We start from the raw sequence: 71,596 nt of genomic DNA, 5'->3' as shown, positions 1-71,596 counted from the left end.
TAGGGCCCCACCCTAATGGATCCATTTTAACTTATCACTTCTTTAAAGATCTTATCTACAAATACAGGCACATTCTGGGGTACTGTGTTAGGACTTCAATGTATGAATTTTGTGGGGACACAGTTAAGCCCCAAACAGTATTCAATGATTGAACACGTGTGAAGTGTGGAGGAAGGCAGTCCAAGGGCTGGTGCAGGAACTCACCAATGTCAGAACTAGGATTTCTGTGATCCTCCTTGTGTTTCCTTCACGGTTACAAGGTGGTTGCTGCAGCTCCGGACACTGCTTTTTCAACAAAGGGAAGAAGAAATAGGGAAAGGTGGTGCCAGTGTATTCTCCTTCTTTTAGTACGACAGCAAGAACTGCTGTGGGAGCTTTCTGGTAGACTTCCTTTTCCTCTTCACTGGTTGTGCCTGTGTCACATGGCCACCCCTGGAGGCAAGAGAGACTGAACATGCTCAATACTTATGTCTACAGCAGAGACAGGAAAGGGAGAAGGAGGGTGAGGGCCGGGTTAGCCAACAGTGTCCGCCACACGGATTCTTCTCTGATTCCCTTGGTCCATCCTTCCCCTCTGTCTGCATCTCTAATTTGTGGTCCTTGGTGCCTTTTGAGACATTTCCAGTCCTGCTAACGGTGACCACGGTGGGAGCATTTCTCTCTCTTTGGTCACAACAGACGCTACATTATTTTTTATTTGCTTTTTTATATTATAATTCTCAATTCTTATGTAATGAACATAATGTAATAATTTTATGTTTTAAAAGAACAATGGATGTGGAAAAATCAAATCACAATAATATGGAAATTTAACTCTTACTGGGTAAACAGAAAAGATCCCGGGGTTCATTTATGTTGAAACCAATGTGGGGGTGAGAACACGGGAAACACGCGCTACAGAATCACGAACTGACTCGGGACCCTGGAGAGGTCATTTAGTCCAACAACTTCTTTCTAGTCACAAAGGCCCAAAGAAACAAAGGCCCCAAGACTTGGTCAGTGACGCTCAGCACATCAGTGGACAAGTGTCAGCAAAAGCCCAGGTCCCCACTCCCATGCAGTGCTCCCTACTCTACCACATTCCTCCTCGCACATAAACGAATACATCATTTTGAATGTTTAGAAACCTGCAGGCCATAGCGTAATAAGTATCCTCGCTCCTTTGAGAAGGGAGTCCAGGTGGCGCCACGAAGCTTTCCAGAGGCCCCGTGGGGCTGCCCCTCGGCCTCGGCTGACTGGGCGCGGGCCCAGCTTGTGCTTGGTGCTCTCTGCCCAGAGCAGGGCTCGCCCAGCCGTGGCCGAGGCCACCAGTCACTGAGCACTGTGTGTGCCAGCACGGAGCCCCACTGCCCTTACTCCTCACAGCAGCTCTGCAAAGGAGAGATGATTAGGCCTATTTTAGGATGTGGATATTGTTAGGGGTGCACTGTGTCTCCTACAAGGGCATGAAGAATTGAAACCCTCACCCCTAACACCTCAGAATGTGGCCTTATTTGGGAAAGGGTCGTTGCTGATGTAATTAGTGACGTTAAGAGGAGGCCACGCCAGAGCAGAGTGGGCCCTCTGTCCAGTGTGGCTGCTGTCCTGGTAAGGAGGAGCCAGACCCACAGAGAGAAGTCCCGGTGGTGACGGAGGCAGAGACTGGAGTGACGCACCTGCAGGGCAAAGAGCGCCGAGGGCTGCCAGCAACCACCGCAGCTGGGAGAGAGCAGAATCCCGCCTTCGCTTTGATCCTGGACTTCCAGCTCGGAACTATGAGGCAATACCCACCCGTTGCTTCCAGCCACCCTGTGTGTGGCAGTTTGTCACGGACAGCCCCGGGAATCGAACGCACATACAGAAGCTCACAAAATAGAAAGCATGCCCAAAGCCACTCCGCCAACAAGTGGCTCGGCCAGGGCTCAAATTGGGGTCTTCCTGGTTCCAAAAGAATCATGTTTCATCTGTGCTCCACTCTGCCCATCCAAGCCCAGGCAGCCGGGAGGGCAAGTGTGACTACTGCTGCCCCGCAGAGAATGCCCAGGGGGAGGGAGGAGAGAGCCCCGGAGAGCACTTTCTCTCCGCGCTGTGCGGGCAGGCTGGCCCAGAGCAATCGCCATCACCTAGAATGACCAGGGCTCCGATGTGCAGCAGGAAAGGTTTGCCCTGGGAACACACACTGAGTTAGACAAGGCTTGGTAACAGCAATAGCAAAGGCAGAAGAGTAGCTCAGGTGAGAGCGTCACACTTTCCAGGGTGTTTGGCAAACATCATCCTGGTTTAAGAGTTTCCACGTTTTCAGACATGGTGAATGTCACTGTCCCCAAGCAAACACTACTCCTCGCCAGGGTTTCTCACATGAAGAACCTGAGGCTCAGAGGGTGAGTGACTTTCCTAGACACCCAGCAGGGGGTGGGGATCTGGATGCCGACCCACAGGACTGGCTCTGCACCCCGTGCTGCCCTAACAGAAAGTCTGCAGGGGGCTGGGCTCAGGATACGGACTTTGCTGTGTGCAATAGGTAGCTCACTTCCGCACTGGTTCTCCTACCAGGGTCTCACCGTCCGCTTCCTGGGAAGATGCATTTATTTGTTCTTTGGACTTTGGGCCCAGAAGCCTTTACTAATATTGTGACCAGGAGAAGGAGGGTCGCCTGGGTGGATCCTAGACAGCAGGGAGCAGAGAGGCTGGAGGCTGAGGGAGGGGAAGGGGAGGAGGTGAAGGTGGTGCCCGCCTCCCTCTGCTGGGAAGTGTGTGCTCAAAAACAGCTAGTCTACAACAGCCCCTCCTTTCCCCAAATCGGGTGTCTGCTGCTTGGTACCAAGCGCCCCAACCTCTCCTCTCCCCTCCCGTTTCCTGTCCCCTAAAGCTGAAGCCTTGTCCACACTGACGCTGGAGGGAAGCAGGTGGGAGAGGGAGGTGCCTGGGGGGCAGCTTGCGGGCCAGGGAGGGGCCTCCAGTGGGTGGCACTTTGGGCAGCATTCTCAGCTTGGCCACTGTCAGTAAGTTGTCCCCAAACCCTTCCTCAGGAATTCGTGGCTCTTTTTAAGATGTCTCTGTTTCCTTCCCGTGCCCTGTCCTTTTCCACAGTGAACCCCGAGGGGCTTGGAGAGAGTCAGGAGTCAGGGTTCTTCTCAAAGTGTCCAGTTTAGATTCGCGAACAGAAATATTTTCCATTCAAAAAAACAAAGAGACAAAAAGACGACTGTGGAAACTTCCGGGGGTGAACTCATCTTCTTCCAGCTCTCTCTCTCTCTCTCCCTGTCTGTCTGTCTCTCCCATCTCTCTGTCTCTCTCCCTCCCTCTCTCTCTCTCTCTGCTGTCTGTCTGTCTGTCTATCTCTCCCCCTCCCCCCTCATTTTCCAGTTTTTCAGACATCACAGAGCAGAAAAGAAACTTATCTTTGCGCCCCCCACACACTGAAGACTGTGGGGGGCAGTGAGGTTAATCATTTCACAGAGAGAAACTTCTCTCTGTGGGGGGCAGAGAGGGAAGAGGTCGAATTCTTTACTCACTGAAATTGACGAAACTAGAGGAGCAGAGTCTATACAAGCAGGCAAGAGAAATACTGAAAGAACAGCCCAACCTGTGCCCTTCCCGGCCTGTGGAGATCCGCATCTCTGGGGAATTTTATCTGGGCAGTGGGGAAAAGAGGCTTCTAGAAAGAACTGTTACAATCAAGTAAGCACTTTGCATTTCTGTCCCCAAACCTATGCAGACAATAAATGGAATTTTCTCGATGCTCAGTAACTGGAATCAATTTCTCCCTGAGTGCCCGTTTCACCTGTTGGCAGAAGCCTGTTTTCAGCCAACTCAGGCCCCCGCCCCTCCCCACCCAGCACTGTGCTGCACACAGAGAATGTAGAGTAGGACTAAAACAATATTTTAGTTTGTTTGATGGTGACTTGTGTTTTGCTCTTAGCTAGCAGCCAAATTCCGCTTCTGTACACAAAGCTTGCTTGCTTATTGCTTGATTACGATAAAGAGCTAAAACCATGCTCAAATGCAGTTAAAAAAAAAAAAAAACCGCACCGCAGGTGGCTTCCTGATAGGGAGGCCGGCTGTGCAGGGCGAGTGTCCTTGGGGAGAGAATCTCCTGGGAGGGAATCTCATGGGAAAGAGTCTCTTATCAAAAATAACTAACAACAGACTCCAGCAAAAAAAAGTATAAAAGCTTTGTTTTTACCCCAGGGCGGGGTCCTAGTTCGTAAGGAGACCACTGCGTTGGTGCTCTGGGACTTGGACCCTGGCTCGAGCCAGCCAATAAACTCCTTTGCCTTTTGCAGCCTTGGACTCTGCCATTCTGTTCCTGGGGCCGAACGGGGAACCGGTTCTAACACTGGTACCATTTTAAGTGACAGAGGAAAGGAAACTTTCTGGCTTTTCCAAGATGCTTCCAGAGGTGATTCTAAGGCCTCTAAGGTCTGTGCATGTCCAAGCAAACACCACTTACCTCTGACCTCCAGTCTTTCAAAGGAAGAACCTGAACCAATTGCATTTATATGATTTAAGATAAACACCACAAAAGCGCAACTGGCTTGATTTCACAAAGAGCTTTTGTTGGCAAATATGGAGTTCCCAGAAAGTACACAGTCTTTGGGACTTTAGAGTTTTTGTACATGTTGTTCTTTCTGCCCTGAGGTTGGTAGGGAAGAGCCTGCAAAGCCACACTCTGGAGACAGACGGTCGAGGCTCATACTCCAGCCCCTCACTAGATTTGTGACCTGCAGAATCTCCTTAAATGCTCTTTGCCTCAGTTTCCTCCATTCTAATAATCGCATCAGTTCTGAAGGCTTTTGTGGGATTTGAGCTGATATATGTATATAGTGCTTAGAACAGCACCTGCTTGTGACAAGAGGTATAAATGCAACCACTACTGTCACACCCACCTGGGTCCCCACGGCTTCCCAGGTGGAGCGTGGCATCCTCCCCACGGCGAGGCTCTGTCCTCTTCATCTCTGGACCCCCCATCTCAAACCTCCTCGTGCCCAGGATGGTGTTTGGCAGAGAGTTGATGGTCAGGAAACGAAATAGAAAAACTCACTCTTAGCTGTTGCAGGAATCCTGCCTAGGCACAGCCCTGCCTTTCTAGAAGGAATTCTTGGCAGCACTCAGGCAGCTGCTGAGGCCCCATGGGGCAGGGGGCGGGGGTCCAACTCCTCAGCACAGAGATGAGGGGAGCATTTTGTTGTTTTGGTGGAGACAGGAGTTAGAGAGATGAAAAGAGAGGGTGGGAAGGGGCTAGGAATGTGACCACTGGCCATCAAACGCTTGGGGGAAGAGGGCTGTCTCCCTAAAACCCCTAAGTCCTCATCTGTTCTGTAAAACCTGTGAAACTGTTTGTAAGGGAATTTCTTAATAAATGGCTGAAGGGGTTGAACTTTGGGCCTGCAGTGATGCCAGGTTGGCCCAGGAGCCCCCTGTAGGATCATACACCCAGAGAATTAGCAAGAACTTGCTGTGGCTTTCAACAGGGGACCTCAAACAAGGCAGGGGGTCGACTCATCTGCGGAGCATTGGGAACCCTCCCTGCCCAAGTGGCACCAAACGCCTTCCTTCAGGCTGTCGGGGTGGGACTCAGGCACTGGCACTTTCCCTGCACTCTCTCAGTGACCCCAATGCGCAGCCTCGTTTGGGGACAGGTGGCAAAGAGCGTCCCAGTCACGGGGTTATGCTCAGTCCTGTTTACACCACACAGGCTGGGAGGCCCTGGCTGACATCCAGGTTCTGTCTCAGAAATGTCTACTGAGCTTAACTGACGCATTTTAAATCTAGGGTGCTGTCACATAATTTCTTACAAGAAAATTTTAAAAGGAAATTGGTTTCATTTTCTACAACTACAATGAGAATAGCTAATATTGCCCTTTTAACAGAATCCACCACTTTTTTGCCCAATTACTGAGTGCCTAGCACTGGCCAAGATACTTTATAGACATTATTTTTCTTAATTCCCACACAGAACTCCTAGTGCTTTTTCCTCTGTACCATCCCAGCATCATCTGGGTTGAGAAAAGCTGCGGCTCTGCAGAGCCAGCGACCCCTGCAATCCCAGCTCAGGATCTGGGCAAACCGGGACCTCGGCTGGTCTCGTCCCTTCCTGTACACAACCTGAGGCCCAAGAGAAGCGGGGCCCGGCACACCTGCTTGGACTCCTGCTTCCTCCACCTAAACCTCTGCTTCTTTCTTTGCGCCAGTCTGATGTGAGGTGACAGCCACAACAACCAGACCAGCTCAGAGCCCTGGAGGCTGAGTGTGGAAACACGAGGAAGTCACTTTGCTGCCTTAGATCTGAGCCTCTTCCTTACCACGCGCAGGGCGTCAGCACCTTATGCCCTGCCCACCTGAAGGATTGCTGGGAGAATCCGCCATTCAAACACATCGAGGACCTCCTGGTACACGTGTTTCAAACCCAGCTCTACCCATGAGCAAACACTGGCTGTCAGGTGTTGCCTCCCAGCCGGTTGGACAATCCCTACTCACTCCTCCGTCATGTTCCACAACAGCGAATGCCAGGGACCCCTTAGCTTTTTCTTCTAACCATTCTCAGCTCATGGCTTCAGAAGCCAATGAGAATTCCTTGTCAGCATTTTCGGCATGGAAAGAAAAGTCCCAGACATCATCATACACACTTGTCAAGTAAACCACCCTGTACCTCATGGTCCTGTTCTCATCCCCTGCCAAGAGACGGATTTATGCAGAAATGAAATGTGACAGGTGTATCCTACTTGTGTCGTGGTGTCACCAAACAGTGCCACAGCTCCCACTGCTCCTAAGCCAAGCACCCTCCCCTGGAAGAGGTCTCCTGACGTGAATGCAATCAGCAGTGGAGGAACATGCTCTGGGGGCTGACCTTCCATTGTGAGAACAGAATTGGCTTTCATCCAGTTTCATATCCCACAGGGACTGGCTCCAGCCTGGTAGCAGAAAGCTAAACAATTACCAACACCAAGCCCAGGAGGCAAGTTCCCCTGATGCTCCTAGACTTAGGGGCGCCCTGGTAATTTGGTCGCTACTTAACCGATGCAGGGCTCTGGGTGAACCGGCCTGGTTGAAATCCTGCTCTCCACTGTGGCCCCACAGCACCCAGCCCAGCGTCTGTGGCATAGTAGACAGTTGATAAGTATTGTTGTGAGGAGAAATACTGTCATCGTCATAGTCACTAAGATTGTGTTGAAAATGAAGAGGGCCTAGGCCAGGTAGGTGAGTCCCTAGGAGATGTGCTTTGCACACAGGAGACTGTTGACTTGCGTTGACTACACATGAGAGGTTTAGAGTACACATGTGTCCTTATTGAGCACTTTCATAGTTAGATGATGGGCATAGTATAACTCAGATAAGAGCAGAAGCAGTTTCTGATTTGTCTTTGTATCCCCAAGGCCTCATCCTCCCAACCACAGGTTGTATGCAGTCAAATGAGTGAGAAGCTAAGCTGCTCTTCCCACTCCCAAGCCCCTGGGATGCGCTCTCTCCCGTAACACAGGTTCTGGTTTCCTCCCACCCTCATGGGAGGTCCTGTGCTAGGGGGCATCATGGCACCCTCTCGGCAATGCGCAATGAAACTGCACCCTCAGTCCTCATTGTCCATCTACTCGTAAGATGCAAAAGATCAGGCATAACAGCCTCAGATGGGTCATCATTTCCTCGAGACATTTGGCAAGGCATTTTGAGCAGATGCTCACCTTCATTGCCATTTATCTCTTATTGTCTCTAAATTGCTCATGTCACGATACAAAGGCCTTCTGCTCCTGTGCTGATGGAAGCCAAACCCAGGCCACTCTGGGAGAGTGACATCCAGGGGCCAAAGGGCCGTGCAGGGGTCATATCCCTTTTCCCTCGATAAAAAGGCTGTTATTAATCAATTCTATTTCTTTTGCAGCTAGAAGCAGACAGGTGGGGGATACAGAATTTCCACGTGGGCAGCCCAAGCTCACCTTCCCACTCAAAAGCGCGTTCTCCAAGGTTACCAGGCCATCCGCAGGGTGTCGGAGTTCTTACTCTCTCATTTTACAAACATACACATTCCATTGTGACCATGTTCATTCCATTTTTGTTGTGTTTGATATCAAGAACCACGTTTAAGCCTTTTGAATACACCATCTACACAGCTGAGATGAAGAAACCAGAAGGCAGAGCACACATAGGTCGCGAATGTGGGAGTCAACTCCCGATGAAAGGCTGCCGTAGGGACTTGAACGGGAGTGGAACTACCATTGTCTGAAATAAGTACCCATCAGGGAGCCTTGCTGTGCTCTCTGCAGCAGTAAGACTGGACAGGTGGAAATAAGAAAAGATCAGGAAATAATAGAAAAACATAGCTAGAATGCATCTGCTGCATTGTAAGTTATTCTTTTGTTTACAAAGGCAGGGAGGGGGTGTGAAGGGTGGGAGGGACACATTAACAAAAGTTAATTTTGTGCTGAGGTGGTCAGGAATTTCCAGCAGTGGCATTTTACTAAAGCCTTATGCATCATCCTCTTTTAGGGATCTACCGTGACCCTGGAATGTTATTCTAGCAACTCATCCAAGCAAATTAAAACACTCCAGTCAAAATACAGCCATGCAAGACGGTAAACTTTTAGATCCATGCCCAAGTAGACCTGTACGATAAACAGAGTACAAGCTTGCAGAATTCTAAATCAGCCAACGTATAGGAAGAAGTCAAAAGCAAGGTGTGTTTGTCATTTTTGTTTCATTTGGAAAAGAATTCTGAAAGATGCTACGCCCTGGACTATATCAACCACACTCAGACACTCCATCCCAAGTGTCAAGTGATTCTGTTTCTCTAGAGAACCCTAATGTACCTCCCCTTTATTAAATAACCACCCAGTACTATTCTAGGAAACAACCAGAAGCAGATCAGTTTGACTCACATTCTGTTTGCCCAAGTTTTTCTTCCCTCCATAAACTGTTAGAGTCTTGCTGATGGGAAGGGCTCCACGGGCCCTTTGTTGCCTGTTGGAAGCAAGCTTTGTAATAGCTGGTATTCTTCTGGCGTCAGCCTGTTTCTGCCAACGGCACACGCAGGAAGCAACACCAGCTCTTAAAGTAATGTGGGTTACAGGGAATGAGCCAGGAAGGTCAATGTATGTTGCAAGAAAGCTCAGTGCCCTGGGTCTCAGGACGCAGTCAGATCTAAGTACTGCAGAGAGGGAAGGGGGCAAGAGAGAAAGAGGGAGAGAGAAGGAGGGAGGGAGGGAGAGAAGGAAAGGGAGAGGAGGGGAGGGGAGGAGAGGAGAAGAGAAAGGGAAGGAGGGAGAGACCACCTTCACATAGCAGGAAGGACATGACAAGCTTGGGGCTGCATGTGGGCATGGGCATGGCAAGGCTGGTTGGAGGGGGTCAGCTCCCTGCCACAGTGACTCTGCTGTAAGAATTGTACCCTCCCGTGGGAGAAGGAAGGCCAATTTCTGACAGTTTTTAACCCAAGCAGTAGAACTGTAAGCACAGACACGTGCACGTGCACACACACATACTCACATGTGCGCCTATGAAACTGGTGAAAGCTAAATTAGCTCTGTGGATTGTACCGATGGCAACGGCTCGGCTTTGATACTGTCCTGTATGTAAGATCTCACTGTGGGGGAAGGCGGGGAAGGGCACCTGAAACCTCAGCAACTTTCTGTGAAAATATAATTATTTCAAAATATAAAGTTTGGAAGGGCACGTGAAATCTCTCTGTATCTTTTTGCTACTTCCTCTGAAAATATTATTGCAAAATATAAAGTTTAAAAATAAAAAAACCTTAAGCAAAGCTACAGACTGTGGAAAATGGGACCAGTTACATGAGAGTTGCCCCCAACGCACCTCAAACCGCCCCCACCCCCAGCAGCACAGAGGCCGCAGGACACGGAGCTGCGTCCCAGACGTCAGGACTCAGGGACACACATCCAAGCATTCAGGCTGCCTGAGGCCAAACCAAGCAGGGGCACAGCGGAGCACACCCTGGGGTCCCCACCAGCCTCTGCTGAGGAGCTGCATTCCAGAGGCTATGCCAGAGGTTTTGTTTTCTTCCCACCGATTCTGGTCGAATGCCTGCTGCTAGTGAGAGGCCACCAAGGCAAGGCTGTCCTCCCCTGGACAGCTGCTTGGGCCTAGCCCTGCCTGACAGAACACAGGCCACTAACAGAGCAGAGGCACAGAAATGGCTTTGGAGCTGAGATTTGTTAAGACCCCGTGCACTGTGAGCTCGGCTTGTCCATCCGACTCTATTCTACCCCTCGAATGTGCAAGAAAACATTTCCAGGAGGAATTTGGTTGCTGCCGCCCTTGTATGCAAAGCAGATGCTGCTGGCTGCTTTCCGGGGGCCGCTCCCGCCTCCCCCGGGAATGACACTCAGCTGGCATGGAGACACCATGTGCCAGGGCCCACACGCCCGGGGGCGGCAGCGTGGGCACGCCGGGCTCATACGCTGCAGTACGGTCCTCCCGGGGCTGAAGCCATAGATGTCCATGGGACAGAAAGGGGTGTGACACAGAGGCCAAGGAAGAAATATTTAAAATGAACAGATCTACTATTTCACGATGAAGCTTTTCCTTCTTTCCTCAGCTCACATGCCAACATTCAATGACGTGTCTGGAGGAAACGTTTATCTCTGCCCTCGAAGCCCCAGAACAACAACTCATCATTAACTTCCTGATTTTACTGTTTCAGACGATCCAAAGTCCAATGGTCTGATGTATGCCTTGAAAGTTACCTGAGCCGGGGATGCAGGGGACATCTCCCTGCTCCCACCCCACCTGTCACTTCTCCTTCTCTATAAGGAGAACAACTTAAAAAATGCAGCACACCGTCTTTTATTTTGGGTGATGATTCAGATGCATTTGGAGTGTAGGAAAAGCCTGGTAATTAAGAAGGTAATTCCTTTTTATTTTTTTATTTCAGCTTATTATAGGGGTATGAAAGTTCAGGTTATGTATGTTGCCCATGCCCCCCACCCTGCAGAGTCAAAGCTTCAAGCGTGTCCATTCCCCAGACAGTGCACATCGCACTCATTATGTAGGTATACACCCATCCCCTCCTCCTACTCCCCACATCTGCCCGACACCCAATGGGTGTTATTCCCAAATGTGCACTTAGGTGATGATCAAGGAAACCAATTTGCTGGTGAGTAAGAAGGTAATTCTTTAAAGCCGTGGGTCTCCACCAAGGGCGAGCTCATCCCCCAAGGGAGCTCTGGCCATGTCTGGTGACATTTTTGGTGGGGAGTGGGGGTATCACTGGCACCTAGAGGGTAGAGGCCAGGGATGCTAGGAAACATCTTACGATGCACAGGATGGCCTCCACAACAAAGGATTATCTGAAACAAAATGTCAATAGTGATGAGGTTGAGAAATGCTGCTTTTCGGTTCTCAGCAAATTTACTACAAATAACCTCAATTATTCATTCAGCAAACAATTACTGGGGACCTAGAGTAATCTTAAGACAGTATGCACAGCCCTGGCACCGGGAAGCCTGCCTTTGTAGCGTCTCATAGAGGAATAACAGAGGCACACAAACAAATTCATGCAATATACAGTGTGCTAGAGCCTGAGTGGAAACACAAGTAAATACAGAGAAGCGTATGAATTTGTGAGGATGGGATTGGGGGAGGAGGAGAAACTGATGTCACTTTTCCCAGGAGGACCGCAAACTGCATGTTTATGCTCAAAGACATTGCTCTCACATACAAATTTGAAATAACTGCTAGGAAAGCTCACCAGACCAGTTCCTTAAGCACTTTTTAAGCAATCTGTCTTTCTGCTTCTTTGTATATACGTCCTCAGAGAAAATCAACCTACTGTTTTCTTTGCAACTTTGTTCCTTGTGAAGATTATTTTCCTAACAATGATATTTTTCGAGTACCAAGGAAATGCTTTATTTCCTTGTCCTGCCCTTGGTTGATTCTTTCTATTCATGTCTTTAGAATATTTATAAACAGTATAATTCTGTAGCTGCTAATTAACTAAGCAATACATACTTAGCTTATTTTATTTTGCCTCAGATAGCAACTTAAATTTATCCACAATTTTAGGAATGCACCTGCTTAAACATATGTTCATTGGCCTCTGTCTTTTTCAATACTGAGTGCCAAGTGTATAGTCCCTTCCCACTGAAAGTCTTGGCTCACCAGCCTCTTATGGTCCCCTCTTCTCTTCTTGAACATACCCTAGGTATAGCCGAATTAGCTGAAGTTTCACAGCTTCTTCCCAGGTTAGGAACTATTGTCTCCATATTCCTTGCTCCTATTTTCCAAGCTGAAAGGAGCCCTGACATAGCACAAAGATGCTTAGGGAAGAGTCCAATGAGCATAAGAAAAAATGGCCTTTTGCTCTTGGGAAAAATTAGCAACCAGACCAAAGGGTTTTTGATCAAACAAAATTGCACCCCTGTTAGATTTGCAAGGCTGAAATTGCCTAGTGGTCATCTCCATGGCATGTACCATAGACAATGATGAGTCTCCCAGGTGAGCTGTGTGGATGATAAAACTGTCTGGAGCACTATCATTGGCAAATGTAAGCTCAGAGCTAAGCTGAAATGGAAATCAGCAATGAAATAGGACTACCAGGTGCCATATGCCTGCACACAAGATATTCTGGGCACTCTTACAAATCAAATAATTAACATATGTATTTAAGGTTCTACTCTGTGAGTATCACTGCACAATACCAGGGAGCAAATTATTTGTTTGTTTTTAACTCTGGCTTTGAATCTTGACTCTGATGCTTTCTTCTGTGGGGATCTGGATAAGTTAATACCAACCTCTCTGCATCTATATATTCACATAAGTGAAAGAAGGAAAATCATACTTATCTCCCCCAATTGTTGTTTATTCTAGCACCCTGAGTCCCCTCAGGAAAACAGAGACCATATCAGTTATTTTAACAGGGAGAATTTAATGTAGGGAATTTGTTGGAGAACTAAAAGTGCAAAGAAAGAACAGCGAAGGAGCAGCTACCACCTGGAGGGCTGGGAGGGCAAAGTGCAGAGGTTGGGGTGATCACAATCTGGATGCTTGAAAGAAGGACCCTGTCGAGCTGAGGAATGGGCAACAGCAGTTACCCAGGTACTGTTATTGCAGAAGCTTAGGCACCCACAGAGCTGAGCCTCAGCTGATGCTGGGAAAGTGCAGAAAGGAGTTGGATGCTAGAACTAACTGCCGCTGCCAGGGTGATGGGCCCTCACCAGTGATTAGCAAGTATGCAAGAAGGAGCAAAGTTCCTCCTCCAGCTCCAGCCTCCAGCTCCCTCTGATACCTTGACTGACAGGCGGCAAGGGAGACACATGACTGCAGACTGCCCCAGCTTTCCAAGGCAGAGAACAGAAGACTGGGTTTGGAGCTGAGAAACATCTTAACACATGGCATGTTCACTCATTCATTGTGTACATTTATGAAGTGCTTACTGTATTGTCAGATTGCAAGGCTCTGTGCCAGGCACTGGAGAGTCCGGAGAATTCAGTGGAAACTCTTATAAAGTACTCGTCTCAGTGACTAGTACAAGGTAGACCCTCCATTAAATGTAGCTCTTTTCTCTCAGGCCCAGTGGGAAACATAAAGGGAAAGGAAATGGAAAACAAAACAAAACAAGAAACCAGCCCTGGCCTTAAGGAATCTCACATTTAGATTAAGTATGGGATAAACCACAGAGAAAAGTACACTTTAAAAGGAATCTCAGGGATACTGGATCTTGGTTTGTTCTTGTTGTGGAGATAGAATCTCGCTCTCTCACCCTGCCTGATATACAGAGGCATCATCATAGCTCACAGCAGCCTCAAACTCCTTGGGCTTCAGTGATCCTCCTGCCTCAGCCTCCCAAGTGTCTGGAAGTACAGGAACACACCACCTCAATCAGCTCATTTTTTCTACTTTTAGTAGAGATGGGGTCTCACTCTTGTTTAGGCTGGTCTCAGACTTCTGACCTCAAGTGATCCTCCCATCAGGCATACACTTTTAAGAATTCAAAGAAGCAGGCCTGGCGTGGTGGCTCACGCCTGTAATCCTAGCACTCTAGGAGGCCGAGGTGGGAGGACTGTTTGAGCTCAAGAGTTCAAGACCAGCCTGAGCAAGAGCGAGACCCTGTCTCTACTAAAAATAGAAAGAAATCATATGGACAGCTAAAAATATATATAGAAAAATGAGCCGGGCATGGTGGCACATGCCTGTAGTACCAACTACTTGGGAGGCTGAGGCAGGAGGATTGCTTGAGCCCAGGAGTTTGAGGTTGCTGTGAGCTAGGCTGATGCCACAGCACTCTAGCCCGGGGAACAGAGCGAGACTGTCTCAAATAAAATTAAAAAAAAAAAAAAAGAATTCAGAGAAGCAAAAGAATATTTGGGAGGCTATCAAGGAAGCCTTCATAAATCAGAGGGGAAGGAGCAAGACCTGAGTGTTTAGACAATGGCCAAAGGAGTAAGACCATTTCAAATGGGAGAAAGCTCATGAGCAAATCAAACACGGTGGGAACTTGCTGGGTGTGCGTGGAGGATGGATTTGCGACGTGGACTATGGAAGGTGGGGCCACTAGAACATGTCTGGGCTTCATTCTGAGGCACAGACAAGTCCCTGGAGTCTTTTGAGTGAGCAGAAATTATGTGCAAAAAATATTGCCTTATAGCCTCTATCGTATCTAACACAATGCCTTGCATATAGTGGAATATTTGGGAAAAAAATATTACATTGAATAGGATGAGATGGGATAGGATGAAGTGGAATTACAAAGGCACGCCTTAACTTTGAAAATCTATGTATATCTCCCTCTATTGTCATTATAATAATAAATGTCTTATGAAATATGTTGGACAATCTATGATCAATTTAAGGCCAAAAGTTCAAAAACTAAAAGAATTCAAGCAATGATAAAAATTTTAAATGATAAAAACGTTAACAAGTAAGGATATAACCCAACCAGCAAGGCACAGTGCTTGTTTCATGGTTGGGGTCTCTGGTGTCAGAGGGAACCTGACATTGACCTTGAAGAGACTGGGAGGAACTGCTGAAAACATCATGAACTTATTAAAAAAAAAATCATTGGGCAATGTTTTTGAATGAAGTCAGTGACTCGTGTAAAAGCAATTAGTTTGGCGCAAATTTTGAATGTGAGTTTGTAGAATATACAATGTACTCACAATTAATCTCTTGTTTTCTTCTTGGCAGATCCATTACAGGATTTTGGCTTCTCTATGGACCAGTGTTCCAAACAATTAAAATCAAATCTCAACATTAGATTTGGAATTATTCTGAGTAAGTAAAAATGATTAGCATGAAATAAAACATTGCATAGCCTCTTCAGACTTCACGAATCCAGTGACTCATATTAACTATAATCACTGGCTAAACCACTGCTCTTCCTCCACACTCTGGAATTAACTCTATTTCCATTTTAATTTTCAAATCTCTCTCTGGGTAATATCCAGGTAAGGTAGAACTCTCATTTAATGCTGTACTTTTGTACTGAAAAGACTCTAGGCACTCATCTGGGCAACATAAGCACCTGCAATTCGTATACCCAGCAAGAAAAAAAAGGAAAATATTTTGAGACTAAATATTGACATCTACTCAGGAGAGAGCTTTTGCTTAGTTATCTCAGCAACAAACAAATCTACTGCCAGCAGCATGGTTTGTCATTTGTGTTCTTTCATATCCCAAATAGCTAATGTAAGTTCCTGAATCCTTAACACAGGCAAAGAGGAGATAAAAATACTGTCTCCCCAACCCCAGTGAATGAGCTAGAGCACTTTCTGTTTAATTTTTGTATGATCGTGCCATTGCAGTTAGCCAATATATTTGCTATAGCTACCAGAGTATCTCCTTTTCTAAAACAGTTTTACCGAAACCAGAGCTGAGAGATTTAATAAACTTTGCATGTGGGATCATTTCAGCTAAGTGGAGGAAACATTCCCAGAGATCAAGAACTCCCATGCCTCTTTGTATTTCTAGAATCTCGCACAATATCTGGACTTTAGCAGCAGCTCAAGAAATGCTTTGGGGAGAGAAAAGAGGAATAGAACGAGGAGTGGGTGGAACATAAAAGGGAGGAATGGAGAAAAAGGCAGAGAGAATTGAAAGTCACCCCTGCAGAGCCCCCCTGAAGCTTCCTGTGTAACCATGGTGCAATATCTGCCTGGCAACAGTAGCAGGAGTCTGTAGGCTGGATCACACACCAACCCTGTCATGAGGGATAAATAATACTATGTAGCTGAGAAGCTCTAGAAGCCAGACCTGCAGAAATCATATTCAGCGGCCAAAGCATTGGGGTAGGGGAGCACAGCAGAGTAACTACCTTGCCCCCAACAGGTAGAGTCTGAGAAAGGACCACCTTCTATACCCCAGGTCATCATTATGATCCCCTGTAGCATTGCCTGAATGCTGTCTTACCAGGAAAAGAAGAAAACTGTTCCCCAGACAGAGCAGACTAAAAGAAACAAAAGGTCCTTTAGCTCACGCTGTTATAAACTTTGGATGCCTTGCTATGCAATGAAACCCACCATAATAGCAAAGGTGCTCTCCTCTTTCCTTCAGGAGAGGACATCAAAGAGCTGTTTCTCGACATAGCTCTCACCGCTAAAGGATCGTCTATTTTGAATTCCTCCTACCCCATCTGTGAGGAGGACCAGCCCAAGTTTTCTTTCTGTGGAAGAAGGAAAGGAGGTAAGCTGTCTGGCTCACTGCCTGCAGAGGCCCGCAGGGTGGCCAAGAGCCGGCGTCTAGCCCGGGCCTCTGGACAAGCTTGCCCTCACCTACCAGCATGTGTCCTATAGAAATAACAGTCAGGCCTGTCCGGTAAGGGCCTGCCTTACAGGGATGTTGTGGAAATCAAAATGAAATGGTGTGTATGAGACGTTTTACAAAGCGAAAATGGATACTGGGAGTAGTGGTGCCCTGAAAATCCATTGAGATTCAAGGTGTTTCCAGGTTTGCCCTCAACAGCTTCTTTAGTGGCAGGGTCTCCTCAATATAGCGATGCTCTTTGAAAAAGAAAATAAAAGGAAGCCCACTGAATGTCACGGCCTTTCCCATTTGGGTCACCGACGGACACGGGTATCAGGTAGCCAGGCTCAAAGCAGAGAAGCAGGAAACCCACTGCATTAGCTCCCTTTTCACGAACCCCCCTACCCCTGCCACACATCCCCCAGGAGGGCAGGAAGCCCCCCCACCCCACCTGCCCTCTCCACCTTGTCCTCCCCACCTGCTCACCCAAGGCCCTGGGATGCCCCTGTGGGTTAGTTAAAGCCTGTTAATTGAAGCTTGTTCTGTGGCTGTCCCGGCCCAGGAGTTCCCTCCTGGCTGCTCCCTCCTTCCTGTGTCCACTGGCTGGCGGGGAGTGTACCCCCAACCTCACACCCCCAACCCCCCGCCCCAGGGACACCCCTGTATCTGTTTCTCCACTCAAGGAAGCTAGAATTTTAAACAGTGAAGTTCTTTGTGAAATGACTCAATTATCCTTTTAAAATGAAAGATCTAGAAGAAATTGGTATCCCCTTCCCACACCAAGGGAGGCAGACAAAAGAAAACAGGGAATTTAAACGAGGGTAAACCAGATGGGAAGCGGTGAACGGCTGTGATCTGTAGGTGACAGGCTGAACTCAGCCCTCCCTCCCCTCCCCAAGGGGGCGGCACATCCCTGTGCTAGAGCGCTTGCCCCGGCGACTCACGGCTCGTTCCCAGCCGTCATCCTCTAGACTGCGAGCTTCTTGAGGGCGGCGTTCGCACCACCTTTGCCTTTTTATTTCCAGTATTTTGAATATGTCTGATACATGGAGAGCACCAAACACACACACACACACACGCACACACACACGCGCGCACGCGCATACACACACCCACCCACCCACACACATATACGCACACACACACACATATACACACACACATATACACACACACGCATACACACATGTACACACACACGCATACACACACACACATGTGCACGCACGCACACGCAGACACACACACAGCAAAACAGCTAATGATACTGAGCATTTGTACCAGGCACTGTTCTAAGAGCTTTAGACCCAATAAGTCATTCCATTCCCACCCCACCCCTTTGAATGAGTACTGTTAATACTCCAACTTTATAAAGGCAGAAACTGAGGCACAGAGAGTTATAGAAACTTGCACAAAGTCACAGAGTTGGTGTAGGGCCCATGGCTTGTGAGGGATCCAGGTAGGCTGGTCCTAATTTTAACTTCCAATGAATGAATAAACAAAAAAACTAGAAATGTATGAATGTGTCTTTTGGCCAGGAGTTTATTTTAAATTTATCATTTAAGAACTCGCTGTTTCAAATGGGGACTTTTTTTTTCCTCCTAGCTAACCTGCCATAGAAAGATTAGACTGTGTTCCTCTCTCAACTTACTGGGAAGATTTCTAGTTAATTGGGTGCATTCGTGCATGTCCTCAGCATGGTGAGCTTGTCATTAGTCAGTCCCCACCCAATCTCCTACCTGTCCTCAGCTGGGCCAACCCCAAGCCCCTCATCCAGTCAGCCCTTACTCCCTTTCTTTCTTCCTTCCGTCCTTCCTTCCTCCCTCCCACGGTGACTAAGTCCCACTCTGTGCCAATGCTTTGGGGAGCCTGAAGATGAACCAATAATGGTTTGTGCCATCAGGGACATCCTGGTTGACCAGCAGAAATGAGAGACCCACAGCACAATAATTCCAAGTTGCTATGTGTGACACGCGCATTAAAGAGTCACAAACAAACACCAAGTCATCTCAAGAGATGGAGTCATCTCCAACCAGTTTAACCTACTGGAACAAGGACCACCTGGGAAATTGAATAACGAATTACTTTCCTGTTTGCCTTAAAGTTATCTGAAGCCTGTTATGGTGTTTTCAGCATTCATTTCATATTTATGGGTGTGTATGATTTAGACATAGCATGATAACACTGGTGGTCTGTAAGGATTCCTGATTTTATAGATGTTTTGGAGGAACTCGAAGCATCATGAGCTCATAATTAAATAATAACCATCCAGGAAAGGCTAACAATTTCACAGGCTGTCACCTGTAGCCGGCATCTACAGTTCTATCTCAAGCCTTTTTCTTATCTTTCTAATTTTTCCACAAAATAGGTGTTCTTGAACTCAAATGTGGAAACAGGTACCCTTGGAGGTACTGCCAGCTTGGCAAGAAAGAACACATACTGGGCTGTCCTTCTGTTCCCTGGATCGAGTCTTCTGCAGAAATGGCTTCCTAACTGGTTCCCTGTCTCCATCCTCGCTGCTGCCAGTGTGAATACAGAGCTCATCATGCCATGCCCCCTCCCAAAAGACTTCAGGAGCTCCCTCTTCTGTAGAATAAGCCTAAGGTCTTTAGTGACCAAAGGTCGTCATAAGTTTGACTCCAGCCTGCTTCTGCAGCAACATCTTCCTCCATTTCCCCCATCCACACCTTTGGCAACAGCCTCAACAAATGGTTTGCCGCTTTCTCACCGCAGCCTGCATTTGAACACCTGCGAAGTTGTTCAGACTGTCCCCTTAGCCTCTCCTGCCCACTCCGTATTTGTCTTTCCTTCACACCTAACCCAAGCATCACCTTGGCTCAGAAGCCTTCCTCCAACCACAGCCAAATGTAGCACTTCTTGTGGGTGATCTGGGGGCGTTGTGTTCCTACTTCTGGTTAGCCCTTGTCTCAGCAGGAGTTGAATTCCATAGCTAGGGTGTGTGTGTCTCTCCCATTAAACTTTCGACTCCTCAAAGGCAAAAATATTTCTTGTTCTTATCTGTCTCTGAAGACATGGCAAAGAGAGCTGGTACAGGGTAAAGACACTATAAATATTTGTCTTACTGAATTTGCATGTGGGTATATAATGGATTGAATGCAAGTACACCAGTCCACCTCAGAAGTGACTCATGATGCTTATGCATGGCACAAAGACACAAGGCACATTGAATCGCAGCAGACAGTAAATTTTCTTGGTCCTCCAAGTTTAAGAAAACCTTACTATTTTTTCCTCTGAGTAGGGTTTTAATGGAAATAATAAAACAGAAGAGATATTGTTCCCTCAAACAGTGTGAGGTGCCCAATTCAGCTTAGCAGCCCAAAAGGCTGATGCTTACCTTATTGGAATTCTGGGCAGCTCTGCAGCCATTTATTTGCTTTACTGCAAAGGGGAAGATGACTGCAGAGGCAGGCTGAGAAACTAGCATTTGGAGAATTGCCAGGAAACTTCATACAGTATAAAAGGATCAGAAAAGTGATATACAAATGCTGCATGAACAAATAATTATGCAAATTATATAAGCCAGAGAAACTCAAATCTTAAATTCAGAGGCTTCTTGGGTTATTAATTTTTTTTAACCCACCCACAAACCTACTGCAGGAATGACTCTATTCCAAAGACGTGATTAATACTAAGACCAGAAGGGGAAAAATGGCAACAGGGAGAACTGAAATCATTCCAAACCCAAGCACAAGCTGCTGTTGACATAGTTAGCATGAAATGGAGTCTCTCTGGGGTTTGCAGGTCCTCCTTAGCAGAGCAGTGAGAAAACTTGGTGTCCACTGTGGGCAGCACATTATGGTGTCAGTTGCAGCTGAGTTGTTTAGGATCATTTTTGCAGCATTACTACGTATTCCTGTGCAAACTGCATCTCACTGGCTGTCGTCCAAGCCAGATTAAACTGCAAAGTGGGTCAGGCTCGGTGAGACTGTAGGTACAAAGCATTGTCTCCGTTTCTTCTGCATTCTCCTTAGCTAGCGCTAAGGCAAGAAACACATCGGATTCAGAGGCCAAGAGTCGCTCTTTTAGTACCATCATTTATAGTGTGATTAGCAATTTGGGAGAAACAGCCTAAATGGCTAATTATAAGGTGTTGGTTAAGTAGGTCATTATTTGGCCAAAGGTATAATATGCTGTGATTTTAAAATGATGTTGTAGATTATTAAATTACATGAAAATATAAGAACATTAAATGGCAAAGCGTGCTATGGGCCAGGCACAGTGGCTCACGCCTATAATCCCAGCACTTTCAGAGGCTGAGGCGGGAGGATCACTTAAGGCCAGAAGTTCAAGACCAGCGTGGGCAACATAGCAAGATCCTGTCCCTACAAAAAATAAGAAAAATGAGCCAGGTGTGGTTGTGCATACCTGTAGTCCCAGCTACCGAAGAGGCTGAGCCAGGAGAGCTGTTTGAGGCCAGGCACTCGAGGCTGCCAGGAGCTGTGACAGAACCACTGCACTGCAGCCTGGGCAATAGAGCGAGACCTCATCTCTGAAAATAGAAGCAACAGCAGCAGGCTATAAAAGAGTACTGTCCACTGGATCTTGTTTTTATTAAAACGTGTAAGAGTGTACATCAAAAAGCTCTGGAAGAACACACACTTAGGTGCTTATCTCTAAATCCTGGGATTGCAGATCTTTATTTTTGTCTTTTTGGAAAATCTCTCTTGTTTTTAGGATAAATTTGCAAATTTATTCTTAAATGTTAGTTTTTCATTGTAGGAAAGAACAGAGAGGGTGAATTACCAACCCCTATAGAGTAAATCTAAGAGTTTTCAAAGAGAATCACAGCCTATATAATACTCAATGATGTTTGGAGTTAAATAGAACATTCGGAATCAGAGCCTTGCATGGAAGGAATATCAACGGTCCGTCTAATAGCCACTCTGTACTCTCTCCCTAGTGTGCCCAGAGCCCCCTTTGCCGGAGCTGCGGGCTCACTGACAGGGAGACAGAACTGGCCACTGTTTTACCTTCCACCCTGTTAATACCCCCTCAGTCCGTCTCTCTCCTCTGGTAGCACCGAGCCATATAGATTTACCTGCTTTAGTTGATCTCTATGTTTTCAATCTGGCTCCATAAGCTGGAAACCAATATTTTTTTTGAAACCAATTTTTAAGACTAAATTGGGATTCGCTGAATGTCTTTAAGGACCACACCTAATTACTAACCCTAGAGGGGGAAGCTGCAGCCAGCTCCCTGGATGCTCAAGAACAGTAACGCTGACAGAGCCCCCGCCTAGTTGGGTAGCTTAGGCCTGGTGCACAGCTACCAGGCACGCATGCCCTCCCCCGTGGCTCTCAATCTGGGCTGCACCTCAGTCATACCCCTGCTGTCCTATGCAGTGACCACAAACCAGATGTGCTTTAAGTGTACAACATAGGCTAAATTTCAAAGATTTAGTATAAAAAAAGAATGTAAAATATCTCCATCCATTGTTATATTGGTTGTATGTTGAAATTATAATATTTGGAATACATTGAGTTAAATAGAATTTACTATTACTAGATTATTTATTAATTACTTATCAATAATAAGACATTACTAACATATCATTAAAATTAATTTCACCTTTTAGAATGTGGCTTCTAGGAAACATAAAATTATGCATGCAGCTCTCTTTATATTTCTTATTGGCCAGTGCTGCATTATAATCTCCCTTGGAAATGTTGAAGATCCCAATACCCAGGCACACCCTAGACCAATTAAATCAGAACCTCTGGGAGTCAGAACCAAGCCAGGTGGTCCAACATTCAGCCGAGGTCAAAGAGCGCCACCTTAGCCCCAGGCTGGCTACACAACACCAACTGGCATTGTCGTACCCCTCCACGTGCACCAGGCACCTTCCCAAGAATGTTCTGTGTATGAACTAATTTACTGCTTGCATCAGCCTTGTGAAGTATAGAAACTACTGTTATTAACATCTATAATATTATGATTTATAGTAGGAAACATATATTTGATCTCTGTCCCTGGTTCCTGGCAGCTACTAAAACCCTTGTAATTTCCTGAGCAATAGGAGTATCTTGTGTTTTAATATTTGGTCTTTGACTCAGTTTTTTGTGTAAAGCGACTGAACTCCTTGGCATTTCCTGGGTGGCCAGAGTGCCTTTTTTCCTAACGAGATGATTCTTGGTGGGTTCCTGGGTGGGGGCTGATCACCACAAAGACCAAGCCACAGTTAGAAGTTCGGATTTTTCAGCTCCACCCCTTGCCTTCTGGGAAGGACAGAGGAGCTGGAGATAGAGTTAACAGTCCATCATGTCTACATGATGAAGCCTCCACAGACATCCCTAAAGCGTGGAGTTCAGGGAGCTTCTAGGTTGCTAAACACGTGGCAGTGCCTGGAGGGTGGGGCACCCAGGGAGGGCCTGGAAGCTCTGCACCCGGCCTTGCTCCGTGCACCTGGCCGCTCACCTGTACGCTTTGTAAGGTCTTTTATGATAAACTGGTAAATGCAAGCACAGTCAGGCATCACCTAACAGCGGGGTCTGTCCCGAAAAATACATCACTGGGCAATTTCTTCCTTGTGCGAACATCACAGAGTGTCCTTAGCACACCTAGGTGGCATGGCCCGGCACACGCCGGGGCTGTGTGGTGCAGCCTCTTGCTCCCAGGCTACAAACCTGGACCGCATGTTACTGTACGAACACTGTAGGCAGCTGTAACACAGTGGTAAGTACCTGTGTATCTAAACAACCTAAACATAAAAACAGACAGTAAAAATACTGTATTATAATCTTAGGAGACCAATGTTATATATGTGGTCCTTCACTGACAGAAACTTCATTATGTGGCACGAGGCTGTGTTTCTCTGAGTTCTATGAGTCATTCTAGCAAATTGTCAAACACAAGCAGGGGTTCGTGGCAACTTCTGGTTTATAGCCAAGTTGGACAGAAGTTGTGGGTCACCTGGGAACCTACTACTTGCAACTGATGTTTGAAATAAGGGGGAAGAGCGGTCTTGGGGGCTGAGCCCTTAACCCACGGGGTCTGTGCTAACTCCAGTATCAGAACTGAACTGAACTGTAGCACACCTAGCTGGTATTGGAGAATTGGTGGATATGAGGATAAAATCCCACACATTTCAAGGACCAGAAATGCTCTGTGTGGAGAATATAGCAGGAGAAAATACTTTGTTTTATCCTATATATAGCCTCATTTTAACAGGTGGGGAAATGGAGTCCCAGAGAGGTTAAGTAACTCACACAAGGTCACAGCGCCAACAGGTGGTGATGCTGGGCTTCTTTCCAGCTCCGAACCCCTCTGCTATGCGTCTTCTGTAAACAAAGAAAAGGTCCGGGAGAGGAGAAGTGAACTCAGTTCAGCCCTTCGCTGGGACTAGGAAAAGGATTTAAAGGACATACAAATTATGGGGATCAGACAGTCGTCTTTGGGCATCACCAGCCGCTGTTCTAAGGCTGTGGTTCTCCAAGTGTGGTCCTCAGACCAGCAACATCAGCACTCTCTGGCAAACTCTTAGAAATGGCAAATTCTCGGTCCCCACTCAGACTTACTGAATCAGAAACTGGGCTTGGGGCTCAGCACATCTGTATTTTAAAAGCCCTTTGGGGGCCCGGTGCGGTTGCTCAGGCCTGTAATCCTAGCACTCTGGGAGGCCGACGCGGGCAGATCGTTTCAGCTCAGAAGTTCAAGACCAGCCTGAGCAAGAGCGAGACCTCCTCTCTACTAAAAAAAAAAAAAAAAGAAAGAAAGAAATTTGTTGGACAACTAAAAATATATAGAAAAAATCAGCCAGGCATGGTGGTGCATACCTGCAGTCCCTGCTACATGGGAGGCTGAGGCAGTAGGATCACTTGAGCCCAGGAGTTTGAGGTTGCAGTGAGCTAGGCTGACGCCACAGCACTCTAGCCCAGGAAACAGAGTGAGACTCTGTCCCAAAAAATAAAAATAAAAAAATAAAAGCCCTTTGGGCCACAGGTTGGCAAACTTTTTCTGGAAAGGGCAAGGCAGCAAATATTTCAGGCTTTACAGGCCACATGGTCTCTTTGGTGATTGCTCAAATCCACCCTTGCAGTGTGAAACTCACCATAGACAATATGAAAAGGAATGGTCATGGCTGTGTCTCAATAAGACTGGATTTATGGACACTGAAATTTAAATTTCATATAATGTTTACATGTGATGAAATATTCTTCTTTTGATTTTTTTCCTGAAATTTAAAAACATAAAAATCAAAATCATTCTCAGCTTGAGGCTGCTCCAAACCAGGCCTTGGGCAGGATTCGGCCACAGGCCAGAGCTGGCCGAGCCCCTGCTGTAGGCGCTGCCGTCGCACGGTAGCGGGTGAGACGCCAGGGCTGTGGGGCAGAACAGGGGAGCACAGCCGCGCATCAGTTCAGGTCCCCAACGCTGACACAAACGCGACACCTTTGCTGTAACTCGGCTTTGTAAGGCTGTGCCAACAAATTAGATGGGAGGCAAAGGGGACCGCACAGGAAAACTGGTAAGAGCGGTGGGGGCAGGAAGAAAGCCCCTCGTGAGAAAGCCAGGGAGGGGGGCCATGCTCCACCCCCACAGCTGCCATCGACGGGCTGGGGACAGGAGCTCTTCTTTTCTGGGCGGTCATTTAATTTCTCTGATTCTCAGCTACTTCATGTATTGAATGGGAGTAGCCATAATTCTTTACTGGGTGACCGTGGAGACTAAGCAAGAAAAGACATGCGATGGTCCTGGTGCGTCAGAAATCGTGGCAGTGAACCTCTCTGGCTCCCTCTCACACCTGGGGGACCTTGCGGCAGGGGCTGGGGCAGCCTGAGCACCCACAGGGCTGCTCTGTAACCCCGGGCGGGTCTCTCACAAACACAAGTCGGAGGTGAGGATTCCGACTCATACTGGCTCACCTGGGAGCCAGGGGGCGGCCACCGCACCCCTCTCCACCAGCCTGCCCCAGACCCAGGATTTCCTGAGCAGCAGCTGAATGAGTCTTTTGTGGCTGTGTTGTTCTGTAATGTTTTTTTGTTTTACCTGGGTCAGGTCAGCCTCTAAAATTCTTGTTTTCTGGCCCTGCCTTGACTTTTTCCCGGAATATGTGACCATGGGAATATCCACTTGCTTCAAGGGAACCTGACATCTGTCCACCAAGGTGTGGTCTGTCCTCATGATCCCAAAAAGATACCCCACAACCACCTGACACTGGGACTTCTCCCAAAGTCTGTTTCGTCAGCACTACCCAGCACCACAGATGAGACTCCCGCAGCCCTGTCTGGCTTGGAATCGAGTCAAGTTCACCCCCGTCCCATTCAGTCTCTGACGTATCAGAGTTCAACACATCTTCACGTCCATTCTCAGTGAGGTCCGTCTGTTCAATGAGTTTCCTAGAACAGCCCATGCCAGGAGGATGAGAGGGAAACAAGGAGTTGAACAGAGTGGAGATTTGATCGTAGGACTTACAGTGGAACATGAAACTTGAGTGTCAACCTGGAAAGTAAGAGCATGACTTGCTCCCCCCAAATAAAAAACAGGGAGAAATTATTAAAGGGACAGGGTGGCTCACGTTTTGGCTTCTAGGATATTCTGTGTAGGGCCATGGAGAAGAGAGATTCTCAACTGGAAATGAACCGAGAGATCTGAGTAAAGACTCAGATTAAGGCCATAAAGCAAATAGAATGAACACACGATTTTCACTCTGGTGGCAAGAGGCGCATGAGCTGTCAAACCTGGTTCTGGCCGAGCCTCTGTGAGTTCTGGCCAGGGTCGGCCAACCCAGGCAGAGTGGTGCTGGTTTTATAGCACTAAGTGAGTAACTGATTTTCAAAGATAATTTGTTTATTGTTTCATGGATTGACTTGTGGCTATCAATTGTACCCAACCTATTGCCAAAATCAACTGAGACTGAAGTAAAGGCTTAGGGAGGTTAAACAATTGAATTGTGTGTGTATGCGTGTGCGTGTGTATACACACTGGGTATTTATTATCATGAACTAGGGCTCTGTAGGTCAGGACTCTTCTTTGAGACCTTGGCAGCTGTGATTGACACGGTGCAGCATGACGAAAAGCTGAGCGGACTTAATGATGCCAAGTTCCTGTCAGAACCGCAGAGAGGTGCAGAAGGCAGCGGGGCCCATAAGAACTACTGGCTCAGACTCACGGTGCATCCGTCCCTGCATGAGCCACTTTTCAGCATGAGCAAAATCTATTATGAAATACATACGATAGATATAGGCATACCTCACTTCATAAAATGTGTAAGCTACAGAAAAAAAGATAAGTTTGGACTTGATTTTAAATGCATTAATTTTTAAAGCTGGTAATTAAAAGAAATATTACAAGGACACCTTTTGCAAGCTGAAGAATCCTTTAGTCGAGAAAATAACTGGTCCCTGGTTTATCTTTCGTGTAAATTTCAACTTTCCTATTCTAAGTGTTTGTCCAAAGTGGGTACTGCATCAAAATTAGATGAATTTCAGTATGCAACAGAGTAGATCCTTTGAGAACTATATTTAAAATCTGGCAGAATATTTCCCATAAGGCAGATATCCCTGACAGCAGCTGAGGAAGTCCAGGCATACTCACTGATTTTACACGCACCGGTAAGTCACAGGTGTGACCACAGTGGGTGCTCGTGGCTACATGGCTTCCTTTCCTTTTCATTATCCAGCGTGTTTCTTTTCTGGTGCTGGTTCCTGCTGGATACCTGTACCTGGTGATCTCCCTAGCATTATTAACTGCAGAGCCTTCTCAATCTCACTGTATCTATTCAAAACTCAGTCTTAGAAGTTTTAAGTAGATTGGCAATTCAGGTTCCACCAGCTAGATTTCTATTGCTCCCTCTATTTCTGTTTCAATGTGTCTTTTCTACAGGTCTAGGGAGGGAATTTAGGAGGACCAATGGGAATGCAATCTGTTTACTGCCTACATTTAGAAAAATTCCCGTAAATGCTTTCTGCAAAATACCTTCTACCTTGCATGGCTGTAGCAGAAGACAGGGCAAAACCACCTTCCAGGCTGGTGCTATCTTGAAGAGCATTAATCTATGCCGACTACCTGACAACTTCTATAAAGCGTGCCCCAAGCCACGGCACCACTGCCGTCAGCCTCGTGATTCAGCTGTTTCACATTCACTACACATATTAACAAATGCAAGCCTTAGGAATTCAGGCATTGATCTTAGCTACAACAGAAGGAGAATAAGCAGCTTAACTGAAGACTCAATTTTAAAATATAGTAGTCTCCTTCCATCTGCAGAGGATACATTTCAAGACCCCCAGTGGAGGCCTGAAATCACAGATAGTACTGAACCCTATAAATACTATGTTTTCCCTATACATACATACCTAAGATAAAGTTAAATTTAAATTAAGCACACTAAGAGATTAACAACAATAATCAACAATAAAATAGAACAATTATAACAATATTCTGTAACAAAAACTACGTGAGTGTGTGCTTGCACACTCTCTCTCTCTCTTAAAGTACTGTAATATTTGTGGACTGCAAGTAACTGAAACCGTGGAAAGTGGAGCCATGGGCAACACAGGGTTACTGTTTGTCTTTTCTGGGGTATTGCCTGGGTTCTACCTTTGATTTCTGAGGCCATTTAGACCCCCTGCTTCTGCAAGCTCCTTTGCAAGCTGCAGGCGTTCTGTCCTTGCACTTCACTCTCAGGATCCCCAAGCCCCGCTTCTGGTCCTTGTCCTTCAGGCACTGCCAATAGCCCCAGTGACAAAGTGGCTTAGATGGGAACTTATGCACCTTGGCTCCTCTTCCCATGGATGAATCCACAGACTCGTGGAGGGAGTGATGATTCTCTGTCACCTGGGAAATTGCACGATTTCTCCTGCCATCAGTATCCCCACTGTCATTTTGTAGCTGCAGGCAGCATGCTACCAAGACCAATATTACTGGAACAATTTCCTGCTCCCTGCCTCATCACACTGCAGTGCTGCTGCTGGAGGGCCGGGGGCCCAGCCCAGCGCAGTGGCTCTTGACCTTGAACATGCATCAGCATCACCTGGAGCACGTGCTCAAGCACAGATGCCCGGATTCCCCTCTGGGGTTTCTAGTTCAGTGCATCTGGAGAGAAGCCTGAGAATTTGCGTTTCTGACAAGTTGCCAGGTGAGGTTGATGATTCTGGTCCAGGGACCACACATGGAGAACCACTAGCCTGGTGGGTAAGCATAGGGTTTGAAGCCAGACCTACCAACCTACATAGGGCTGAACCTTTACTGTCACTTATCCCTTATGTGACCTCGAGCAAGTTACTTAATCTCTCTGAGCCTCAGTTTTCTCATCTGTACAATAAGGAAAATATAAGCGACCTCACAGGATTGTCATAAGGATAAAATGGGATAATATACATAAAGCCCTTAGCATGGTGTTCAGCACACAGTAAGCACTCAATAAGTGATCAATGGCAGCTACTTCATGCAGCTGATGATGGATTTCTTGCAAGGACTCTGAGCTTCTCAAGCCATCATCAATCTCAGAGTAGAGGCCTGCATTTTAACCAGGTACCTGGAAGGCAGCGGAGCCTTGGAGACTTGGAAGTCTAAGACCTTTTCCTCGCAGGGAGGTGCCTTTGGTCCAACCCTGCCTATTCTCTGGTGGTTGACAATGCGGAGTCTCCCTGCCCCCGGCCCCCTAGGGAGACAGCGCCATTTACATTTCTCATGGAATTGGAAATCTGAAGCACCACCACCTGGCCTCCAGCCCTTTCTTGTTTTCATGTTTTATTCTTTGTCTACAGACTTCAAGCAGCTGCAGGTTTCCTGCTTGTGATTACTGGGCAGCCGCTGCTGCTGCAAATTCAGGCAGAATCAACAAAAACAATGGCTTACTTATTGCATTAGCAGAAAAGTCATGGACTTCAAAAGACAACTAGACACAGTGGTCACCCTAGTGAGGACACCAGCCGGGGTGAGGTCAGAGAGCCCTCCTGACTGCTGGGTGGCTGCTGAGCAAGCTGCAAGAGAACTCGCTGGCTACTGAGGAATCTTACAGCTCTGAGTACCTTCCCTCCATCCTCAAATTCAAGCATGTTTTTAAATGTCCTTTGACATCAGTCAATTCTTTATGTTAGTCGACCCCAGCATAGTAAGACTAAGGTTGACCTAGGAAAGAAGCAATTTTAATTTTCTAAGACAATATGGGCATTTTTACAAACCCTTGGCCTATTATGGAATTTCACAAATCCAGCTCTGTGACGCATACTTTCATGTAATAACCATTTTATTTCCTTTTTTAGCATTTTAATTTTATTCTTTGACAAATAATAATTGTATATATTCATGGAATATAGAGTGATGTTTTTATATATACAAAATGTATAGTGACCAGATCAGGGTAATTAGCATATCCATCATCTCAAATATTTGTCATTACTTCACGTTGGGACTAACACTTTCCTGAGCAAAACAGAAATAACTGCGATTACTGAATTCCCCTACTTTGGCAATTTACTTTTAAGTAGTCAGCCATTAGTGTTTAACTTTTGATGACATTTTTATAGTAAATTTGAAAGATTAGGGAGAATTCTATTAAGATCCTAGGGAGGTCTGGCAAGCGGGAAGACAGTCCCCAACAGGCTCTCCACGCCAGCACCGCGCAGTTCCCGAGGACAGAAGGATGCAGAGCAGGGCGCAGGCCCCGGCTCAGCCAGTGTCATCCAGCACCCTTGGGACCTTTTATTTCCACAATTTAAAAACCATTCCCTCTCTAAAAAGACACTCAGTGACAGTCATCCCATGATTTGGGTCAAAAAAAAAAAAAGCCGATATTCAGAAATGACTTCATGCGTTCCGAACCAGGGAGGTGAATTTTTCAATCCACTGCACATTAAAAATTGATAAAGATTTCAAATGAAGGGAAGGAAGAAATGGGCCCAAACACATTGGGGACCTTTTTATAGCACTGGGGTGTGGGAACGTTCATTAAAGGAAGCTCAGAGTCGGAGAGGATCTGAGAAAGGAAGGAGCGAGAATTTAATTTTAGGTGTTGTTTCATCAGGTTAAAAAAAAAAAGACAGTTTCATGAGTTCCTTGCAGCTATTCTCAGGAACTTCACAAGCCCCCAAAAAGCGCCACTTGAAACTGTAAAGTGTAAGAGACCAATTTAATGAAAATCTCTTGCCCCAGTAAAGACCCTGTTAATAGTGAAGAGCACAAGTTAGCACATCTTGGGACATTAAGTGAGCACATCGAGATGCTAGACATCATTCCTGGGCTCTTCAACGCATCATATTCATCCATTATTTTAGAACAGAAGTTCAGGACTTAGCAGTTATGCACAAAGAGGTTCCCAAACCTAGTCTCCTTGTGTTCTCAACATCCCAGCAGTGGTCGGTCATGCCATTGCTCTTCGTGACACCTGGTGGGTGAATATTAATACAACTGATAACTGTGGTGTCTACCTTTCCTGGGGATCCCATTCTGCTCAGCGACCTTGTAGACAAGTTCTCCAGTCCTCTTAGCGCCCTGTGGGGAGGTGTTCCTATTGCTATTTTGCAAGCACGGAAGCTGAGTGGCAGGACGGTTAAGCAAATGCTAGTGAGTGGGAAAGGGGCATCTTGAACCCACGTCTTTCTGTTTCCCAGGTCAAGTCGTTTGCACTCTGCCACTGGAGAGCAATCTGTAAAAACATAAAGTGTGTATAAAACATGGCCAAGGGAACCCAGCCAGACCAGACAGGGGTTGGCACACCCGGTCCTCATCCGTGGACTCTACCCCTGAGCCACACCGTGCCCCAAACCCTGATGCTGGCAAGACAGCCCTTGACTGGCTCCTGCCCACGCCAGTCACATCCTCAGGTTGCAGGCAGCAGAAGCCTGCTCCAGTCAACAAAAGCAAAGGGAACTTCTTGAAAGGCTGTGTAGGAGTCTCAGGTACAAGGAGAAGCTGCAACACCGGGCAGAAAGTGGGCAGCCCTAGAGATCGGTGAGGCGAAATGAAACCACTTCTTGCCAGAACAGACTGGGCCGGGGTCTCCTTGTCCCTTTGCTCCGATTGTCCTGGCTTGGGTCAGAGAGTATCCACAGGGGAGAAGATGATTTCCTAGAGAGAAATCATGTGCTGGTGGACGGCCAGCCACTGCACTGCTCCTGAGGGCACCGTCCGCACAGATTGACGGGAACGGTGCCCCGGGCTGTGCAGAGCTTGGGCACCGAGCGCATCATGGGCGGGCAGCGCTTCTGCACTCTGTGCTTCCTAGGAACAGCGCCTACACACACCGCTCAGGGAGCCTGGGTGGGAACAGGAGCTAAGACCCCAGCCCAGGTAGCCCGACCCTGGTCTGTGCTCTCAGCCGCCGCGGTGCTTATCACACGCTAGGTGCACGGCGCTGGGGAATCGCAGAGGGGGCAGCAATCACCGAGCAGCTGGCAGAGGTGTCCTCCTTCTTGCTGACCTCAGTGTGGGCATGGATGGCCCACCTTCCTCACCTGCTTACCTCCGACAGCCACTTCCATCGTGTCACCTCAGCCACCACCTCCCGTGTCAATCCTGAGTGTGAAACTGCACCGTTTCTGAAATCTCAACTTCAAGCCTCTGCCCTCCGGCTTCCTCGTGTTCTTCCAGCTCATTGATTCTAGGATCTCGACTGTAATAACGAAACTCCATTCAATGACTGCACCACTCTTTGAACTGTCACCGACCCCCCCCCCCACCCGCCTTCACCTTCTTCCGCAACCCCGCAGATTCCGTGGCCTCGTGTTGTTACACACTGTCCCCTCGCATCTGTCCTGGCAGCTTTGCCTTTCTCTCCTGACCCTTCTCGTCCAGCAAAACTCCAACCCAGTTGTCGACCTTCTCTGTTCCTGCATCACACCTTCTGAAGGTTGCTGAGAAAATCTGCATCTGGGCTGGTTGAAGCATCTTTAAATTTATGGCCACAAAACTCAAAAAAAGCACTCGACACTGCCTAGAAATCCTTCTGTGTTTCTCAAGTGGATTTCCTTCCCACCGCCCGTGATGAATATTACGCACCTTCTTTTGCTGCTCAACACAGCATAGGCCCTCACCGTCCACGCCCCTCATCTGTCTCCATGATCGTCACTGGAAAACCCAAGTCACCAGGCAGGGCCTGCCGCTGCTCTGACGCCGACTGCAGACCCGCCTGCACTGAAGCTCGCTCTGCTCTTTTTTCCTGTCCTACGACAATGGGAGTAATATCTGTGCTCCTGTCAAAGGCAAATGCCTTCCTTCCCACCTTCTTAAACACTTCGTTCCTTCAGTTATTCCCTGTTCTGCACTTTCAATGTCACTTCCTACAAGACCATTCCCTGTGGACAAAGTATATGGTGCAGTGTCTCTACCCTGAGCACAGACGCAAACCACCCTTGACACCACGCCCTCCTCTGGTTACCGTTCGTGAGCTCTGCTCCCCCGCATGGCAGAACTCTCTCACATCCCTCCTCACGTCACTCCTCAACCCAGCCCACTCGACATCTGTCCTTACCTCTCCGAGCTCCTGTCAGGGTCACCCAATGACCTCACGTTGCCCAAGCCACTGCACATTTCTGTCCTCATCTTACTCAAACTCTCAGCGGTGGCATCCAACACAGCTGCTCGTCCCCTCCTGTTTGGAAAACACTCATCTCCTGGCTCCTTTGGTCCCACTGTCTGGGGACCCTCCACTCTACCCACCATTCCTTCTTGGCCTCCTTGGCTGGCTTCCCCTCCCTGACTCAACCTCTGAATGCTGCAGGGCCTCGGGAGTGGCTCTGGCCCTGTCCCCTTCTCTGTCTTCTCATTTGTTTTCTCTGGGTGGGGGTGGAGGGGTTCCCATCCTGTCCCATGGCTTTATCACCTTCTAATGACTCTAATATTCATAACCCATCCCTACCTCCTCCCCAAAATTCCAGATTTGTATATCCAACCCCTACAAGTGCCTCGATTAACCCTCCCCTAGAAACAGAGCTCTTTCATCACCACACACACACACACACACACACACACACACACACCCTCTCTAGGCCCCCCCACCTACCCAGATGCTCCACCCCAGACCCTCCCTGGCCCTCACTCTGCATGTCCAACACATCTGTTCCTCTGTCCCCAGCGCCACCCCCACCAACCCATCACTCACCTCAGCCTGGAGACCCTCCGCTCTTGCCTCCCTTCCACTCCCCGCACAGCGCCATGTCTCTGAAAAACATGAATTAGCTACTTTCCCTTGACTTTTTAACACCTTTCCCATCGCCTTGGGAATGAAATCCAAACTCCTCAAGGTCCTGGATTGTCTGTCCCCCCTCAGGCTTCCCAGGCTCGTCTCCACGTGGCCCCCCTTGCTCACTGTGCTTCTGCAGAACCCGTCCCTCTGCCCTTCCAGCTGCCCAGCCCTTCTCCGTACCAGGGCCTCTGCCCTTACCCTGCTGTCCTGGGATGCTCTTCTCCCAGCCCTTTAAAGGCTGGGCTCTCCTGCGTCTTCAGGGCTTGGCTCGAGTGTCACCTCCTGAGACGCGCCTCTCCCTGCCAGTGCCCCACGAAACACACAGCCCCCAGTTCCTGGCATTAGCCAGTATCCACAGGTGCTTCCTGGATGTCATTATGCTATTAGTGCTTTACATCGGTTAACTCCTGACTCTTCACAACACTAGGAGGTGGGCACTGTTACTGTCATCGTGGTACCCATCTTAAAAGTCAGGAAACAGCCCAGAGCGATAATGGCTGTCCATGGTCGAATACCTGTAGGGATGGTCTCAGGATTTAACCCTGTGCATCCTGCTTCAGCCTCCCGCCCTCTCACGTTGCCTGCCTGGCTCCTGCCGGCACCTTCTACAGTCTGGATCTTTCTTGTCTAGTTATTTTGGCACTGTCAGTCTCCTCGTTAGAATACACACAGCTCGTGGGCACAGACTGTTTTTAGTCACTGCATGCCCAGGGGCTGCCACATGGCAGGTGGCCAGCGGGCATCTGTTGCATAAAAGAATAAAGGAATGAACAGTAGGTCTGGATCAGGGAATGAGAACATTTCTCTCAGTGGCTACTCCAATTTTAGTGCCAACAATCGTTACACATCTGTGTGACCACAGATCGTGCGAGGGAACCATTTTTGTTTTAAATGATTGAATTTACATGTTTTTCAGAGCAGATCTACTTTGCCGGCCCTGTCAATAACCCTGGCATAGATATTCCCAAGGTAAGGTCTTGGTTTTCTGTTTTGCTCTGTTGCTTAATGCTTGTATTGAACAGGTCGTTTCTTAAGGAGAAGGCGAGAAAGAGGAGGGGAAGGAGGAGGGAACTGAACAGTTTAAAACTTATCCAAAAGCCATTACTACAAAAGCCTTTCTCCATAACGCTGTTACCTTTTAGCATCTGCCATTTAGGTATTCAACGTTTCCTGTGCCATTGAAGCTTTGCAGGCCATCTGGACACAAACCTCCCCGAGAGGGATGCCTGTGTCTCGTCCGGCAGGGCTGCTGGCGTCCGTGGGGACTCCGTGTGGCTTGCGCTGGTTGCTGCGTGGAGCGGCCGCACGCACGCTGCGATTCGTGCTGGGGTGGCTGGCAGTGCAGAGAAAGGCAGACACGCAAAGCCCTGGACTTAAAGGTCCCCTAGGTACAGCCCTTGCACTGTCACTCGTGGGCTGCCACCAAGTCAATAGTATGCCCACGTCCTCAGCATTTGCGGACAAGGCTCACTGCCGAGAGCAGAATTTCCCACTAATTCCTTTTTATCCAAAATAGTGTGACTCTATTCATGGCTGAACTCAAGCTGGTCTGCCATAAACAATAAATTTTCAAGATGCTACTCCTGAGAGAATCCTACCGAACATGAAAAAGACTGCAAAAATGTAATCGTTTTAAATGTTTTTGTTTCCGATCTCATTATTTCAGTTCTCCAAAACCTGCATCTGACTCAGGAAAAGGGTCTCCTCCTCCATACAGAATCTCGTTAACTTAGTTTCACGTCTGGGTTTGTTTCCTCTCTGCCCCAGGCCCTGGGTTCCCGGCTCAGAGGGCCAGCCCCATCCCACCTCGTCCCGATAGCATCTGGGTCCCACTGGCACTGCTCCTGCAGCTGGGAGGTCTCCAGCCCCCCACCCCCGGGGTTCTCCCGCGCTTTCTCCTCAGGCCTCAGTGGCACAGTGGGAAAGTTTTTCAAGAAAGGCAAACTCAATCTCTCTTCAATTCTAGGTTGTGGGACCTAAATTCTCCCAGATAGCCTTTTGTTCTTTAAATGTTTGCTATTTAAATTCTCTTTCTTTTCCCACTTTCCTTCTGACCACCAACTAGAGACTGACTTAAAATTCGCTAACAATTGATTTTCATTTTGCATTATTTGCTTTTTTGTAAAACTAGCTACCCTTAGCAATTATATGAAATAGAGTGGAAAAGAAAGTCTTAAAGTCAAAGAACCCTTTTGAAAGAAAACACTGGCCAGAGGTCTAAAAAGCTTTATTACATTCACCTGTGACATTTGGGGGGCGTGCAATGCCCGAGTTCTTCACCCAGTGACGGAGCTGGAGGAGGCGGTGCCAGTGTGAGGGCCGCGTCTGCGGCAGAGGCCGCTGGGGCTTCCGTCCCACGACGGGCTCCCTGCACTGGCCTGCGGCGCCCAGAGACTTCGCTTCCCTAATGCGGGACAGAGACAGACAGCCTTTGGGTTTTGAAAGACGTACCCCATAACCCCATGTCCTCTCCTCCAACCTAACCCCCTGGGATGGGCTCTGGCTAATGGGGGTCTCTGAGTGGCCAAAAACTTTCTGACTCACAACTCAGTGCCTTCGTATCAGTTCCCTTTTAACGCATCCAGTCCCGTGGCCCAGATCGTAGCCGTGCCTGTGTCCCATATCTGTGCACTGCTGTTTTCTGAAATGGAATTTAGAGATCTGGGGGCTCCCAAAGCACCAACTTGTAGACACAACCTGAACCATGCAGCGCCAAGGAGGCACCTTCAAAGTCCTAACCTGCAACCCCGGTGCCCTCAACAGTGGAGAGGCTGCCCGCTCCGTCCTTCATCCCCGCCCGCCTCCTGTCCTCCCAGCGCACAGCCCTCCTGCCCCCAGACTGGCTCGGCTGCCCAAACACCCTCACGCCTTACCCCAAGTCTGTGTACCCATAGCTCATAATCTGAAGCCCCTTCCCTCAAATACGTCTTTTCTCAGACTCATAAAGCAATAATGAAAAGCTCATTTGATTTTTAATAATCGTGCAGGGAGTGGACTTAAATATACAGAGAGAGTTAAAAGAAAAGTAGGTGAAGATGAGGGTGATGCACAATCAGATATAAATTTGAGCCAATCTTTACTCATTATGAATTCTCAAACTTTTACACAGCTTTGGTTAAATTCCTAACACTGTTTCTAAAATGTCAGCTGCTCAGTATTTGAGCAATGAGACTCCTGGGAGCCTCCAGAACCACAGACTGACACCCAGGCCCATCCAGAGCAGAGCCTCTGTCGGGGGATCCACCCGCTTCTGAGCCTCGGCAAGGTGCTAGAAAGTTATTCTCTTCTGACAAAGGCAGCCTCTCACGCAACTTCTGTTCTGTGGTCTGACTGCTTCCTTCCCTCCGGCTTTGTACAGATCAAACCCTTTCCTCCTTTGGTGACAGGCAGTTCCCGGATGTGCTGGGGTCTCCTGAGCCTCCCCTCCCCTCAGTCCTTTGCCCTGCCAGCCACACTCCGCCTCCCCCAGCCTTTTCTTCTCCAGATCAGCGTCCACAGCCCTGTCACCACCTCATGGCCAGTGGGGCGCTGGGGCAGAGAGCGAAACAGGTGTGGCTCCAGCCCTGGGACTCTTCCACCATTCCTCACGCGCCACAGTGCTCAGACGGCTCTTGGAAGCTAACTGTAGATGAAGGGAGCCCTCTCTGCAGTGTTGCTGCCAGAAAGGAAAGCTGGAAGTGGCCATACATTTTGTGCCAGAGCATTTGGATGTTGTGCTGCTGAGTTGTGCACCCCCAGGGTCTTCTCTGTCCCAGCAAATGACCCTTTATCCTTCCAGTCTAGCAGGCCAGGAGCCTCTGAGTCGCCTTTAACCCAGCTCTTTCTCTCAACCCACTCGGGCTCCTCAGCAGATCCTCTCTGGAATCCAACCCCTTCTCCCCTACCCCCGCCCCCAGTCACCCTTGTACCTCACCTGCATGACTGCAACTGCCACCCACCCCATCTTTTCAGCCCGGCAGCCAGAGGGGTCCCCTGACACAAACATCAGATCAGGCCACTCCCCTGGGGAAAACTCTGGAGACCCAAATCCCTTTCAGAGTGGAAGCCGACGTCCCCAGCATGGCCTGCGAGGCCCCAAGGGTCTGGCTTCCTACATCTCCCTGAACTCACTTCCTCGCCCTCTCTTCCCTGAGGCCCCTGTGGCCTCCTTGCTGTCCCTCAAATGTGGGGGCAGCAGCCCACAGCAGCACAGAACACTCCAGAACTCTTCAGGCCTTTGCCTAAAGGTGGTCTTCTGAGCACGGCCTCCCTGGGCCACCCTACTTAAAACTGCAAACCAGCACTCACCCTGTCCCCACCTGAGCTCCTGCACACCCCTCCCTGCACGAGCATCGGTATCTGACCCCCTTCACAGCCAACTGCGGTGTGGCCTGCCCCTCTCCCAGCGAGACTGTAAGCTCCACAGGGCTCAGAGGGCCATGGTTAGTTTTGTTCTACTTTGTCTCCAGTGTCTAGAACAGCGCACAGCACATAGAAGATGCTTGATAAACATTTGTTAGGTGGTTGATTGTACTGTGGCTCACATGCCTAACTAACACGTTACCTGTGCCTCCTGCAGGGAGAATACCAGGTTTTGCTAGAACTGTATACCGGAAGTCATGCCACCGTGGCCTGCGCCAATGCCACCATCATTTCCTTCTGACTGTGGCCTGCACAAAATCACAGCAAGCTCCTCGCAAGAGAACTCTCAGACCGAACCTACCGCGTGAGAAGAACCTGCTGACGAGTTACAGAGCCCTGCAAAGCAGTACCCCGATGAGCGCAGCTGCTAATCTGAGCCCCAGGACAGACGTCTCCAGACTGCACAGATGTAAGGAAGTCCCCAAATTATCTGCTTCCAAAGAGCCTCTTGTTAGTCACCAGCCTGTCTCGAGGGTGGATTGTTCTCTAATTAGTTGCCTCACACGAGACTCACCTGCTTTCCAGCTCCTCTAGAGCTCTTCCGCACGGTTACCGAGAATAAAGGCTGGCCCGCCACTGTTCATTGCGCTTTGTTCAAAGAATCTTCTACAGTGCTGTAGTTAAAAAGTCATTTCCTCCAGTACAAGTGTTGAGTGCCAGTGCTGCATAAGCAGTTCCAAGACATTCAGGAGGATGAAGGCCTGGCTAAAATCAGAGGCCTGGGAAAATGTGCCATTGCCTCTCCTGGCCGGGACGGGCCCCTACCCTCGGACCATGATGCAAGGTTGGTGCAACGTCATGAATAGTGACAGCACAGTCTCACTCATCCAAACACTCATTTCACCTTCAACCCCAAAGCATGGCGATACTTGACCTCAGCCAGTGATGGCACTCATTACTGCACTCATTAATTCATTCCAGGAGTGACCATTGAACACTTTATGTATCAGGCACTGTGCTCTTAGGATACCTTCCTCGTTGCCCTCAATAAACCAGCAAGTTGCGCATGATATTGCCGGAGCCATTTCGGCAGCCCCGACTTCTCCTCTCCCAGGATGTGCAGATCACACTGTGGGCTCTGCAGCCCCTTTACCATCCTGTGCCCCCGCCCCAGCCCTCTCCTTCCAGTGTCACTGGACCTAATGTCTGGCTCTCTTGCTCTTGCCTATGGGGCCAGAGTAAGATGGATAGGTAGACTTTATCATTTGCAGACAAAGTCTACAAATATCTTTTATATTCATAAAAGTGCCACTATGTCAGAAATTAAAAGAGGAAGAAATCCAGAGTTTAAAAGATGTTAGTTGCTACTAATAACTATATGTACATAATTAAACCACCTGGAACAGCAGGCTGTAAGTGCTTGGTGAATCAGAACTTTAAAACCAGCATCTGGCTCGGGGGGGGGGGGGGGGGGGGGCGGCTGACATCTGTAATCCCAGCACTTTGGGAGGCCCAGGCAGGATCACTTGAGGCCAGGATTTTGTGACCAGCCTGAGCAAGAGCAAGACCTTGTCTCTACAAAAAAATAGGAAAATTAGCCAGGCATTGTGGTGCGTGCCTGCAGTCCCAGATACTTGGGAGGCTGAAGCAGGAAGATCACTTGAGCCCAGGAGTTTGAGGTTACAGTAGGCTACGATAAACATCCCCAGGATTAGTAAAGGCCCTGGGTAGACTCTCCACTCACATGTTCCAACAGTGCAAGACAGCTGTCACAGCTTTCCAAAGACACCAGCAGAACTCAGCTGTTCCCTTCCTGGTCCCTTTACCCTCTTTTTAAAATTGACAGTGTGCGTATGTGTGTGTGTGTGTGTGTGTGTGTATGTGTGTGTGTGTGTGTGTGTGAAAGAGAGAGAGAGAGTTTCAGACCCTATATGTTTGGATTAAACAGGGACTTCCCTATATGGAGCAGATCGTAGCCACATCTGAATACACAAGTACACAGCAGTTTCACTAAGGACATAATTTGAGAGGAAAAGAAAATGTTTCTTTGCCCCAAAATATGTCGTTTTTTTTTTTTAGTGTCCTGACGTGGGCCTTAAATTTCACCTTTAGTTTCATGCCAGTAAGTTGAGAAAGTATTTCAATGTTCAGGGGTCTCCTATTAAACATAATACAAACAGCCCTGGCAGGAGAAATGCCAGAGCCATTGTTATTATTTAATACTCTGGCAGAACATGGAAACACAGATCGAGTTGGGATTGGCAACCCAGGACGGAGGAGGTGTGAGGAAGTGACCCCAAGCCGAGCTCTGTCGGGCCAGCCACCCGCGTGGTGTCGGGCGGGGACAGAGTGCCCGCATAGTCTGCCAAAGAACACAGATTGACTTCTCCTCTTCTTATAAAAAGAATTACTACTGTTTCAAAAAGTATCATCAAAAATTCCAAAAATTTGTCCTCGAGAAACTTTCCTAAAGAGGAAAAATAGTAATAGTGTGGTTCAGGATTATACCACGCCACCGGAACTCTCGAAGAACTCCTGTGAAAATCAGTCTGCTCCAGTCATTTTGGTGCCCAGTGGCCCTTCTCTATATTTTGAGAGCAATTTCAATCCTTCTGTATAGAGTTTTTTGGGTTTTTTTTTTTTTTTTTTTTTTTTAGGAAATTCTAGTTTTGTGAGGCTAGGGTTGGGGCAGAATGCTGAAGAGCCCCTTGGGACAGTGCCATCGCGTCGCTTAGAACATCTGGCCGTGGGTCACAGAATGCACCTCAGTCTGGCTTGCACACATGGGGACTTGGTTGGCTTGTGGGACTACTGAGCCCCAAGGTGGTTCAGGCGTCAGCCGCGGTTCACTGTGGAGGTTCGGGCAGCACCAGCCCTTCCCCTGCATTTCTCTGGTTTCCCTGAATGTGGGCTTCACTTTCAGTGGTCGGAGACCCCCACCTCCACATTGTCCATGGTACAGAGCGCTGGAGACACCTTTACCCCAAAGCCCCGCCGTCCATTCTGATTAGAATGGCTTGGGTCTTATGACCACTCCGGACTAATCACTTTGGCCCTGCCCTGAGTGGCTTGACCTAAGTCACATGCCCCATCCCTGAAGCTGGATCAGAGTTAGTCCCACTGGAACCACACATATGGAAACAAGAGGAGTAGCAAAGGGGTAAAGGGAGAAGAAGGGGGGAAAAGGCTAAAGGCAAGAACATGTATAGAATTAGGCCAGGTTTTGAGTTCTAGGTCTCCCCCAGCCGTTCACTGCACAAGTGCCTCACATTGTACAAGCCCCAGTTTCCTCGCCTGTAAGTGCTGACTACAGTAATACCTACCTGGTAGCGCTACTGTGAGAATTAAGTGAAGAATTCATGTGAGATGCAGAGAACAGTGCCTGGCGTGTCACTCAGTAAGAGCGACTTACTATTATGTTAGGCTGGGTGGGTGTTCACCTGTGGAGCTAAAGTCCCTTTTCCTAATTCACCTCTCCTATCCTTCTGTATTATTGGGAAGCAATCGTAGAAGCCTGGGCCTCACTCGCAAGCCCACATTCCCTGTCCTGAAGCGGTTTCTTGGCATCTTGATTTCGTATAGCTAGTTTGTTAGACCTGGCATGGGGGCGTGTTTCCTGAGTTACATGCTTGGACCAGGAATTCTGAAAAGAATTTAAGGGAAATATTTAGGTAAAATTTCCTCCAAAACAAAAACAGTGTAACCAGCCAAAGGGGCCTATGAAAGAAAATGTATTTTTTAATTAAACTTGTTTCCTGCAAATAAAGACACACATCCCAGACGTGAAGAACTAAATGTAACATCTGCAAATGTAACAATTAAGTCTGCCTTCAGAAAACAGCCCAAAATAGCTAGTGAGAGAACAGAAAGGGCCACATCCTGATTACAACCCTGACTTGTTAGGGAGGGCAGTTTATCATCTCAGCTGCTCAATTTCAGATTTGAATTGGCTGTGTTTCTCTCAGCCAGTAAAACAAGTTTCTCTGCCCAATTTCCCAACCATTTCGCCAGAGTTAGTTTATGTCTAGTTTGTGAATGCTTTCAGTTGTTCACTTTGGAACTGATGCCTTCAGCGTCCTGCAAATGCTCCAGCCTGAAATATTCTTCTCCCCCACACCGAGCTTCCCTTAATAGATGTGACAAAACCAGATTCTTCCTCCAACATCTCGGTCTCGCCGCTCCCAAGGGTAAGAATGTTTGTATCAATGTCCCTTTAGCGAAAAGCAATGATTTATTCCCCCAGCTGATATTTTTCTGGATTTCCCTGAAACCCACCCAAGGATGGAAACACAGGAAGCATCCATGCCCCTGGAGCCTTCATCGTTTTATTGTGGCTTTCCTTCCCTTTCTTCCGCTGGAAGAAAATTTGAGAAAGGGCCAGAGATTATTATTGACATGATCAAAGGGCTGCAACCAGGTTTCCACATAAAGATAGACTAAAAAGATTAAAATGCGTGAGTGCAGAAAGACCACATCTGAAAAGGCAGATACTAACAACGTTGTGACAGGTAACAGTGAAGAGAGGCACTGTGCTAGGTGTTTCCCTGCAAATCGACACGTAATCTCTAGAGCAGCCGTGGCTGGTACACAATGGTCCATATTACAGGAGAGGGGTTGGGGTTGGAGAAGTTGGGGGACTGGCCAAAGGTTCCCCCGGCTCATGAGCTCAGCCGGGATTCAAATCTGTCTGATTCCAAATCCAAGCTCTTTCTGTCTGACGTTGCCTTGGCCATTTGGTTAGAGACTATATGACTACACTTTTAGTTGTGGGCTTGCAGAATTTGTTAATTCAAGCAGCAAATAAGCTAAAAACAAAGGAAGGCTAACACAGGGTTAGATTAATTCATTGATGAGAACACTGAAAAAAAATCATGGCTGTTTAAGGAGTGTATTGAACTACTGAGTTTCCTGATTCGCTCGTGCTCTTCAACAAAAATCTTTGGTCCCTCACTGTCACACCCACCTGGATGGATGGGCCACCAGCATAGTCTGGCTTTCTCACTTTCTCTTTCCTTCTTTCCATAAATATTTATTCAACACCTTTGCTGAGGACTGTATTAAGCACAATACATAGAACAGAAATTCAATAATGTATAATATAATCCCAGTTCAAAATCAGTTTATTTTTTGGTTCCATGGAGAGTTCAATGGAGGCTTCCATGAGGAGGGGATGGAAGAAGTGGGGACAGTCCACTGGGGACAGTCCCCTGGGGACACCCCACATTGCTGCCACATCAGGCAATGAACTCAATGGGAAGAAGAAAAGTATCAAAATTGTCTCATGATGGGGAGACCATGGTAAGTACAAAAAGAGAACAAGGCACTGTCACTGTGAGGTGGGGATGACACCAGGCTTGGCTTTGTGGTGGAGGGAGCAAGTGAGCTGGCCCTCGAAGGTAGGCTGGGACGCTGGAGGTCCTGGCGCCCACCTGGGACTCCCTGGCCATCCACCCTGGTGTTTCACTCCCAAGGACAGGGACACCCTGCTTTTCTGCTACCATCAGGCAACGAACCCACTTTCAGACTACATAAAGTGTAAAATAAATAAAACTTCCCCGAAGTGCAGGCTTTTCTGTGACTACTCAGTTGTGATTCCTGACACTCAAGTGAATCGGTAAGTGTTTCCTAAGGCCCACTGGGGACCCAGATCTCCCGTGGCCACTCTAAGCCTGGCTTCCATGCCAAGAGCACCCTTGTCACCCTCCTGAACAACTGATTTTGCATCCCTCCCTGGCCAGAGGTTATTCTCTTCACCTGGTGGGTCCTCACCTCTTTTCATGTTTGACTCATATGCTCTGAGTCCTCTCAGGGGCGGAAGGCGTGGAGCTGATCCAGTGAGCGAGGGTTCCATGGGGTTCCGTGGAGGGTTCCGTGAGGATGGAGTGGATGAAGGGGTGGCAGTCAGCCGGAGGAGAGCATCAGAACAGGGAGGCAGCATCGCGACCCAGAACAAAAGCTGTGAGCAGGTAGCAGAGCACAGGGTCAGAGAATCAGGAGCAGAAGCCACCATGTTGAGGGTCACAAGCAGGAGGTGCCCGCAGCAGCCTGGATGTGCACCGGAGGCAGGGAGGCCGGGACCTGCGTGGCTGCAGCCATCAGCTTTCTTCTCCCCTTTGCCTTCCAGAGCCTGGCGTGGAGCTCAGTACAAACTAATACTCACAAGCCACAACTTTCACAGAAACCAGGAAAGTGATCTTTGTGACTTTTCTTCCTCCCTTCTATTTTTAATTTTTCCCACCTCGTGTTTGGCAATGACTTAGAAGGAATTGAAAGACAGGTTAACTCAGAAACTCCCCTAACTGGTCGCCAGGTGTCAAGTCCAACCTGGCCAACCTCCACGGCCCTTAGCAATGACCCCCCCCACCCCCCGCCAGCTGGGGTGGCAAATGTCACATCTGGAGTCATTTAGAAGAGAAAGGCTCTTATTTCTCCTGCCTGGTTCCCTGGCCACAATTTTTCATTATCATATTGAATTTCCCCGCTCCTGGCTCCCGAGGTGCCAAACTTTGTCTGTTAGTTTGGTTTCGTTTTATTCCCCCTTTACAGTCACACCCTGAGCTGTCCGTCTGGAGTTGTTCCTTTCTGTTTCCTTGTTTCAGCTGGCTTCCATCGTGCAATGTCGTGTGTGCTGTGACTTCAATACTCCACAGTCACATTCCAGTTCCAGAATCTTGGAATCAGGAACAAGTCACTAACGGGAGAACGCGGTCCCACCTGGCCTCAGAGAGCTCATCCCCAGAGACCATTTAAGGCTAGAGAAGCATCCTAGGAAATAAATCATTGAAAATAAACACAACTTTGAAGGAAACTGATTCTCACCTTAGCAAAGGACACCACGCCATCTCCTGTGGATACTTTCAGGGTGGAAGTGATGATGTCGGCATTGTGTTGTGGGCAAGCCCCGGGGGCAGAGGCAGCGTGGGAAGGAGGGCCTTGTGTCCTGTCTCCCCACACAGCACCTGGGATTTCGGCAGAGCCCCCAGGACAGAGAAGCTACAGCCAGGAGTTGACTTTACAAGGGAGTCAGAGAAACATCAGGATACCTGCAACATTTTGTGGGGTTCTAGAGGCAAGGGGCACAAGGTCAAGAGGGCAGGACACAGCATGGCTTGTTCCATGCACGGGGCACCCAGCACAAAGGGGAGGGAAGGCTGGCCAGGCCTGGGCTCGGGCGCCACACACCCCCACAGCAGCCAGACGCTCTGCCTGCACGGAGCTTCAGGAGTTTGGACAGCAGCCCCAGGATTGGGGACTGAGGGTAAAACAGGAAAGAACTGCTCTTGAGCCGACAGGAGGCTTCCAGCAATACCGGGTAGACAGCAAGGAGGGCCTACAGAGATTCCCTAACATGCAAGTGGGGTTAGAAGCCGGTGATATTTAACAAAGTTATTATTGCTGAAGTGTCTTCATATGAACCCGTAGGACTGTTGTTGGCAGGTAAGAAATTCCAGTGCCCCTGACGAACAGGCTTTCCCTCCCCCAGAGCCACACCAGAATGGGGACCCCGGTTCCTTACCCAGCATGCCACCCCAGCTCCGTCTGTTCTCCCCACTGCCATCTGGAAGTCCATGTGGCTCTACTTGTGACGCCTGCACTGTCCCTATATCACTGTTTTTCCCTCTGCTCCTGTTGCAAATAGAGCCTCTTCCTCACTGTGCTCTGTACCATAAGCACTAGAACCTGTCGTGTGTCCATATTTTGGGCGGGGGCACACTTCCTGGCCCCACAGCATGTCCACTTCCCTCACTCCCAAAGAAAATTGGGGGAGGGGGCTATGGTGTTCTAGAGGAGAAGAAACTCCAAACTCAGGGTAATTTTCAAAGTATCAGACATTTAACTATATGACAAAAATGGAATTTATAAAGACCATTGTCCTAGAAACCCAAACAATATTTATAACACACATTTATTAGCCAATTATTTAGAGCTTTATTGTGTCCTTGACCTTCTAGGCTCCACGAAAACCAAATGTAGCCTTGACTTCAAGTGCATGAGCCAAAAGCCATAGAGTACGAGTTTAGGCCAGGAGGTTAGCTGGGGGGTGGTAATCTAGCTAATGACATAGGTGTACATACTAAGGTCATGCAGGGCCTGGCTCTAATCATATAACAAGGACTCCTTGGCAGCTTTCCAACATGTAGAATGGCCTTTGTTTCAAAGAAACAAATGTCTTATCAGGCAGCCAGTCTTAAAGACCATGCTTGGGATTCTACCAACATAGATGGTACCTCTATGTGAGTTAGAAAAAGATGCCCCTGTTTAGAGGAACCAGGATCAGTGGCATATGATTTGGCAAGCAGGTGGCACCTTTGTGCAAAAGGAAGGGGCATCCCAAGACACACAGCTTCGGCAAGTGAGCACAAGCTGGATTTCAGTCCCCACTCTCCCCTTGGTCAGAGGTCCTTGTGCAGTCCACAACCTATACAACCTTACCCAGCAGTGCAGCCCATGGTTTGGAATTGTCTCCTGCCACATGGTACATGTTGAAGAAAGAAAGCTAAATAAAGGGAATATTTTGCCTCAAAAGACATCAGTTTCTGCCTGTTGATTGATGGTGCCTGATCTCATCGTCACCTACCCTGCTACAGCTCCCACTCACCACTCCCAACCAACCCCCAGTCTTAATAAGGAAACACCCCAGCTAAAGGTTATTCTGGAGGCCGAACTGCTAAGTAAAACAAACACAACGGCTTCCCTTCTAATTTTGCTTATTCCTGTCATTTCTCATGTATACTTGGAAAAGGACTTGTTCCATTACCACAACAAAAAGTCATTAACTCCCTTGCACCGTAACAGGCTTGTTCTCTTCCAAATAAAACTACAACTCTATCAACTTGGGAACATCACTCCCTCAGAGAAGCTGTCCTTCTCTGATGCCCAGGCTGGGCTAACAGCTCCTCTCTGGGGGTCCAGAGCACCCTCCCGTGGGCCTGCCTGTGGCTGGACACTAACCACACTGGACTGTAATTGCGTGTTTACTAGTTATTCCCTGACTGGGACATGAGCAACCTGGGAGCCAAAACAGGATCTCGTTCGCCTCTGAGCAAATCCCTAGCACCTGCCTTAAAATATCTGTTGAATGAATGGTCTAAGAAGGAAAAAGAACATTGATTGTGTGCTCTATTAGTTTCCTAGAGCTGCTGCTAAAAAAAAAAAAAAAAAAAGGGACCACAAACTGAGCGGCTTAGAACAATGGAACTGTACAGTGGAGGCGGAAGTCTACAACCGAGGTGCCGGCAGCGCCACGTTCCCACCGCAGATGCTGGGGACGGACCTGTCATGCCTCTGTCCTCACTCCTGGCAGCCCCAGGTGCTCCTCAGTTTGTAGATGCATCCCTCTCACCCTGTCTCCACACGGCCTCCTCCCTGCCTGTCCGCGTCACCATCCTTCTGTGGCTGTCTGTTTCTCTGTTCCCACTTCCCCTTTTAATAAGGACGCCAGTCATATTGGATTTGGGCCCACCCTTGTGGCTTCATTATAATTTGATTACCTCTGTACATACCCTATTTCCAAATAAAGTTGCATTGTGAGGTGCTGGGGCACAGGCCATCGATGTATCTTTTGGAGGGGGGCACACAATTTGACCCATAACATTTGCCTATGGTCTGGCCAGCATTTCCAGGTTGGTACTTTGACTTAATCTTCATAGCAGTCCCATGAAGTAGCTGCTCTCGTTCCCCTTGTTCATAATATTAGGAAACCCACGCTCAAGGAGAGATCACCAGGCAGTCATTAGTGAAGCCGCGTTAGCGCCCACGCCTCGGCGACTTCAACACCAGACAGCCGAGCGCCAGGGTAGAGGCCAGCTCTGGCTGGGGTACAGGTGGACCTCAGCTCAGATCCTGCCTCGGCACCCACAGGCTGCATGTCCCGTTTCCTCATCTGCTAAATGGGGCCAATGACAAAACAATTGCCATATAATGTGTAGCACAGAGACATGAAAATGAGCTCATGATATCACTGGAACTAGGTCCTCCCAAGAAGCAGCCCCAGGGACTCTTAATTATGAAGAAGTATCTGTTTCCTTTTCAACTCTCCCGGCTCCATCAGGGGTGTCCAGGGACAGCCCAGCCCGGACCCTGTCCCCTCTGCTGTAGCATCCCATTGCCTCAAGCTCTCTATACCTGTCACTTCTGCATCTTTGTCCTTATTGTCACTGTTTCACAAAGATAAGTAACAATGGGGCTACTTTGGGGTGGCCACAGTCACGGAAATCCTTTAGGGGGCCTTTCAGTCAAAGGACACCCTAAGGAGAACTGACACTTCCCAAGAAAGCAAAACTCACGCATTCTCTCAGAGTCTCTTTCAGTAAGTAGCAACCCTACAGTCCTAAAGTTCACGTTACCCTGTTCCCTCCACATTTTCTCTATTTTTTCTTTCTCTCTCTCTCTCTCTCTTTTTTTTTTTTCTTAAAGTGCTATAAACTTGAGGGGGTTGAGTCTTAGCTCCATCACTTCCTGGCTATGTAGCCTTAGGCAAGCTACTTAATTTTTTTATACCTCAGCTTTCTCATCTGTAAAATGGGTTAACAATCTGCTTTAGTGATTGCATGGAATATGCAACATGTCAGGCTTGGTAAGCACTCTGAATATTATTTCCTCTTCCTTTGAGTCCTTTTTAAGTACATGCATTAAAACAAACGTGATATTCATATAGAACATTAGAACAATTTTCAATATAGTCAAGAAGACAATGTAGACTCTAAATTCAGTTATGCAACTGGTATCTTAAAAAATAGAAAAGTCAGCTCAGGAAGATGAAAAAATTCTGGAGATAGTGGTGATGGTGACCCAACAATGTTAATGTACTTAGTGCCAGAGAACACCTAAAAATGGTCAAAAGGGTAAACTCTATGTTCTATATATTGTACCAAAATGTAAAATACTTAAAATTGAGATATTTAAGTTAAAATTGTGTTGAGAAAATAGAAAAGAGTTCATTCTGAATTTATTTTCCTTACTGGGCAAGGAAAAAAAATAGATCCATGAATGTTTAATACTTGACATGCCTTTCCCAATAATTTAACATTTTTTACAAAGTGTTCACTATTGTATAAGTCTATTCAGATTTCTTTGATCCTGAAATGTTGGCAGACATTGACACTATAATAAAAATTCATTCAAAAGCATTCTTTAAATTTTTCTCAAAATTTAAAAGTATATCAAAATGCTTTGTTCTTTATAAGGGTAACTAACAGTCCCTTCAGCTGAGGCTTGGAACAGATTCAAACTCTTAATGGAACGGGAAAGTATCTCTTATCAGAGAAATACGGAGGGTGAAGCCCTCATGGGCTTTATAATACTGAGGTTTCTCTCTCCACCCCCCCGCCCCCCTTTTCTGAGGAAGAGAAGGGAAGGAAGCAGGAGCCCTGGCGCTACGCAAGCAAATTGGTTCAAATATCCCAGAAAGAATGAAAACAGGAGAAGAGAGCACTTCACTGAGAATCAGTGGCCTTGGGAACCTTGACCCTGAATTCATCTGAAGTGGTTTCTTCAGTCCTCAAATGTGGATGGACTTGCTTTTAAGGGTGCCGTGCTAGGTTCTTTCTCCTAAATTAGGTAATTTAAAAGTTACCACTGTCCTGTGAAATACTACGGCCCCATTTTTAAAAATGTTTTTAATGAGGTTCAAGGAGGTTAAATAAATTGCCAGTTTACCATGAGTGAAGCTATTAATAATATCTGGTCAGAGTAATTTAATAGAGCCATTCTTACCAGAACCATGTTTCTGCAGAAGTATGGAGACCAGTGTGTGTATGTCAGGAAAGGGGCCCGTCCTCCCTGCCCACCCGGGGCTGCTGTCCAAGCTCCTGAAGGTAGAGCCTCCCTCGCTGCTGATGTGTGTTTGGGGGACAGTCTATGCCCCTTGTCCTTCCTCCCCTTCGTGTGGACACAGAGCAACCCGGTCACTTGGACCTCCTCAGTGCTCGTTAGGTTTCCCCCACGAGGCCCCGGGATAGAGTACAGGGGGTGAACAAGGCAGGGGTATAGTGTGAGCGCAGTGTCCGTGCCCAGGGCCCTTCCAGTGTGACAGGGAACTTGTTATAAACAAGTACGAAATGTGAACACAGGACAGACACTGCAGTACCCAGTTATATTAGTTACCCATCACTGCTGCAATGAATTACCACAAACTCAAAGGCTTGCACAACACAAATTTCTCATCTCTCAGCTCTGGGGGTCAGATGCCTGAAATGGGTCTCACAGGACCAAAACCCAGGTGTAAGCAGGACTGCATTCCTCCTGCAGGCTCTAGGGGAAAAGCCCCATCTGTGCCCTCTGCAGTTTCTAGAGGCCACCCACATTCCTTGCTCGTGGCACCTTCCTCCATCTTCAGAAGGCTGCATCTCTCTGTGCCTTTCTGCCATGGTCACACCTTCCTGTGAGTCTCTCCTGTCCCCCACTGTCCACCTTTAAGGACCCTTGTGATTACATTGGTCCCACTGGGATAATCCAGGGTCATCTTCACACCTACAGGTCCTTAACTTAATCACACCTGCAGAGGTCTCTTTGCTATGTATGGCAACAGGTCCTGGGGATTAGGACACAGACATCTCTGGGGGCCATTATTCTGTCTTCCTTGCCAACCCAGATTAGGGGACACAGGACAGGCTCCCACAGAAGGGGCTAAACTCAGCTAAGACCTTTCCTAGCTTTTTAAAAAATGAAATCAATTCCTTGTTAAATTAAAATATTCAAGCCTAGTGCCACAAGGTAACGCCAAATCCCAGATAATGTTGCATTGTGCATAGTCAGTTACAGAGAGGTGACTGATTTGTCTGAACTGACCGCCAGCGTGAGAGTCTTTGTGTGTGGCGTGGCAGTCTCCCAAAAAATAAACATGGAATTACCATATTATCCAGCCTCTGGTTCTGCCTCTGGTTATGCAGCCAAAGGAACTGAAATCAGGGATGTGAACAGATATTTGTACACCCAAGATATGTCAATGACAAATGAATAAACAAAATGTGGTCTATACATACCATGGAACATTATTCAGCCTCAAAAAGGAAGGAAATGCTGACACATATTACACCATGGATGAATCTTGAAGACACTATGCTCAGTGAAATAAGCCAGTCACAAAAGGACAAATATTGTATGATTTCTCTTACATAAGATGCCCAAAGTAGTCAAATTCATAAAGACAGAAAGTAGAAGGTGGTTCCCAGGGGCTGGGGGGAGGGAGGGGGAGCTGCCGCTTGAAGGGGACCCAGTTTCAGATCTGCGGGATGAAACGTTCTGGAGATGGACGGTGGCGATGGCTGCACAACAACGTGAATGTACTTAATGCCACTGAACTGTGCACTTAAACTCATTAAGATGGTAAATTTTATGTTATGCATATTTTACCACAATTTTATTAAAAACTGTGGATTTTTTTCAACCATTGATTAAGAAATGAAACCGAAATGCTGAAAAGTTAAGCTTTGAGGAAGTTAAAAGTGCCATCTTTTAGTAAATTTTTAGGTTTTTTTTTTTTTTAATCAGCTCTTCTATTCTTGGAGTTTACGTTGGTCTAAATGGGCAGACCAGGCAGGGGCAGCAAAAGGGCCAAACTGTCCCCACACACCTTCCTCGGCCTTGGGATCTAAGCCAGATCTTTCTTTCTTTTTTTAATTTGTCATTTCCCCTGTCCGTGTCCCATTTCCGTCAGCTCTCCTGGAGCTCTGTGACAGCTCGGCTGCCCCGCCGGCATCTGCGGCTGTCGCTGCTCCCCGCCCGAGCCCGCGGTCCCGCAGCTGCCGGCGCGCTCAGGCAGAGGCCCGGGGTCCGAAGCTTCAGGGTTAGGCAGCGAAGCCAGACCCTTCCACGCAGTTCTGCCTATTAGGTTTGTATCCCCGCAAGACTACATTTCCCTTAAACGTTTCCGATGTTTAGGCGGCGCCTCCTTCCGCCCGTCTCCCTGTTGGAAACAAGAGCGCGCCAGCCGCAGGGACGGGACACTCGAGCTCGCGGGAGAGGGCGGACAGGTCCCTCGCAGAGCCCGGCTCTGTCCCGTGCGCTCCCAGGACCCTCGGAGCTCTGGTGGCTGGGACAGAGGAGATGAGACGTCGAGGCAGCCACGTGGCCCTGCGCAGATACGTAGACGGTCACAGACGGGGAAAGGCCACACTCAGGGTGGGAAGCAGGGGGGTGGGCAGGTCTGCGGGTGGGGACACGGGAAGCGCGCCACGCACCGCTCCGCGCACACGCAGCAAGCGCTCCACAACCCAGCGACCACCCTCAGCTGCGGGCACTGTTACTGAGTGACTTGGGACAGACATACTTCAATCCAATCCAGAATGCATGCTGGACTTGTCATTTTAACCCAAAAATAACATGTCTTCATTAATTATTTTATGACCCAAGTACAGACCCAGTCCGCGGTCTTTCTTCATAGAGTTTAGAAAACAGGAATTGGAGGAGTCAGAATTTGCATCTCGCAAAGATGGACCACAGGAGAATTCCCAACCGCTCGGCAAGTGGAATTAAATTCTTGCTCTGATTCCATGAGCGCCCAGCAGCCTTCCAACTGTCACTCGGTTTCCTGCAAAGGGCCAGGGGCCGGGCGTGTCCAATCCTGGGGGTCCGCGTACAAAATGGGCTGAAGGTTTGAGTTCTAATCCTGCCACGGACAAGCTGCACAGCTTTCAGCGTGCGTTTTTACCTCTCTGGGTCTCAGTTTCTTGGACTAAATTATCTCAGACATCTCTTTGGCCCTAACAGCCTATGACTGTGACCAGTCCAGTCCACTGGCAGTTACATTTGTCACAGCACTAAATGAACTCAGTATTCTCTTTTTATCACCTGGCCTCTCCTGAGGTTGATTTAGATGTGCCACTTTCTCTGATTCTGATTATTCCAGGGGGAAATAATGAAAATTTAGTTTCTGGATTCATTAGCCTGAGAACAAAGACCTACCTTACGGAGAGGCACCCAAAATTTAGTAATTATGTCTTCAAATTTTTCAAATACATAAGCTCCAGCCTCTTTTCCATCTGAAAAATAAAAGTAAAGCCAAACTTCAGTTTGCAAAGAATGATTGAATGTTTAAGGGGAAAGAAAGTTCATGAATTATACATCTGAGTAAGCACAAGTTATATCATTCATTTACTTTACAAGGGTCCCTGGGCTGCAAATTTACACTACCAGTCAGATAGGAAAAAGAAAATGTAATCTCTTTAGTTCTGGTCTGTAGCTGGTCTGCTCTTCCTCCTGAGCTCCACCTGTCAGGGCACAGAGGAAAGATAGTTAATGTATAGACTGGTTTTCAGCCTTACTTAGATGCAGTAACTTAAGCAGTCCTTTTGGAGCTCAGTTTTAGGGGAATGCTGTCTCCATGCCCCTTTTCCATACCCACCGCTTCCAGGACAGTATCTGGATATGAGGGAGGAGGCTTCCTGTGATCTCATGATGGTGGGATGAAGGGTTTTGGGGACCCAGGGACTATCCTCAGCCTCTTGCTGTCTTGGCCAACCTGGCTTGATTTTGTCTGTTGGATCTGCCAGTCTGCTGGTGATGTCTGTGCCCCACGAACCCATACCTCTTCTTTGCCAGTGGGATCTCCCGCTGTCTCAGTCTTCTCAGCTCTAGCTGCCCAATAGGCCACTGAGGCTGAGTTCCCCGCCCAGGCTGTGTCGGGGGTGGGTGGGGGGGCGCTTACCTTACCTTACCTTACCACAATTGGCCTCTGGCGACTCACTGCCTTTCTGCTCAGCGTTTATGCCATGACAGAAACAAAGTAGGGATGAGAGTGTTAGGTAGACTCATTCTCTATGCAAACATGTCACAGTACCATGTTGGATCACCCCACAGTGGCCTAAGTCCCTGCATAGGACTTTTTCCAATGTTCTAAATGGTAAACAGGGAAAGCATGCCCAACCCCTCTACCCACTCCCATATTCTCTATGATTTATCTGTCACCAGTCCTGTGCTGGTAGTTTAACAACAGGCTTTCCAGGCTTTGAAGTGTTTGCCGCTTACCATGATGTAAATATTCCCACCATGTCCAATCTTAAGCTGCTAACTATTTAACCATCAGCTTGCAAAATTCCTGGAGTTTTAACCATCAGCTCTCAAGAGCTGATACAAACCGGCTCCCACACACCACTGTCTGACACTCTCAGTCCTCTTCAGCATAAAGACAGAAAATTGCAACAAAGTTCCAACCAGCTATCTCTCTTGCCTCTTTCCCTATATTTTTTCGCTTATCATCTCTAAGAACATTATCACTTCTCAGACTTCTAGCTAAGATCCAGTGTAGTATCATCTCCAAGAATGAGAAGGTATGAATTTTCTCCCTTCTTTTAACACCCAGAGTAACAATCTGCTCAGCCAAGACAGGCATCTTCTCTACACTTAGTCATGAACTCCAAGATCTGAGCTCCCCAACGTAGGTTCTTAAGATGCTAAATAGGAGCTAAAAATATTAAAATATGTTTTTCTTTTCCAAATCCTATTGTCAGGCTATTATAACAAAATTTGAGTGTCAGAAACTGAATATCCTATCATTCATACTGGATCATTTCTATTGATCTACCTTCAAGTTCGCTGATACTTTTTGTCATTTCCATGGAGGCCATTCAGTTAGTTTTTAAAATTTTGGTTATTATATTTTTTGCTTCCAAAATTCCCATTTGATTATTTTTTCCATTTAGTATCTTTATTTATATACTGAGATGTTCTTTCTTTCCATTCATTTCAAAAGGGTTTGCCCTTGCTGCATTGAGCATTTTTGTAATCACTGCTTTAAAGTCTTTGTCAGGTAATTTCAACATCTGTGATATCCTGACCTTGGCATTTTCTGGGGCCTGCTTTTCCTATGCAAGTTGAGATTTTCCTGGATCTTTGTATGCCAACTAATTTTGAATTGTTTCCTGAATATTTTAGATATTATGTTATAAGGCTTTAGGTCTTATTTAAATCCTATGAGAAATGTTGATATTTTCAGTTGGGCAGGCCAACTGCTTTGTTTAGCAAACTCTATTGAATTCAGGCTGTAAATTCTAACCAACTTTCTCTCAATGTGGTTTCAAGGTCAGTGTCATCTTCAAAACTTTTGCAGTGCTGTTCAGATGTGTCCTACATTTGTGCCATCCAGTGACGAGTCTGGTGCTGGACTGCAATCTGTCCCCAGTTCAGTTCTCAATGATGTTCTGTTTAGAGTTAGGCCTGTGCACATTTAGCTCAGGAATGAGCTCTGGAGCTCATAAACTTTCTGAGGTTGATCTTCTTAGATCCTTCCTCCCCACATTCTCCCCAGTGTTTCCTGCTCCTCTTTTCTGTTTCTAGCCAGAAAGCTGGGGATCTATTCACCTCACTCTGCCACACACTTGCTGCAACTGAGCCCATATCTGGGGCCAAATGGTGGAATAAGGAATTTCAAAAAGCAACAAAGGTCCAGCCCACACTCTTGGGACCACAGCTCCTCCAGTTGGAGGGGAAGTTTCCCTCTCTCAGAGGTTTGGGCTCTTGGGGGTCCCCCCTGCTGCCACTGTCTCTGGTGCCACCTCAGGGTTGCTTGGGGACTGGGATGCAAGAGATTGCAGGAAAAAAGTAAAAAGGAAAACTTCCCCAACTCTTTCTTAGTATCAAATGACACCTTTCCCACTTCTCAAGCCTGAACCGATGAGCTTTTCCTGGATCTTCCTCAGTGCCATGTTTCAGGCTGTGCTGAGTCCAGGAAATACTGGAGGGGAAAAATATGTAAACTCACTACCAGTTTAGCATTACTTCAAATTCTAGTTTTCTTATCCAATCCACCTGCTGCTATTTACTTTTCAGAGCCTCAAGTAGCTGCTCCATGCATTCTGTCCAGGTTTTATAGCTGATTTTAATGGCAGTGACAGGGTGGCGTGTATTTAATCCATTTTACCTGGAGCCAGAGCCCCCACAGTGTGAGCACAGAGATCTTGCTAAAGCACAAATCTAGTCCTCTCTGGTTAAAGTCTTTAAACCACTCCCCACCCCTGTGCCCTTAAACCCTTCCATCTGTGATGCCATCACCTCTGTAATCTGTCGTCCTCTCTTCCTCGCTCCAACTTCCCATTCCCACCTCTCACTCTGCCCAGCAGCAGCACTGAGCCACATGCAGCTTCTAGAACACACATGCTCTCCTGACCTCCTGGCCTTAGCACGGGCAGCTTTCTTACCTAGAAGATGCCTCTCCCTTTTATCTCTGGCTACTTTCCCATAGGTCTTAGAGATGCTACTTTCTCTAGGAAACACTTCCTTATCCACAAGAATGGGTTGGCTTTCCCTTCTGTGAGTCCCATTGCATCCTATGACAACACTCACCACTCTGTGCTATGACTGTCTGTTTACCTGTCTTCCCCACTAGACGGTGAGCACCTTGAAGGCAGGCACTGTGTCTTCACCAGTTCCTAAGAGAGGGTCTGGCACATCATAGGTTCTCAATGAACATCTGTGGAACTGAACTTGGGTACCAATAGTGCCTCTGGGAAGTGGACTTCCTACCCCGATAACAACCTGCCATTGGTTCTTTGTCAACAACATGCTCTACCCCAGATCTTAGACTTCACCTTAGATTGATGACACTACATCTTTCTAAACCCCCATTACCTGAACCGCCAGATTTCTAGCCTGTCTTCTGACTCAGGGAACTGAGTGTGGCCTCCTGACATGACCACCCCTTGACCTCAGTCTGTACCTGAGGAACTGAATCATATTGGTACCGGCAGTGCCCTTGGGAAGTGGGATTCCTCCCCCAAACCTCTGCCTCCTTTGTCCCATCCCCTAACAACCACCAGATACCGACAAAGGGAACTGTGGTGTCCTTGTTTCCTTAACCACCCCCATCCCATCTGTCTGCCTAGACCTCGTCCAAAAGAAATCTGACATGCAAGCCATAGAGGTCATTTTAAATTTTCTGGTAGTCACATTTTTTAAAAAAAACAAAGAAACAGGTGAAATTAATTTTAATATTAATAACATGTTTTATTTAACCCAATTATCCAAAATGTTATCATTTCAACTTGCAACCAATATTTTAAAAAATCATTGCAGAGATATTTTACATTCTTGTTTTTATACCAAGACTTCAAAATCCAGTCTGTATTTTATACTTAACAGCAAATCTCATTTGGACTAGCCTCATGTCAAGTGCTTATTGGGCACTTGTGGCCAGTGGATACTGTATTGAATAGCACATGACTTGAGATTAGGTATTAATATTAATAATAATAATAGCTAATACTGTGTACTTAGAATATGCTCAGCACTCTACTGAGCCCCAAAGACTTTCTATGTATTATAAAACTTAATTCTTACAGCAATCTCTAAGCTACGGACTGTTATTAATCCCATATTATAAATGAAGAAACAGTGTCACAGACCAAGCACTTTCCCAAGGTGACACAAGCTGTTGAGGGGCAGAGCCAAAGCTAGAAGCAGACTGGTGAGTCTCTGGGCTCATGCATTTATCACAACTGTGACACTGCCTCCTAACCCATGGGACAGTTCATAAACTTACGGAATTTGCTAACCTTAAGTTGCCACACATTGGAAATACATGCGAGGGCTAAAAATGTTATGGATAACATAGCCAAAAAGTTTTGTTGGGTAAAGTCATGTTTTGAAAGTCATCAAAGAGGGTAACCGTATCCTTCCAGAAAATACCCCCCAGTGCCACAGCCAAAGAACGGTACTGGGTTGAACAAATGACAAGCTCAGCAAAGGGTAATATTTATTATGTTCTCGAGCTTTGAAAGCTTCAAAGAGGATTCATTTAGAAAAAGTTAGTTTTCAACAGATTTGGCAGACAATTAAAATCAAGCTGGTTTCCTCCTTGGTCCCCTCATTCGACAAACTCTACCCCTCTGGAGCCAGTGTTCTTAGCCCAGCACACAGTGGGGGGCTTTTAGCTGCTTTCCCACGTGCTGTTTTCAGACCTGTTCCATGAGGGACATCAATGGCCTCCTTCTCTTGTCCTTGCTAACTAAGTGGAGCACCCTCCCAGCAACAGGAAGGGGAGATTCGCTACCACCTTCACCATTTAGAGCAAACAGCATCTCCCAGGAATAGCCTTGGGTAATTAAACTTTTATTTTTGTTATGATTTATTCTCTGGGAAATATTTACCCCTTTAATCTTTGGACTTCACACATAAAATGTAGAATTTTTATTTCAGTTAGGATTAACTCCTATGGTAACAGAAAATCAAGCAGTGACTTACACACGTTAATTTCTTTCTCCCATGAAACTAGGCAATCTACAGTGGCCCAGGATCACTGGGGTTCAGATTTCTTTTATTTTGTTTTAATAACTCCGTCATCCTCCACACATGGCTTCTGCCACATGGTCCTGAATGGCTGCTGGAGATCCAGTAATCTCATCACATTCCAGCTACCAAGAGACAAGAGAAGGCAAGGAGGTGATAGCACTCTTCTTTTAAGGACTCTTTTCAGAAGTTGTGTCTACAACTTACACATACACCATATTGGCCAGAAGGCCACTTCAGAAGACTGAGGGTCTCAGTTCTTTCCTGGCTGTTGGCTGGAGGTCACACACAGTTTCCTGTTACATGGGACTTTCCAACATGGTAGCTTGATTTGCGAAAACAAGATCCAGCAAGCGCAAGAGAGACACCCCAGCCTCGAGGGAGGATGAGAAATGTAATCTTTGCTCTCAGTGTCTGTGGTAGCCACGAGATTATGCCTCTCAGATCTCTGACTGCAGGGAACGTAGTTGTCCGAGGCCCCCAGCTGCTGCACTCTGAATCCATCGCAACATCTGCATGAGGCCACATTGCCCGCGGGCTGTGCCCAGCTAATGACTGGGTGCATCAGGGCTACTAAGGCAGGCGCATTTCTGGGGGTTGTAAAACTTCTCTCATGGGAGAGGTTGGCTCAAGGGCCACATTCACTACCTGTTGCTGCATAACAAACTACCCCAAAACTTAGTGTCAGGGGTGGGGACCAGATGTCAGGTCCACGTTCCCTGGTTCTTGGTTCCCAGTACCGAGGAATGGTTGCTGGTACTGAGTGGACGGAGCTAATGAGCAGATGAAGCGGATGCAAGCAAAGTGCCGGAGTGTGTTAATGCACACTACGTTCCGGAGAAGGAATGGGTCAACCCCTGTGAGTGCGGGAGACCCTGAGTTTAACAAGATTTTCCCCTGTGTGCTGATTCCCTAACTTTATGTTAAGTGGCGGGGGGATGGAATATTCACGGTTTTTCTTGCAAAGTGGTGGGGAATTCCTGGAAATGGGAACCCTCCCCATTTTTCACCTTATAAGGCAATTTCTGGGGGTTGCCATGGTACTTGTAAACTGTCATGGCACTGGTGGGTGTAATTTTTACTATGTTAATGAGGGTAGTTCATTTAAGGGCACAGTTACCTCAACTGTGTGTGTTCCAAAGACCTTCTTTCATGGCCTTTTTCGTATCTCCACTTTGTGGGCTTTCCACCTCTTTCTGGTTGGTCAGTCCTTGGAGACCCCTTATCATAGACCTTACATCTGCTCTTTCTTGGAAGCCCCCTTGACATGTCATCTGTTCTTTCTTGGAAGCCCCCTCCCCTTCTGGTCAATTTGTTCCTCCTTTTGTAGACAAAGCAGCTCCTAGTGTCATCTGCTCCTCAATGGACACTCCCTAGACTAAGCATCTGTTCCCCTTCCTCCTTGTGCCACCCTAACATTAGTGGCTTAAAACATCACACATTTGTCATTCCACATTTCTGTGGGTCAGGAATCCAGGCACAAGTTAGCTGAGTCCTCTGCTTCCAAGTCTCTCCTGAGGCTGCAGCCAAGGTGTCACCCCGGGCTGGGTCTCATCTGAGGCCCGACTGGGGAATCTGCTTCCAAGCTCACCTAGTGGTTGTGATTAGGACTCAGCTCCTCATGGGCTGTTGGACTGGGGGCCTCAGTTCTTTCTTGGATGTTGGCTGGAGGTCACTCACAGTTCCTTGTAGACTAGGACTCTCCAATCTAGCAGCTTGCCTCACCAAAACAAGATTCAACAAGAGAGAGAGTCTAGCAAGATGACATCATGGAAGTGACATGCCATCACTTTTGCCGCATTCTATTCAGCAGAAGCCAGTCACTAGGTCCAGCCCACCCTCCAAAGGGAAGAGATTACACAAAGGCATGGCAACCAGGAGGGGAGATTGCTGGGGGTTACCTTTGAAATTTTCCCATCACAAGGATCCCAACAGCCTTGCCAGACTTCCCTTGGAATCACTGTAGCCCCAGATGCTTCCATTCAGCATCCTTTCCCTCCCTCCCTCCCTCCCTTCTTCCCTCCTTCTCTCCCTCCCTCGCTTCCTCCCTCCCTTCCCTCTCTCCTGCACGTGGGCTCAGACCTGCATTGCGGTCTGGTCGCCTTCTCAGCCTTCCTCCAGCTCCCTCCCCATCTTGTGCAACAGGGTTTCCCCCTAATAAATTCTTTGTATATTTATTTATGATCATTCATTTATTGCACATTTTATTCTTATTACATTGGGCTGGGGCATGCACCAGTGTATAGATTATGTGATTCTGTTGCTTTCAGGCAGAAATGGGATCCAGGTTCTAGTTGCCTCCAAGTTCAGGATCTGGATCACAATTAGCAGAGGGTGACCACTGCTGCTACAGGGGAGGGGGTGGTTGGGGGATGCCGGGAGAAAGGCAGGAAATAGGCATAGAGCTGACCAAGCAGGGTTCATGCTCCAGGGCTCCCATCTTGGGTGCCCAAGGATCCTGCCTGTGGCTCATGGGTAGAGGAGCCCATGACAGCCCCTCAAAGTAAACGGGGATGGCACAGGCCCAGGGCTGGAGCTCAGGAGTTGGAAAGATGACCACATCTGCACAGGGAGGGCCTACAAAGGTGTTGTTCTTCCATCTGCCTCCCAGAATCCTCTATAGGGCCTCTCCATGAAGACAGGGCCAGGGTTGCTCCTTGGCCTCCTGATTGTCCAGTAAAATCCTGCAGACTTGTCACCAGCTGGAGACATTCTTGCCAGCGCCTATCCACGCCCCTCTGTTTGAGAAGCTGGGCAATTGCTTTGGGCCATTCAAGATTCTTCTTCCTCAACTCTTCTAATTCAAGAGAGCTCCATTCTCTTAGGAAGGTCTGTATCTCCACGTCACACCAAGGGCTAATTAACTGGGCTGATGGTTTTTCTGGTTTCTTGGTTTCTTCTTCCTTCTTGACTTCTGAGGGTTTCTAGTAATTTCAGTCTGAAGTCTCACTTTGTCCATTTTTACTTCAGTTTTCATCTGGGGTACTTTTCACTGCCGCTGGGGGACCTATCCCAGGGTCTGCAGACGCCAGTACTTACTTGCCCTAGGGGGACCCAGGAGAGGCAGGACGCGTGTTTGTTCGCTCCTCTCTGCTTGTGGCGGCCTCTTCCTGCATGTTTAATCCCTTCTTAGCATCTGCTTCTCAGAGGACCCAGACTAACGCAGTGGCCACGGCCAGCTAGCATCTGGCAGAGGGGAAGAAGGGGAGAGAGAGCTCTGGGGAGTCTCTGTCAGTACCCTTAATATAGTTCCAACAGCATCCCCCTGTGGATCTCGGCACTCTTTATATTACAGATAAAATACAGCCTCTTCCAAAAGCATAATTTAAGTAACTGAAAAAGCCTATCTCTGTGTATGTGTATTGTATGTATGCTACAATAATCCTTTATCTAACTTAGAATTTACATTTCTAAAGGCTAAGGGCCTAAGCATAAAACCAATATGAAATAATGAAGAGGACAGATATCAAATCCTACATTTTTTACTTCATAATTTAAAGACATGCTTTAGATTCAATAACTTTTATATTGCAATTTTCCCTTTAATCCTTTAATTTTGCACTAATTTTCCAAAATGACGGGGAGATTTCCCCAGTATGCTAAGAAGTCAGCCTTAGAGAGTGGACACGGGTCTTAGAAACTCAGAGAAGGGCTTAACGCTGACTTTGCACAACGCTAGCCCTGAGTCCGACGGTGCAGTAAATGGCACTGATGAACTCTTTTCCCTATTGCCTGAGATGACAAAAGTCCACTATGATTTTATTCCTCATTCTTGTGTCTGTTTTATCTTCACAGTTAATATTAAATATACCAGTAAATACCCTATCTTAAAAAGTAACTCTTTCGTTTCCCTTTTGCACCACAGCGAACTTGTGGGAAGGGGGAGGTGGAAGAATTGAGTAACTTCCTTAACACAGTTGGCCCGGGAGGCCCGTGCTGTGTAGTTCACAAACGCAGCCAGGAGGTGGCGGTAGTGACCAACGACAAAATCCTCCCGCGCTGCCTCTATCAGCTCCTCGCTGCCCTGCGGATGCTTCCTGGATCTAATCTGATACTTTTGAAAGAGATTTCCTTCTTTCAAAAACACCAGGCCCAAACAGAAACTAACCTCATCCTGCAGATAAAGAATGTTTGTGCCTTACAAGTTGTGTCAAACCCTCCCAGTGACAGCCAGACCTTCCGTAAATATTTTCCCAGCAGCAAAATGCAGCTGCACAATTTAGGCAGCCGGGAGGCAAAGTCCCCCTGCGGAAGCCCACGCCCCATCCCACCTCCCCGTGGGGGGGGAGGTGTGCAAAGGGAATAGCGACCTCCGCTAGGCCGATCCCAGCTCCGGGAGGCCGAGCGTGCTGAAGGGCCCTGCAGGAAGTAGCGGGAGCTGAGCCCCGTGCTGTGCAGGGGTAAGGGTGGTGCCCCAACCCTGACTCACTCCCACCGGACGCTGCTGTGCCTGCTCAGACCCTGAAGGGTCCCAGAGGACATGGGAAGCCACAGTGAGGAGTCCAGACCTCACTAGAAGGCAGCAGCACCACTGAAAGCTGTAAGGCCGGGAGTAGCACGGCTCAAGGAGTTGAGAAGTGGCCGAGAAAATAAGCTGTAGGACGTTGAGTAGGTTTTCCTATCTTTGAGTCTCATAGTGAATTTCGGGTAGTGTATCTTGAAGAATGCTGAGGAAGAGTCTAGACATGAGCCCTCAGGCTCCTTTCTCTACTGCAAAAGCCCTTTATGATCTGGGGAAGCAGCCTCATCTCCATGTGATCCCAGGGAGATGGGTGGTGGCAGAACGTCTCATGAGCTGTGGCCTCGGAGGGACCCGGCTCAGGATGCAGAAGAGGCGAGTGAGCCCTCGAGCCTCCCTCTTCTCCTGTGTTCAATGCAGGGTCGTGTGAGAAGTCAATGAGATCATGTATGTAGGTCACTGGCCGATGGCAAGTGCTCAGCAAACAGTTGCCATGGCGGACACTTGGCCTGCCCACCAGGCCATAAACACACGTGTTCCCGCGCACACACACGCACACAGAAGGTCCCTCCTCCACCTCACACACGGCAGGTCTGCCGGGAGTCACTTCTGTGCTCCAGCCAAAATGCCCTGGAGGTTCCCCTTTTATGGTCTGCATGAAAACGCTTTCGAGGGTCCCCACTGGGGTTTCAGCGCTTTCAGACTCTGCACCCCTGGGGGTGGCCCTGACTGTGGCCACCATTCCAGGGCTTCCCGAAGCAGACCTCTGCTTTTATTGTGGCAGAGTCACCTGCTGATGTTGGTAAGTCACTGGGAAATGTTTGTTTCTATGGCATCGGATGCCTTGAGACTAAGCTGAGGCTGGGTAGCGCATATTTGAACTACAGGGAAGGGAAGGTCAGTCCTGCCAAGGTTAGAAAGAAGGTGGGAGCTCATAGAAACCACACAATGAAAAGCCACTGCTGATAAAAACCAATTTCACACCTGTTAACCACGGAGAATGAGCTTGCAGCAGCCCCGGGTGCCTCTCGCAAGGGACCTAGGTGTGCCGTCTCTGCCTGGTGCGCAACCCACCCCACCGTGCCCTGCGGTCTCATGGGAACTTGTGCTGTTTACAGGCGCCAAGTCGGAGTTCATCAGCGTTCGCTCAGACCTGTTCCAGATGACTTCTCCCGCCCAGCAAGGCTGGGACAGCGTGATGCAGCCTTCCCGGTGGAAGCTTCCAGTGTTCTAAAGGAGTCTTACAGCAGGAAGGAGTTCGCTGCCAGGCCCAAACTGCATTCCTTTAACAAAACCTGTGCAGACCCCGGCTTACAGCGGACTGTGCTCCAAATGTTGGTTTGGAATCTGTTTTCCCACCCAGTGAGGCTTGGGGTGGGTGTGTTTCCAGAACTCCCACCGCTAGCCCTCCTGCAGAGGCGGGGAAGCCAGGGAAAGCCTGGCACGTCTGGGGGACTGCACTGAGCTCAGGTGGCTGGAGAACCGACCAGGAGAACCAAGGAACAGAGAGAGAAGAGACAGAAGGTGCGCAGAAGCCCATTGTACGGTGAAGAGATTTTAGAGGCCACTTTAGGGAGTTTGGGCCACAGTTACCCTGAGGATCACGGGGTGCCATTTAAAAGTTTTAAATAAAGAGCCCCCTGATCAGAGAGACTGAAACCCTTCTCCCCCCAAGGTATTGTGACAGCGGGAGCAAAGTCTACAGCCTCAGACTTGGCGCTGCAGCGGTTCGGACAGCTGGGAGGAGAGCAGAGAGGCAGTGAAGGGCCTGGGTCTGCCATGGTGTGTGGGCAGGGGTGTGCGGGGAGGGGTGTGCAGGGAGGGGACCCTGAAGCTCTTGGCTGCAGGGTTCCCTGGAGGAACCCTGGAGGGCAACCAGGGAGAAGGAGAGGCCAAGAAGACACCAAGCCCCACTAAATCCCAGATCGAGGAGCTCTTTTTAGGTGGGGGCTGTGTTTAATGCAGGTGTTCGTCAATTGGCACCTGTCTGTGTTCTGCTTTCTTAGAAAAGCCATTTCCTCCAAGCCTAGAAACTGCTATCATTCCATACAGGATGGCCGCACGGCAGTGGCCATACTCAAAAAAAGGTGCAAAATGGGGAATAAATGGATCTATTTTATGTGGGACGCTTGCTATCTGAAAAAGTGTGACAAAAACCAAAGTCCATTGCCCTTCAAACCAGAGTATATTGATTTCTCTTTATGCTCACATATGAACTGCCTGAAACTGGAAGCCTATGGGAAGTAATTTAAGGTTAAAATTTTTTATGATATAATAATGTTTTTCTAAATGCAAAGATAGTATAAATACACCTGCAGCACTAATGAGAAGGTTAAAATTGTGTATTTAACTATATTAATAAATAAAGCCATGGGACAAACTAAGGGAACTAGAGGAAGCACAGATTCCTAATCATGAGTCAGTCAATTAGAGCAAATGGGCAAAGCTTTTGAACTGAAATATTTTGTAAAAGCAGCACCAATTTTGCACAAACGGTTTTTTGTTCTCTAGAGTGCACATTTTATAATGCAAGCATTTTAATTGTGCTCACCTTTCCTTTATTTTATTTTTGCTTTAGACACATGCCAGGATTAACAAAAACTTTAAACAAAAATATATCTAGAACAGCGTTACAATGTTGGAACTTCCCCTCTCGACAGCAAGAGAGCTTCTTAGCTACATTGCAAAATCATTGGCAGGCTTCTGTGAGATTTCAGAAATAGTTTAATGGCAAGATGGCTCACATATTTTTCCATGAATACATTGGAAACAGACTGATGACTATTGAAACATAAAACGTAACTACTACCATATTTCGTGGAATCTACAACTGCATCAGTGTAAGATGCACTATTATTTAATGAAGGACTCAGAAAGGAAAAACGCTGACACAGAACTATATCTGTCACAGTACTTTCTTACCACTTAGAATTTTTTTAACATATTAAAAGAGCTCTTTTAGGCCTATTTGGGTTTGTTGTTGTTGTTGTTGTTTTGAGACAAGGTTTCCCTTTGTCACCCAGGCTACAGTGTAGTGGCATCATTGTAGCTCACTGTAGCCTCCAACTCCTGGGCTCAAGAAATCCTCCTGCCTCAGCCTCCCATGTAGCTGGGACTACAGGCGTGTGCCACCATGCCCGGCTAATTTTTCTATTTTTTGTAGAGATGGGGTCTCACTCTTGCTCAGGCTGGTCTCGAACTCCTGACCTCAAGCAATCCTCCTGCCTCAGCCTCCCAAAGTTAGACCTACTTGGACTTAGAATTCATTAGTCACATATCACTCTTCTGCATAAGCTAAAATGGAAAAATAGGTGAGTAAATGAGTTAAGATATGCATAAGATTTCTTCACAGTCAGAATCTAACTCTTTAAAATCTCTCTTTGATTCAGGACCTTTTATATCCATGTCTTCCCAGACACTGTTGAACTATGAGCCATCAAGAGCTTCCAGGAGAGTCTCAGTGAAGCCATATTTCTTTTAAAAGTGCCTCACAGTTGTCTTCGGGATTTTTCTCCAAGTCTGACACCGGTTGTCTGAGCTCTGATGCTCACAGCCAACAGCGTGTGCAGGGCACAGAGATTTCGGAGCAGCTAAGGCATGAGAAAGCATTCCCCTTAGAATCGATGCAATACTGTCACTGGCATTTAACGTGTACTTTTGCTGTCTTTCATTTTCACTTCTCCTCCTACCCCTAACCAGACACATTTGTATACATATATGTCCAAAGATAACTTCTAGGGAAGGAAGAAAATCTGACATTCACAATAAAAAATAGGGAAAACCACATTTCAGACAACCATGGCAAACCTATACTTGGGGATTACGGTGGCGGTCTACCCTCCAGAGTGTCCCCGACTGGTGCGCAGTGTCTCCAGCGCTGGGAGCGGGAAGGAGCAAGCGCGGGGTAAGAAGCCAGGGAGGCTCGGAGAGGCGGAAATGGCCAGGCCTTGGGGTCAGGCGCCACTGGGTTTGGATGGTGGTTTTTCTCATTTAACTCACCGCGTGATGCTCATGTTCCCTCACCTCTCTAAGGCCCAGGCTGCTCATCTGAAAAAAGGAAGATTGTAGAACACGTCCCACAGAGTTGTCATAAGGAGTAAATAGAGTACCAAATGGAAACACCGTTAATAAGTGCCAAATACTTTGGGGTTCCCCCACTTACCCAACCCTCAATAAAGAGCCCCAGGCATCACCCCAAAGGCTGAAAATAAATCAGAACCACTCCAAGAAAAAAAAATAACCAAACAAAATTAAGCATGCTTTTGTCTGTATTACACTGAGATTCATGAATGGAGACAGATTCTCTTGAAAGTAACATTTTCCCCAGCCTGAGCAAGAGTGAGACCCTGTCTCTACAAAACACAGGAAAATTAGCCAGGTGTTGGTGGCACACGCCTGTAGTCCCAGCTACTTGGGAGGCTGAGGCAGGAGGATCTCTTGAGCCCAGGAGTTAGAGGTTGCTGTGAGCTATGATGATGCCACTGCACTCTAGCTGGGGTTACAGAGTGAGACTCTGTCTCAAAAAAAAAAATAATAAACCCAAAATCATATTTTTCCACCAACACTTAAAAAATAACAGCTGAAACATTGGGGGCAAATGTTTTTGGCACTCTACTACAAACTGATCTTTTTAAGAACAGTATGTTAACATGTCCCAAGTCTGTAGAGAAATGAGTTCAGTCATGCCTGTTGGAGTTCTTGGATGGAATCAGACTTTTCTACGGCAGTGGCAAGTTCTATCCTGGGCAGGCAGTTGGTGACGACAGGGCCTGAGTCCAGGCCCAGCTCACTCAGAACGGCCTCTCTCCCCTCCCTTTCTGCAGGCACAACAGCCGCAGCATCCTCCTGCCTGCAGCCACAAAAAGTGCCCTGCGCAAGACATGCAGATGCAGACCTCTGGCTTCCAGGAAACCTCACCCAGAGCTGGTTCCAGTACAAGGTGGGGCTCTGCCACAGTAGGTGGGAAGCCCAAAATGCAACATCATACTCAGCAATGACTTTCTTTTATGGCTTTGAGGGATCAAGTAATCATTTTGCCTCCGTTTCCCATCTCTAGAATGGGAGTAACAGGCTTATCTCCTCTAAAAGTGTGTTATAAGGATTCAGAATGTGGGAGATGTGGCTGTTTTGTATGTTCTAATGGATGGAACAGAGAATACCAGATACCACCCTGGCATAATTGTGGGTGAACTTCCAGCCTGACCCTTTCGTAGACCATCTTCCTAGAAGTCTGGTTTCCATCACTACTCAAGGCCTCTATAGATGTAGTAATTAACTCATATTCTCTCTCTCTCTCTCTCTCTCTCTCTCTCCCTCTCTCTCTCTCTGTCTCCTGTTTTTGGTCTGTGCAGGTTTATTTTCCTCTACTGTGGTAACAGCACCTCTTCCCTTTAGGCATCTGCTGCTTGTCTACTCTGCCCACAACACCCCATTTCATGCTTCTCCTATTTGGGGGCTCCAGGCAAAGACCCAGTACTCAGGCCCGCCTACTTATGATATCCCCTCTTCCTTAGCCTGGGTTTCCCCAAAGCAGAATCTCGCATGCAGGTAGCTGGCCTGGGAAGAGGGTACGGGGAGCAGGAGTGAGAGAAGGAGGCAAAGCCAGTGCACGGATGGTTACGGAGTCGGCCACCGAGGCGGGTGTCTGGAGAAAGATCTTGCCAGGGCTGTCAGGGCAGCCTGTAGGGTCCACCTGGAACCATCTGCCTGGGAAATGAAAGGCAGAAACATTTTATCCATTGGTTGCTGCCCCCAGCCCCACTGGTCTTATCTCCGGGTGGAGCAGACGTGAGTGTTGGGTGGCTCCTGCCAGTGTCCCCACCGGGGTTTAGAAGAACTGCCACGGGAAGCTAGAAGCAGCCCAGGCAGAGGTGAGGCACACTCTGCACAAAGTAGGTGAAGCTGCAGCTAAGATGAGGGATGAGTCTAAGGAAATGCAAGACAGGCACAAAAGCTGTCTAGTGCACAATCCCCGGGTTTTTGTTCAATTAATCTCGTTTTTTGCCCATGCTATTCCAAGTTGGGATTTTTCTCATGTGCAACCCAAAGAATCTTGATGAATGGGGTGTCGATGTAGCACCCAGGCAGCCCTGCAGAGTAAGAGCATCAGGAAAGGAAGGCCCCAGGCCCGCTGGGAGGACTGTTTTGCTGCTGGTAATGAACAAGGAGCCTTTCTTAAACTTGTGTTTTGAAGCTAAGAGTTTGAACATCTAACAATTGTGGTCCAATTTCTATAAACATATTTACATGTTTACAGGACACCCCAAACAAAATTTTAATACGTGTATTTATCTATATTTTACAAAAATGATGGCACTGTTTCCTACTATCTGTTTACCAGCCACTTCAACATTTTATATTAAGTATGATCCATAGAATACCACTTCAATTATTTATTTGAAAAGTCAAATAAATTTGACAAATACAGCGCATTACCGTATTTCCTTGATACTAACACTCAACTTTTCCCTCTTCTGCAACATTTCTAAAATCAGAATTCATCTTAAAATTTGTGTGCAGCCTTTCCTTACTACCTGTTAGGGGCTGAATTGTGTCCCCCCCAAATTCCTATGTTGAAGCCCTAACCCCGGTACCTGGGAATGTGACTATATTTGCAGACAGGGTCTTAAAAAGCTATTAAGTTAAAATGAGGTCATGAGTTTGGGGCCTAATCTGGTCTGACCAGTGTCCTTCTAGGAAGAGGAAATTTGGACAGAGCAACAGCAGGGAAAGCCAGGGAAGGACACAGCAAAAAGGTGACCATCTGCAAGCCAAGGAGAGGCCTCAGGAGAAACCAACCCTGCTGACACCTGCGTCTGGGATTCGCAGCCTCCAGAACGGTGAGACAACACATTTCTGTGGTTTAAGTCACCCAGTCTGTGGTATTTGTTATACCAGCCCCAACAAAGTCACTTCCTCTAAAGCTGTTATTACCCTTATGACACTTTTAAAATTACAGCAGTTTAGAATCCAGGAAACATGATACATCCCGGGGAGATTCCCGGTGCGCATTAACATATTAAATTATCTTAGCAGAGCTGCAACTTTCTTAACTGCAGCGCTTGTTCCCCGTGTTTAATCACCACCCAGGAAAACGCTGTGGGTGCCACGCAGGGAAGCATCTGTGGACACACCAGAGAAGCAACCCTCCCTCAGATACCTTCTGAGCAACCGATTCAAGGAGAAGACTGGGAATGCCCTTCCTAGGAGGAGTGAAACTCATTCACATATGGACAATCTGATACCATCAACAAGAACGTCTATGAATCAAAAGTCAAGAATAATGAAAAAATGTAGTGATGATACACGCCGGTCTGTCCGGCCCACACCACACTGTGGAACATTCCAGCGGTCCTCACCTGTGAGTTTCCAAATGCGTACGTTTCCGTTGCCACCTGGTGAGTGAAGTTAAATAACACCACGGCTCTGATTTCAGCCACCACTCCACGTTAACTGGGAGTGATTGCAGGGGACAAACTCTGCTGCCTGGTTGCTAGCCCATGCTCCACTGCGTAAATAGCAGACATGTGTCCTGACCATGGACCAGCCGGGTCGCTCCCTACAAAGTCTGTCGATAACCGGTCACCATGCACCTCTTATCAGTTCGTGCACAGACAGCAAAGCCTATCGCTGTGCTGCCTCCTTGGCTTTCAGTGATAAGCCCATGTGACATTTTACAGAAATGAATACTCAAAAGAGGAAACTAGCCCACAAAGATGAAACTGTAATAAAGAAACAAAAAGCGAGACTGCCGGGACTTAAAGTTAAGTCAGATGTAAATGGAGTTAGAGGAGAAACAACTGAGTGTGGGAATGTTGGTGGTGCTGTTGTTGGAGAGATTATAAATGTGCAGCCAGAGGGACTTGGGATGAAGATGCTGGCAAAAAAATTCATATGAAAGGAACTCTTGGAGATATTTCACGGCATTGAAAGTGTAAAGGATAAAATGTGAGAAGCTCGCCCAAATGTAGATAGGAATGTGACAATTCCCCAAGGCATAATAGAAAAGATACTTGGTCCATATTGTGAGTTTTACAATGAGGAGAAGGCAAGCCACGTTCAATGTATAAAGGCAAAACCCCCCTATTTCAAATTACAGCACTCTAAATATATATTAGTTTTGCTATTTTTAAATTTCCTTATACATTTAAAACAAACAGTAAGAGAGTTCTTAACATTTTGACAAAAATTTTGAAGGTCATGAAGCAATCATAATTTTCCTCATTGCTTCTTCAAATTGCTTTGCACGGTTTCAGCCTGCATGGCCCTGTCTTCAGTCCGGCACGACCCTGCAAAGCAAAGCCTGTTGCAAAGCTGTGATGTTATAAAGAAAATTCCTGTCTCCCTGTTTGGAATCGTTTGACAAACATTACTGACCCTGCCATGATAGAGGGTGTAAAGGACGTAAACATCAAGGTTACATGGACCTTGTCCTCACAGAGCCTGCAGCTGAGGAAGAGGATGGATGCCAAGTATGTAATAATAACGACGGTTAGTGCCGGCGCTGCTTGGTGGCTTCCGGTGTGTTGGGTCCTTTCTTCAGGGCCTGGCCTCCCAGTAACCTCAGCAGGCGGGGAGCTTTAGGAGGAGCTGAGAGACCAATGGCGGCTGTCGGGACTTCACCCTTCTGAGCTTTGGCCACCTGCTTGTGTGTCAAGATAGGCCGGTAAAGCAGTGTCCATCTGTCCTTTCCACACTTCCAAGCCCCCCGGAGCAGGGCCAAGGAGGATGTGGGCCGTGAGCTGGGCGCTCCACACAGCAGCCTC

The 71,596-nt window shown here is 47.6% G+C and overlaps 1 protein-coding gene and 1 long non-coding RNA gene across 2 annotated transcripts; one reads left to right on the top strand and one right to left on the bottom strand.

Moving 5' to 3' along the window:
• Positions 1-15,045: 15,045 nt before the first annotated feature.
• On the top strand, positions 15,046-38,644 carry LOC123638214 (lymphocyte antigen 86-like). Its single transcript, XM_045551666.1, has 4 exons — positions 15,046-15,198; positions 16,477-16,605; positions 34,728-34,780; positions 38,370-38,644. Exons 1-4 carry the CDS (start codon positions 15,138-15,140, stop codon positions 38,451-38,453), a joined length of 327 nt encoding a protein of 108 aa, XP_045407622.1. The 5' UTR covers positions 15,046-15,137; the 3' UTR covers positions 38,454-38,644.
• Positions 30,877-32,674, bottom strand: LOC123638215. Its single transcript, XR_006735239.1, has 3 exons — positions 32,626-32,674; positions 32,090-32,239; positions 30,877-31,273 (listed from the first exon to the last, which is right to left on the bottom strand). It is a non-coding gene; the product is annotated as an uncharacterized LOC123638215 (long non-coding RNA).
• Positions 38,645-71,596: the final 32,952 nt, after the last annotated feature.

Source organism: Lemur catta, chromosome 5 (assembly GCF_020740605.2).
Source record: "Lemur catta isolate mLemCat1 chromosome 5, mLemCat1.pri, whole genome shotgun sequence".
NCBI classification, from domain to species: Eukaryota; Metazoa; Chordata; class Mammalia; order Primates; family Lemuridae; genus Lemur; species Lemur catta.
This window is presented reverse-complemented; position numbering and strand designations above follow the sequence as displayed.

Excerpts from the sequence above, each read along its gene's own strand:
- LOC123638214 (XM_045551666.1), top strand. The coding sequence starts at position 15,138 with ATGGACCAGTGTTCCAAACAATTAAAATCAAATCTCAACATTAGATTT. Across the intron at positions 15,199-16,476 it reads TAGATTTGGAATTATTCTGA|GAGAGGACATCAAAGAGCTG; the intron begins GTAAGTAAAAAT and ends TCTTTCCTTCAG. Across the intron at positions 34,781-38,369 it reads CTGGCATAGATATTCCCAAG|GGAGAATACCAGGTTTTGCT; the intron begins GTAAGGTCTTGG and ends TGCCTCCTGCAG.